The following is a 60,371-nucleotide window of genomic DNA, read 5'->3' on the forward strand; positions in this document are numbered from 1 at the left end:
CACTATACACTACATTATACACTACATTATATACTACACTATACACTACACTATACACTACACTATACACTACATTATACACTACACTATACACTACACTATACACTACATTATATACTACACTATACACTACACTATACACTACACTATACACTACATTATACACTACATTATACACTATACACTACACTATACACTACATTACACACTACACTATACACTACACTATACACTACATTATACACTACATTATACACTATACACTACATTATACACTACACTATACACTACACTATACACTACATTATACACTATACACTACACTATACACTACATTATACACTATACACTACATTATACACTACACTATACACTACACTACATTATACACTACACTACATTATACACTACATTATACACTATACACTACATTATACACTATACACTACACTATACACTACATTATATATTCGTTACTAGTTCAGCACACCGGTGCGTTGGAGAAAAAAACCTCATTAATTAGCTGTCGGGTGGTGGCGGGTTTAATGACACATTCATATTTACGCGATCTAAAAAGAAAAACACTTATGGATAATATCGGTAGCGAAAGTCATAATGCATTAAACCCAAAAAGCAATCGTGTTAGCACTAGACAAGCCGGAAGGCAGCAGTAGCAGCCATCCGATGGTGGCGAGGAGATGTTAACTACCTCGCCTGGGATGCAGGAGGTCGTGGGTTCGATCCCGATCCTGACGATGCCTGCTGCTGTATATTTGGAGTTTGCGGTGTCTCTCTCTCTCGCGTGGTCACGCGGATTTTTCTCCGGGTCCTCCGCCTTTCTCCTCCACATTTAGAATCAACATCACGCGTTTAGGGTTATTTTTAAATCCTTTATATTAAGTTCGCTTGCTTGCTTGCGCGCTTACGACCGTGCAACTCTTTCGGTCGTTTTTTATTTAAATCCTTTATATTAAGTTCGCTTGCTTGCTTGTGCGCTTACAACCGTGCAAATCTTTCGGTCGTTTTTTAACCCACTTCCCGTGATCCAATCGAGCTGGCATTTTCCACACAAACTCGTTGTGCGTGACAATTAATTTTCGTGAAATGTTTTTCCCAAAATGTTACACTTTTTAGGAACAAAAAATTATATGTAATTACCAATTGCTTAATGGTGGCAGGCAATCATCTGACCCATAGGTGGCAGCCATCTCAAGCCAGAGGACGAGAGGACTCTAGCCGCCACGCATATAAAGGATTTATAGTGAAAAACTTTGTTTTTACGGGTTATACTTGTTCTGCTGTGCGTTTCCACGTGGCGATAAGCTCCACTTCGTTGAGCCATCATTTGCAAGGCCAGGTCGCTTCTTAAAAATTAACCCGTAAAAACAAAGTTTTTCACTATAAATCCTTTATATGCGTGGCGGCGAGAGTCCTCTCGTCCTCTGGCTTGAGATGGCTGCCACCTATGGGTCAGATGATTGTCTGCCACCATTAAGCAATTGGTAATTAAATATTTTTAAAAAATCCTAAAAGGTGTAAAATTTTGGAAAAATTTTTTCACGAAAATACATTGTCACGCACAACGAGTCTGTGTGCAAAATGTCAGCTCGATTGGATCACGGGAAGTGGGTTAAAAAACGACCGAAAGATTTGCACGGTCGTAAGCAAGCAAGCGAACTTAATATAAAGGATTTAAAAAGAGCTACGTCGCTCTGTGGCCTTAAAAATTATAATATTCCGACTGATGCTCCTGCTGTTGTGGGGTGACTCATGCAGCCAGCTATGGCTGCAGGGTTTTGGTGGTACATGTTGTTTATGTCGTTTATTGTGAAAATTCCGTCACAGTTCCTATGATCACTGTTTCATTGCTTTCATGGCTTTATTTTGGTGATTTCGAAAAGTGTATTGGTTTGGCCATGTTTGTTTGTTGTAGTACAGAGTTAGACTGATGGCCTTAATCTAAGTTGTCTTGTGGTTGTTGTTGGTTGTTTGACTTGCATCCCGCTGGGATTTTTGCACACAGCGTTGGTGTACGGTGCTTTTTTCTGCAATATTTTTCTGTCTTTTCTTGGATTTTCTGTTTGCACAGAGTCACATATTCACTACAAGATGTTTTCTTGTTCATGTTTTTGTTTTTTGTTTGTTGCGGTTGCACCCGATTCAAGAGCCGAATGGCTCACAGGGCTATACCTAATAAGTGAACATGAACTTGAACTTACCTGGTGAAATAAAAGAGTTTAGATTAGCAGGTGCCAACAATCGCCAAAAGCTCTGCGGTCCTCTATATATATCAATTCGTCGTCGGCCAATTGATGAGTATATGTACATGTGGGAGGAAACCGGAGCACCCGGTCAAAAAACAAAACCACGCGTGCGAGGGAGAAACACGTGGAGGCCACGCATCTTTCCCGTGCTGCCTTCTCCTGGAATGTCTCGGGGTTACGGCCACCTTCTCGGCGCTCATGCGAGTTTCACAGCAACGTCCGTGTGCGGTGACCCTCGCTGCTGCCTCCACATTGCGCTGGATTGCGGGCAGCAACGTGGAGCAATCACAGCCCCGCTCTACCCACCAGCGCCCGGCTAAACTGCTGCTTTAGTATTCTCAGTTTTTTTCGGTAAAGTCACGTCGGTAAAAAATTTAAATTAATAAAAGTAAAATAAAATAAAATTCACGACGTTTCGGAAGCAACACAAGCCTCCGTCTTCAGGTGGAATCGTCACAGCCACGACAGCTGTATCAAGTAAATGAGAGATCACAAGAAATACCACCCCGTATATATAATGGTTAAGGGGGGAAGGGTCAGGTAAGGTGAGGCTTAAGACCAATTTTTTAATTTGTTTTATTTTACTTTTATTAATTCAAATTTTTTACCTACGTGACTTTACCGAAAAAACCTAAGAGTATGAATCCTTGCAGTCACGAAAGTTTCAAATCTAGAATTGCTGCTTCAGTGCCATCAACATCGAAAACGGACGATGGGCAAACACGCCGGCAGGAGGCAGTAGAACACAGCACGGAGGACGCAGACTCGTACCACTGATCAGTTTAACGCGTCGGCTTTTGCGATCAGAACTATTCAATACACTGGTCAACAAAAAGAAAACATTTTTTTCTGGCCTGGACTTTTGCAGCTGTTCTAGACTAATTTCACAGCGTGCCGATTCCAAATCGGATCTCAGATTTGCTCCATCACATCTCATTTTAATGCTATCGGCATACCCCATTTTCATTGATTTTACCAGAAATTAACTCTGTCACTTATGATTGCGAGTTGTTGCGAGTCAGTGACTGCTTTAGTGTTAAAATATGGTGCTGTATTTTTAGGATAGTGTGTTTATAATATCATTTTATGTAGATATCCACATTTATTTAATATTTTTCTTCTGCGGTTTTGATTGAAAATGCAATATTTGATATCTCAAAAACCTGATGTGATAGACAAAAACTGATGCCATATTTGGAATGAGCACCCCAAAATTACCTTATAACCGTTGAAATACCTTATGCCAGAAAAAAAGTGTGTTGACCAGTGTAATAAAGGTGTTTGGGTCAGATCGCGTTATTTATAAATGTGTCGTAACCCTCCACCACCCGACACGGCCAAACAGCAAAAAAGTGTCACGTTTTTCAAAGAACAAAATAATTCACTTATTTAGCCCACCGGTGTGTTGAAGAGAAAAGCTGATGAAGCTGATTGTAATCACCAGCGAAATGTCGTGCTACTCAAACTTTTTTAAAATGCTGTTGATTCTCTCTTCAACACACCGGTGGGTCCTTTGAAAAACGTGACACTTTGTTTTTTTGCTTTGACCTGAGAACCACGTGGTTTTGATTTGATCTGAAAACCACGTGGTCTTGCTTTGACCTGGGAACCACGTGGTCTTGCTTTGACCTGGGAACCACGTGGTCGTGATTTGATCTGAAAACCACGTGGTCTTGCTACGTGTGGCCTGCTCACTACAGAGTGTTCTGTGCTTTCTCTAAGTTGTCCCCACCTGAAGGAGGACGCTTGTGTTGCGCCCGAAACGTCGTGATTTAATTGAGTTTTTTTCATTTATTTTGTTAGATTTTTTACCTATACGCGACTTTACCGAAAAAACCAAAGAGTACGTTTCTTCATCTTCATGACATCTATTTCGCCCGTGGAGGCGATGGCAAGCCACCGTTCGTCTGCGCTCTTGCAACGGATGAGTAACAGCAAAACTACACCAACTCTATCTCTCTCTCTCCTGAAGCCATCTCGTCCTGGCTGGCAGAACTTGACATTGGCCACGATAGAGGGTTTTTTTGGGGGGTTAAATCGCGTAAATAGAAATGTGTCGTTAAACACGCCACCACCCTCGACGCAGCCAATGAGTAAGGTTTGTCACGTAAACAGAAGGTGCCAATTCGTTACTAGTTCAGGACACCGGTTGTGTGTTGGAGAGGAAACCCACAACATTTACAATCCGTTTCGCCGGTAATTAATTAACCAGCCTCATCAGGCGACAGCCAGAGGTGTGGAGAAATCCTCCTGTTTCGGAATTTTGCTCCTAAACCATATCGCCATCTTACGCTAGGCTAGAATGAAAAAAAAAGCGGAAATGAATGACGCACGCACATTCTTACAAATTACTCCAAAAGTGCTTTAATTACAGGCATAATATGTAAAAAATTTGAGTCTTCACAAACACAGTAAAGCATGTGTTTAACGCGTTCACAATGACCACCGGCACAAGATTCATAGACAACCCCGCGGGTTTCAGCATCTTCCCCGAGATTCACTCATACGACTTCAGTGTCTTGCCAACCACTGCACCACCGATCCAACCCACGCACCACTTGCTTACGAAGCCCAATTCTCATGGGCAACAAGGAAGGCCCAAGTGGGATGCTACAGTGGTGAGATGTTACTGGTAGGAACCTCTTGGTTACACACAGCCCACAGGGGATTATTGTGTCCGTCCGTCGTGCAGGGAGGGGCTGGGTGGGGAGGGGAGGGTGGGGAGGGGCTGAGTGGGGAGGGTGGGGCTAGGTGGGGAGGGTGGGGCTGGGTGGGGGATGGAAGGGGTGGGGCTGGGGAGGGTGGGGCTGGGTGGGGCTGAGTGGGGAGGGGAGGGTCACCCCGTGGTGCCCTTATAAAACTCAAGGTTTAACCTACTCACGCCGGCTTGTGCCCGCCCTCACAGTCGGGCATATTTGCGGAATACACCACGCCGCCGTTGACCCTGGCCATTGACCGAGCAACCCAACGTTCCTACCAGCTCCCTCCGCAGTGTTAACTACCTCGCCTGGTGTACAGGAGGTCGTGGGTTCAATCCCGACCCTGACGCCTGCTGCTGTATATTTGGAGTTTGCGGTGTCTCTCTCTCTCCCCGTGGTCACGTGAATTTTTCTCCGGGTCCTCTGGCTTTTCCCTACACGTTTAGAATCAACATCACGCGTTTAGAGAGGATGTGGCTGCTGCTGCTGCTGTAAATGTCCACGTGATAAGCCACTTCCGTTGGGGCTATCATTTGTGGCCAGGTCGCTTTAGAAAAAAGCGCTACGTAGCTTAGCTGATGAAAGAAAAAGTTTAAATAGTTTAAATAGGAGATGGATCGCAGCAGCAGCAGCATTGGAACCGTGAGGAATCTGCAGCACCAGCGCTGGTCTGGCAAAGTCTGCCGATCAGCCGTGATAATCGGATGTTTTTCTTTCGATTTAAAGCTTCTTTCGTGACTGCAGGGATTCATCTTGTTGGTTCTTTCGGTAAAGTCACGTAGAAGGGAAGTAATAAAATAATAAACATAAAACATAATCATAATTTTATTATGTTAAATAAAACATAATAATTATTTTATTATGTTTTATTTTTATTATTTTATTACTTCCCTTCTACGTGACTTTACCGAAAGAACCAAGAAGAAGAGTGGCTATCATCATCATCATCATCATGTGGACATTTATACAACAAACAGTACAAAAACACAACAGTAGTGCCAAGTGACAAGATAAACTAATCAAATTTTGATTTAAAGCTTTCGTGACTGCAGGGATTCATCTTCTTGGTTCTTTCGGTAAAGTCACGTAGAAGGGAAATAATAAAATAATAAACATTTAACATCATAAAATAATTCTCACGACGTTTCGGCCACAACGCAAGCAGCCGTCCTCAGGTGAAACCTCGACAGACCTGGTTTCACCTGAGGACGACGGCTGCTTGCGTTGTGGCCGAAACGTCGTGAGAATTATTTTATTATGTTTTATTTTTTATTATTTTATTACTTCCCTTCTACGTGACTTTACCGAAAGAACCAAGAAGACGGATGTTTTTCGTTGTTGCCGAATATGGCGCGTCATTCATCTTGAACCGATCGATCGATCGATTGCGATTGAGGAATAGAGACAGCGAGGGAAAGCCTTCAACGGGCCCTGGCTGACGACGATCATGAAAAAGATCCAAATGTCATCGTCATAAATTGTAACAAGTAAACCCGTAAAAACAAAGTTTTTCACTATAAATCCTTTATATGCGTGGCGGCTAGAGTCTTCTCGTCCTCTGGCTTGAGATGGCTGCCACCTATGGGTCAGATGATTGTCTGCCACCATTAAGCAATTGGTAATTAAATATTTAATTTGTTTTCCATAAACAGTGTAAAATTTTGGAAAAAAAATTTCACGAACATTAATTGTCACGCACAACGAGTCTGTGTGGAAAATGTCAGCTCGATTGGATCACGGGAAGTGGGTTAAAAAACGACCGAAAGATTTGCACGGTCGCAAGCAAGCAAGCACGCAAGCAAGCGAACTTAATATAAAGGATTTAAAAAGATGCAATAAAGCAGGGGAGAGTTCGTCACGCACCAAGCATCGGAATGACACAATTCACAATAAGAGAAAGCGATTATCCCACGCTACATCGTAGATAAATGTCACTTCTTGCGTGACAGAGTTGCCCGTGGGGGAAATAAAACAATTGCTGAAGTGGGAAAAAAAAATGTTTCTTGCTGCGGTTGTCCCACCCTGATGACGGACGCTTGTGTGTGCGCCCGAAACGTCGTGATTTAATTTATTTAATTTTTTCTACATACGTGACTGTGATATTTGTCTGCTTATATGTCTGTCTATGTTTCTGTTTTATCTCTCTCTCAAATGTAGCATTCTCAGGAAGAACGTAATCAACCAGGTAGGGTGTTGACCGTTATGTTATCCAACTCTCTGTTGTATTACATTACATTTCTAAGTAAACTAGATTTGTGTTTCTATTTCATTTATACCTGATGACGATTGGTTGTGTTGCAATCGAAACGTCGTATGCTAGTATTTAATTTATTATTTTATCTTTATACGTCACTTTACCGAAAGAACCAAAGAGTATGAATCCCTGCAAGTCACGAAACTTCAGATCTAGATGAATACGAAGGGAGCGCTACGAATCAGTGGCACGCACGCACGCACGCCCGCCACCCTATCCGCCACCAAAGAACGAATCGCCCACACCCAGTGCAGTATTTCAAAGTAGCACAGTCTTCATATTCTTAGGTTTTTTTCGGTAAAGTCACGTAGGTAAAACATTAAAATTAATAAAAGTAAAATAAATATTAAATAAAAATCACGACGTTTCGGAGGCAACACAAGCTTCCGTCTTCAGGTGGAACCGTCACAGCCACGGCAGCTGTATCAAGTGAGAGAATGAAAATAATATTCATGGGCTACCTTGGCTCCTCCCACCCTCAACCGGTATATATACGAGGACTGTTTTCTTGGAATTTATCTCACTTGATACAGCTATCGTGCTGTGATGGTTCCACCTGAAGACGGAAGCTTGTGTCGCCTCCGAAACGTCGTGATTTTTATTTTATTTTTATTTTACTTTAATTAATTTTAATTTTTCACCTACGTGACTTTACCGAAAAAAACCTAAGAATATGAACCCTTGCAGTCACGAAAGCTTCAAATCTAGAATCACAGTCTTAATGTCTAAAGCACCGATGAAACAATCCCCCCAACCCCAACGTGAAAAGCACCGTAGTTCACGCTTTGTAAATATATATCCAGTCACGTGCGTTTGTGTTTGTGCGATGGGAAAACTGAAATTTACATGGAATGAGTTTGGAGTGGTTAACGGTACCCTGCGCTACGAACCCGGCGACCCGAGTTCGATTCCCGCTCACGGCCAACACCGCCGGTGACGATTGTCTGAACCGGTCCCGGGCCTCCCCTAGGTCGACTCAGCCTCAACGAGTACCTGGTGCGATGTGTAAACATCGCCGCTAAAGAGACAAAGGCGGCCTGGCGTGGTGCTGGCCACCCACCCCCTAGTGTGCCGTGCCGGCCTTCATAGGCGCTCGCTAACAGCACTTGCGCCAAAAAGGTCTGTTAAGGCTACACGGGGGATCTTTGTAATTTCCATACATGCATGTTCACATGCGTGTGACCTTATAACACATTGCTAGCTCGTTAGCTAAACGTACATCAAGTGCCCGGCGGGTCGGACATGTGCGAAGTTTGTCACTGTGCACATTATTTCCGGCAAATGCGAACGCTGCCACCACCCCCCCCTCCCAACACGATGGGTTTTCTTCACCAAATGCCAACGTGGCATATTTGCTGGGTTGTGGCATTGCCACAACCCAGCAACCCGCTGAGGTTGTGCAAAGTGCGGGGAGTTTTAATTTTCACCGTCGATCAAATTGGGGAGACGCATTTTCGTCTTTCTTCTTCCTCCTCTTTGTCTCCGTCACGTATTGGGCACAAAAACGTAGATTTTTTTTTCAAGTTTGAAAGCGAGATCTATATTTTTTTTACGTAAAAAAAAAAACCACAAAAAATTACGAGTTCAATTTACAACACCACGAGCAAAAAAAGAAAAAAAACAGCAATTTTTTTAAACAAAATTTTTACCCGACATGATGATGATAGCACAAAGAGCTTTTGTGGGAATCTCAAACAGGCGAGGGAGGGAGGGACGGGGGGGGGGAAGCTCATTAAAGCTTCACGCGACCCGTCCGGACCTCTCCACTGCAAAATGAGAATAGAGCCACATTTGGTTACTCTCTTAAAAGTGAAATGAAGGGACATCGTGAACAACCGACGATTACTGTTTGTGTGCTTGGTTCTTTCGGTAAAGTCACGTGGAAGGGAAATGATAAATTGATATAAATATGAAACAATGAAAATTCTCACGTTTCGACTGCAACACAAGCAATCATCATCAGGTGTGAAATCCACGGCAAGAATTTTTTTTAAAAAGTGGCTTTTCAAATTTTTCTAATTTTCTTGCCGTGGATTTAACACCTGATGATGATTGCTTGTGTTGCAGTCAAAACGTCGTGAGAATTGTTATTGTTTTATATTTGTAAATTTGAAAAAACAACATTTTTCAAATTTTCTTGCTGTGGATTTCACACCTGATGATGATTGCTTGTGTTGCAGTCGAAACGTCGTGAGAATTTTATTGTTTTATATTTGTAAATTTGAAAAAACATTTTTAAAATTTTCTTGCTGTGGATTTCACACCTGATGATGATTGCTTGTGTTGCAGTTGAAACGTCGTGAGAATGTTTATTGTTTTATATTTTTAGTATTTTATTACTTCCCTTCTACGTGACTTTACCGAAAGAACCAAGAATATGAATCCCTGCAGTCACGAAAGCTTTAAGTAAAAAGATTACTATTTGTTTTTAATTTGCGGAGTCTCTCTCTCTCGCTCTCTCTCTCCCCACGGCCGCGTCGATTTTTCTCCGGGTTTTCCCCGGCTCCCCACGCGTTTAGAATCGACATCACGCGTTCGTTCGGGGGGCATTTGGCCACCGCTAGCAATTTCCGCGCGGCGATAAAGCAGCTTCATCGTTCGCGATGGCTTCTGACGAAACAGCTACCGAGCTCATTTGGGCCTTATCTGCTAAAATAAAAAAAAATCGTAGAGTTTAATGGTTTCAGTTTATTGTTATTTGGCTTGCAAAAGCATAACGCGGTACGAGCCAAGATGTACATTCATCACGTTGGTGGGCTACCACGCTATGATGATGGGTCATTGCCCGAGATGTCGCCTGTTTTATGGATATCTTCTTAATTTTTCAGGCCACGCAAACGCACACGCGGCGTTTCTGCAGCTGCCAATCGCAGCTGCAGATTGCCAAAATTATTTTTTTTTTAAATCCTAAATAAATTAAACTGAAACTGATCAAAGCTGTGTTGGCACGTGACAGCTTGCAAAAAAAACTCAACGTCGTGGGCCTTAATAGAAATAAATTAAACAAAAAAATATCATCACAGATGTGTCCGAGAAATGCTTACCCCATCTCAAATCTGGCACTTGCCTGGCACACAGGAGGAACGTGGGTTCGATCCCGACCCTGACGATACCTGCTGTGTATTTGGAGTTTGCGCGTTCACTCTCCCCGTGATTTCCCCCCCCCACTCCACATTTAGAATGAACGCGCGGTTAAAGTGCGCGGCCACCGCTATGAATTTCCACGCGATAAGCCGCGTGGAAATCGAGTTACGCAGTTCAAGTGGGGCCCCTTACCTGGTAAAATAGAAACAAGAGTGGAAATATTTCGATTTAAAGCTTTCGTGACTGCAGGGATTCATCTTCTTGGTTCTTTCAGTAAAGTCATCACGTAGAGTGGAAATAATAAAATAATAAAAATTAAACATCATAAAATACAATTCTCACGACGTTTCGGCCACAACGCAAGCAGCCGTCCTCAGGTGGAGAACGGGTCTGTCATTCAGACTGTCTTTTCGACAGATAATAAAAATAAAACAATTTTCACGACGTTTCGGCCACAACGCAAGCAGCCATCCTCAGGTGGAGAACAGGTCTGTGTCATTCAGACTCTGTCTTCTCGACAGACCTGTTCTCCACCTGAGGACGGCTGCTTGCGTTGTGACCGAAACGTCGTGAGAATTATTTAATAGTGTTTTATTTTTATTATTTTATTATTTCCCATTCTACGTGACTTTACCGAAAGAACCAAGAACAAGAGTGGAAATAGTTCGTAGATTCCCAGCAGCACGACCCAAGCGCCGCTAGTGGGGGCTGGATTGTGAGAGAAGTTCAGTGCAAGGGTTCACGAACCCCCATTAGTGCGTTCGCGTTCGCTCGGCACCGTGGCAGGACGCGGCGTCGCACAGCGAGAGAGAGAGAGGGTCGTCAGACCAGACATCTTCATTGACCCGCCGCTGATAGCTAGTTACCGCCGCCGCCACCACCACCCTCTTTAACCTTCCATAAATATTCTCGCAGCCGGGCCGTTTGAGGAGTCTTAGGGACATGTCCCACGGTTCCACGCCAAGAGCCGCCCCCAGTTCGCGATCGACCGATCGCCGCAAAAACTGAACACGACGGGGCGTTTTCCGAGCGACGCCGAAAAAAACAAGGCGATGCGTTCTACTGGCGAGGTCGCGTCCGTCCTCGTCCGTTCACAGTTGCGCGCGACTGTTGGTGGTGTGTGCGCGTCGCAGTGTTTTTCAAAGTACGAAAGAAAAAAAAACGGTACTTTGCTTGAAACAAAAAAAAAAACTCGCGGAAAAAAATACATCGCAAAAATATAAATATATCGATAGAAAACCTCTCTGTCTCGTTTTCACCCGAACGACGCTCACCCACGACGCTCATCCTAACGCAACTCTCCTGTCAGGGTTGACCGTGCGACCGCTCGCGGCGCGCGGGAGGGCACAGCAGGACACGCTCGGACACAATCCCGCGGTCCATCCCTCCAAGCGGAGCAGAACGTCCGACAATGCCGTCATGAACAACGCCTTGTAACCGAGACGTGCTTGTACGCACGTGTGTGTGCGTGTGGGTGTAGATATATGTAGCGTAGGCTAACGTTTCAGGCATCGGCCCCCCTTTTCATAACTCCTAGATTTGCGGAATAGAATTTTTTTAGTTTTTTTACAAAAGAAGGCGGAGAGCCTTGACAACAACAACAACAATAACAACAACAAAGAACACTGTCGTCGTTTTCTTGAGATGGGCGTAGTTCTCCAGACGCAAATGCAAAGACAGCGAGCGGTGGTACGGTGGGTGGGGGGGGCGGCGAAAACGTGAAGCCCCCTTCCCGATCAGCACGGCTTGCTACGTACGGCGCGAAAGAAGCCAAACGCACGTAACGCAAGCCCTGCTCGCGACGCGCTCGTTGACCCCACGGCTCGAGTGGGAGGAGGGTGGAGGTCGTGAAGGGGTCGGGATGATGGAGGTGGGGGGCGAGGGATCTTCCCCGACCCGCGCCAAACTCCGCGTGAATTCTCTCCCGTGGGGGAAAACGACGACCCCCCCCCCCCCCCAGGGCCCGCTCGTCATTTCACGAACCCCCAAATCCCGCGCCCCACCACCACCCCTCTCACTGTGCGAGAGTCCCTGTCCGCGTATAACGGCGGCAGCAGCAGCAGCAGCGGCGGCCGTCGCGCCCAGCCCGCGGGTCAACGCCTCTCCGCTCTCCTCCGCGTGTCTCGACGTCATCTTCTACTGCATCGTCACCGCCACCGCCACCGTCACATCCTGCGACGTGTCCCCGCTCAAGAGGTGATGGACCCTGAACTCGATCCCTCCTGGCCCGGCCCACCAACCCCACCCCCCCCAACCCCACCGGCCATCATCACATGGGCGGCAGCTCCTCGGCCTTGCCGCCGCAGCGGATGCGGTAGCGCACGTTGCGCCAGCCGATGGTGGACGCGCAGAGCGCCGACACGAAGATGAAGACCGTCATGGACTCGCGGATGAACCAGGCGAGGGTGAAGTCCACCTTGGAGAAGGGCAGCGGTCCGCCCTGCAACGCAACGCGCCGACGGGAACGACGGCACACACACCCCCCCGACCGACCGACCGGTTAGCGTGGGGTGGCTACGTGCGGCGCGCGAAGCAAATTCCGCTCGCGTGTCCTCTGGGTCTTTCGGTAAAAGTCGCGTAGATCGGTTCAAAGAAAATTACAAAAATAAAAACGACGACGTTTCGATCGCAAAGCATCAGGCTGATGATGGCCGCTTGCTTTGCGATCGAAACGTCGTAGTTTTTTTTGTCATTTTCTTTGAACCGATCTACGTGACTTTAACCGAAAGACGTCATCAGGCTGATGACCGCTTGCTTTGCGATCGAAACGTCGTCGTTTTTTTTGTCATTTTCTTTGAATCTATCTACGCGACTTTTACCGAAAGACGTCATCAGGCTGATGACGACCGATTGCGTTGCGACCCATCTAACGTGACTTTACCAAAAGACCCAAAGAATATTAATTCCTGCAGTCACGAAAGCTTCAAGTCGAGATTTAAGTTCTACTTACGTGCGTGCAGTCGTGAGCGTGTGGTGCGACGGAAGAAACGCGTGACGGTGTGCCTGGGAACAGCGCGACGTTGCCTGGCAACGCACAACGGTGTGCCTGGGAACGCGCGACGTTGCCTGGCAACGCGCGACGTTGCCTGGCAACGCGCGACGTTGCCTGGCAACGCGCGACGTTGCCTGGCAACGCGCGACGTTGCCTGGCAACGCGCGACGTTGCCTGGCAACGCGCGACGTTGCCTGGCAACGCATGATGGTGTGCCTGGGAACGTGTGACGTTGCGCGGCAATGCGCGACGTTGCCTGGCAACGCGTGATGGTGTGCCTGGGAACGTGCGACGTTGCGCGGCAATGGTGCGCCCGGCAACGTGCCGCTGCTGCCCAAGCTGCCGCCACCCCTGCTGCCCCCGCCGCCTGCGTTACGGGGGGGGGGGGGTTGGGTGTGTCGGGGGGGGGTGTCGGTGGGGAGGGGGGCTGGGTGGGTCGGGGGGGGGGTGTCGGGGGGGAGGGGAGCTGGGTGTGTCGGGGGGGGGGGCGGCACCTGGATGAGCCGCAGGCGCAAGTAGTCGAGCAGCATCCATGCGAGGCCGTGCGCCGCCAGGAAGACGGGCACGGGCGCGCCCAGCGCCAGGTTCGCCGCGGCGCTGGTGATCATGCCGGCCAAGATGCACTCGGACACGGGCTCCAGCAGCACCGTCTGCGGCAGCATGTGGAAGCGCAGGCGGGCCCACCTGAACGCAAGCACGCACGCGAGACCACGCACGCATCACACCGAGTGCGTGGATGTGTGCATGTGTGTAGAACGTCTTTGGCACCACACGTAATTAGAAAAAAAATTAAAATATATTTTTAAATTTTTTTAATTATTATTTTCTATCTACGCGACTTTACCGAAAGAACCAAGAATATGTAGTTATGAAAATACATTTTTTCATGTAATATATTGTATATATAAAGATATAACTACGGAGAGTTATTATAAATATAAGCCTATTAATATAGTAAAAAAAAATTCAACTTACATCAATGTTTTTTTATAAACGTAGTTTACATATTAATATATATCTTTTTGGTTCTTTCGGTAAAGTCACGTAGAAGGCTGTCTCCTCGACAGACCTGGTCTTCACCTGAGGACGGCTGTACCGGGGGGAGGGGGGGGGGGACATCAAACTGAACGCAAAAATGCTGTTCTAAGCGAATGAGTTTGCCAATCCAGATGATGATTTAAACGTTGCACAGCTCCGGTGGGCTTCCAAACATCGGGGGGAAGAGAGCGTTCCAGACGGCTGCGGTAGCGCGGCCTCAAAGCGCCGCGCGATGCGGTGCCCAGGTACTCATTTGAGGCCGAGTCGACCTAGGGGAAGCCCAGGAACCGGTTCAAACGTTCGTCACCGATGTTGGAATCGAACTCGGGTCGCCGGGTTCACAGCGCAGTGCGCTCACCGTCACACGCGCACGCCCCGCGCGAACACGCGTGTGTGTGCTGTGTGCGTTTCGATGACACGCGTGATGGCGTGTGACGTATCGATGACCTGCGAGCGTGCGCGTGAAGTCTGCGCGTCGATGTTATTAATTTTCCCATTGGGCGCGGCGATGTACGTCACGCAGTTAATTAAAAACACAGACGCACACGCAACCGGTTTCCCCGCTGGAATACCGCAGGGACACGCTACCCACCACCCTCATGCGTGCAGGGCGGGGGGCAGGGGTGGGGGGTGGGGGGTCCCCTCTTGTCATCTGCCATCAATAGGGCCTATCCCATATTCACAAGCCTGGCAGGTAGAATTAGAGCGAGGAATTCCATTCTCTCGCCCCGGCCTAATGATGTCACCCTCCCCCAAACCGCAGCCTGCCTCCTCCGCTCCCCCCCAAGTCTCTGGAACACAATGCATTTCTCTAATAATAAATCACACCTCGAAGCTCTGTGGGAGTGATAAAAAAAAACGTATATAAGTGTAAAAAAAACTACTTGGCGCTAAGGTGCCGTGGTGCATGCCGCGAATAGCACCTCCACCAATCAGCGCGGTTTTGCTACGTGCGGTGCGCACTCACGCACCGTCCCATGAACCGCGAGTTTGATTCCTGGGACACGGGCCAACATCAGCGGCGAGAGCAAAATCTCAACCGGTCCCGGTGGTCACCGCACCGCGCGCACTTTCAGATGCGCTCCCGTGGCCTTCTGGAACGCCCTTCCTTCCGATGTCAGGAAGCCGCTGGGTCGACGCACTTTTGAATCCAAATTGAAAACGAATTTCTATAGAACTGCTTTTTTGGCGACCGGCACGGTCGGCTACGTATGACGTGGCGAAATAAGTTACATCCGTAGATACGCGAGGGTTCGTACCTCTATCCCTTGTAAATTTCGATTTGAAGCGTTCGTGACTGCAGGGATTCATCTTCTTGGTTCTTTCGGTAAAGTCGCGTAGAAGGGAAATAATAATAACTAATAATAATGAATAAAACATAATAAAATACAATTCTCACGACGTTTCGGCCACAACGCAAGCAGCCGTCCTCAGGTGAAGAACATTTCTGTCGGAAAAACAGCGTCTGAATGAAATGTTCTTCACCTGAGGACGGCTGCTTGCGTCGTGGCCGAAACGTCGTGAGAATTAATTTATTATGTTATATTGTTATTATTTTATTATTTCCCTTCTATGTGACTTTACCGAAAGAACCAAGAAGAAATCTATATTTATACATGTATATATAAAAACAGAAAAAAAACACAAAATAACTCGGCGCCCCCCGCCCCCCCCCCCAATTATCAACAGCGTCACATGGGAACCTCCCTGGGGGGGGGGGGGGGGGGGGGGGGGGGGTTGTCCCCGCGACCGCTCTCCGCTCTCTCCAAGCATGAGCCATCGTCACGCCGGGTGAGTGTCAGAGAGCTAGGGTGTTGGTGTCGTGCTGGGTGGGTGTTTGCCGGATTGGGGCGAGGCGTACCGGATCATGCGGGACTGGAAGAGCGCGATGGAGTGGGTGCCCGCGTTCTGCAGAGCCACGTCGTGCGCCATGGCGAACTTCCAGCCCCTGACGGTGGGATTGGCGCCAAGTCACAACGGGCACGCGGGCACGCCGCGCAACGAACACATGGCGCTCGCTCGCACGCACGGCGCTCGCTCGCACGCACGCACGCTCACACGCAGACACGCACGCACGCACGCAGACACGCACGCACGCACGCAGACACGCACGCACGCACACACACAGACACGCAGGTATGCGATCGTCGCAATCATCACACACCGCCACCGCCGCCACCGTCCAGTCGACGCTCCGTGCCGACGCAGAGAGGGGCCCGGCTGGGAGGAAAACCTCGGACCCGGCGACGCTTCCCGGGAACCAAACCCGGCACGACCTGCACCCTGATCCCGTAACCCCGACCCCGTAACCCCGGCACCGTAACCCCGACACCGTAACCCCGACCCCGTAACCCCGGCCCCGTAACCCCGACACCGTAACCCCGACCCCATAACCCCGACACCGTAACCCCGACACCGTAACCCCGACACCATAACCCCGACACCGTAACCTTTACCCCGTAACCCTGACCCCGTAACCCTGACCCTGCCATGACCCCATGAAGACCCCGTGAAGAACCCGCGTCAACCGCTCGCAACCCGGCGACGACCCCGCGACCCCGTGACGACCCCACGACCTCCCCCCACCACCCCCCCCCCCCCCCGCGGCTCACGTCCTGGCGACGGCGTCAGCGATGAAGTAGTCCTCGGCGAGGTACGGCGAGAAAGCGGCGAGGCCCCCGGCCTGCTGGAGCACGGCGCGGCGCAGCAGGCACGACATCCCCGTCACGCACTTCACGCCGACGGCGTGCGCCGCCACGTAGGAGCGCGCGTGCGCCGTGCCAAAGTACACCTACGGGGGCGGACAGGAGCGCACGCACACAGGAGCGCACGCGCACAGAGAGAGACTCAAGCGGCGTCCTTCTTCAACGCAAGGCCCCGCACGGCCGCCGACGGTCCCTGGTGGCCTTTTTAGTGCGGCCCACTGACGGGCTGCCCGCCCCCCCCCACCCCCCGTCATCATCATCGTCGTCGTTGTCGTGGTGCAGAGGTCGCAAACGGGTTTTGATTCCTTACCCGTACCCGGCCGCACCAGGGTCGCAATCAGGTACCCGATACCCGTACCTTACCCGATACCCGGCCGGGTATCGGGTAGGGTACGGGTATCGGGTAGCCGATTGCGACCTCTGGGATGAAGCCACGTTGCAGGCGCGGGGGTGGGTTGATTCTAGGAACTTGAATTGTGAGAAGAGACAAGACGTTGGGAAATGAGTGACAAACGGCGACTCACCGGTGACTCACGGCCTACCCGTACCCGGCCGCACCAGGGTCGCAAACGGCTACCCCCCGTACCCGGCCGGGTACGGGTAGCCGGGTATCGGGTAGGGTACGGGTATCGGGTACCCGGTTGCGACCTCTGCCGTGCTGTCAAACCCCCAATGGTTGCGAATGTGTGGCGGCCGTCGCGCACCGGTGATGTCTTATCGGCGGAAGTGGACCAGCTCCCTTTGAAAATGTGTGAAGAACTTTACTGGACTAAGCTCTGTAGACTAATGGGGCGCCGTGGTTGCTAGGAGATGTTCACTACCTCGCCTGGTACACAGGAGGTCGTGCGTTCGATCCCGACCCTGACGATGCCTGCTGCTGCTGTATATTTGGAGTTTGCGGTGTCTCTCTCTCTCTCATCATCACGGTGGCTAGGAGATGTTCGCTACCTCGCCTGGTACGCAGGAGGTCGTGCGTTTGATCCCGACCCTGACGATGCCTGCTGCTGTACATTTTGAGTTTGCGTGTCTCTCTCTCTCATCATCATCACGGTGGCTAGGAGATGTTCACTACCTCGCCTGGTACGCGGGAAGTCGTGCGTTCGATCACGACCCTGACGATGCCCGCTGCTGTATATTTGGAGTTTGCGAGTCTCTCTCTCTCTCTCTCCCCGTGGCCGCGTGGATTTTTCTCCGGGTCCTCCAGTTTATCCCCTCGACATTTAGAATCGACATCCACGTGTTCAGAGCATTTGGCCGCTGCTATGAATGTCCACGTGATAAGCCACTTCCGTGGGGGGTTATCATTTGTGTCGCCTCCTGGCAAAGAGCTACACTGCGCAATGGGGCCTTACCTGGGTTACAATAACAAAAATACTTGAGACTAGTTAGTTCATAGAGATGAACGCATAGAGATGCCCCCGAGACTACATTCAACTATCTTCTTGGTTCTTTCGGTAAAGTCACGTAGAAGGGAAGTAATAAAGTAATAAAAATAAAACATAATAAAATAACAATATATAATTTTATATTCTATTATTATATTATTTTATTATATTATTTTATTATGTTTTATTTTTATTATTTTATTACTTCCCTTCTACGTGACTTTACCGAAAGAACCGAGAAGATGAATCCCTGCAGTCCACGAAAGCTTTCAATCGAAAAATACATTCAACTATTTTATTCCACCAGGTATGGCCCACTGAGATATAGGGGGGTAGAGGGGCGGGTCAGGGGAGGGGGGGGGGGGGAGGGGGGGGGTGGCCGGGGGGGGGGAGGGGCAAGGGGAGGGGCAAGGGGGGGGGTGAGGGTCACCTGCTCCAACGTGGCGGAGAATCCGCGTCGGTCCGCTACATACGGCAGTCCGTGCACGAGCCCCACGCGCTCCGTCATGAGCGCGGCCATGCGCTGCAGCGACTTCTCTTCCACTGCGGAAAACGACAAAGGCAAAGATAAAGGTGCCCCCACAACGTACAGCCTCGGCAGTCTGTTGGGGCGAGTGCCGCGAGCGAGCGGCGGCAGCTAGCAAGGGCCCGGTACTGTGGCACACACGAGGCGTGCGGGTGGGTGGGTGGCCAGCGCCGCGTTTGTCGAGCGCTGGTGTTTACCGCACGCCACACCGGGTACTCATTTGAGGCCGAGTCGACCTAGAGGAGGCGGCCCAGGTCACACACAAAGACAAAGATCCCCCGTGTAGCCTTAACAAGTGCTGTTAGCGAGCAGCACCTATGAAGGCTACCGGCACTGTGGCACACGAGGGGGTGGGCGGCCAGCACCACGCCCTGACGCCTTTGTCTCCCCCAGTGGCGATGTTTACACACCGCACCGGGTACTCATTTGAGGCCGAGTCGACCTAGAGGAGGCGGCCCAGGTCACACACAAAGACAAAGATCCCCCGTGTAGCCTTAACAAGTGCTGTTAGCGAGCAGCACCTATGAAGGCTACCGGCACTGTGGCACACGAGGGGGTGGGCGGCCAGCACCACGCCCTGACGCCTTTGTCTCCCCCAGTGGCGATGTTTACACACCGCACCGGGTACTCATTTGAGGCCGAGTCGACCTAGAGGAGGCAGCCCAGGTCACACACAAAGACAAAGATCCCCCCCGTGTAGCCTGTAACAGACTGTTGGGGCGAGCGCTGTTAGCGAGTAGCAGCACCTAGGAAGGGCCCGGCACTGCGGCACACGAGGGGGTGGGCGGCCAGCACCACCACGCCCACGTACTAATTTGAGGCTGAGTCGACCTAGGGGAGGCCCAGGACCGGATAAGATGATCGTCACTGGGTGTTGCGGGAATCGAACTGCACACACGCGCTTCTGTGCCCGTGCCCATCAACGTCACTCGAGGCCGAGACAAATTGACTCCTGGCGAAAAATAAATTGCGGACGGCACCGTGGAGATATTTCCTTGGGTCTTCCGGTAAAGTCACGTAGATAGGTTGAAAGAAAACGAGAAAATGAGAAAATAACAACAAAAAAACGACGACGTTTCGATCGCAACACAGGCGATCGTCATCAGCAACGTGGCAATTCGTCACGAGCACAGCAGCGCACAGGCTGTGCGTTGGAGAGCCAAGCCACAACATTTACAATCGGAGCACGACGTTTCGCCAGTAAATGACAACCAGCTTCACCGGGCGATGTGTCATCACATCGACCCATCTCTGCGTTGCGATCGAAACGCCGTAGTTTTTTGGTTACTTTGTGATTTTCGTCGTGAGAATTGTATTTTATTATGTTTGATTATTTTGTGATTTTCTTTGAACCCATCCACGTGACTTCACCGAAAGAACCAAGAATATGAATTCCTGCAGCCACGAAAGCTTTAACAGTGGAGATATTTATAGCAGCTCGTGGGGGCGGGGGCGGGGGCGCTTGTGCCAAAGGTGAGCGCCAACACCGAAGGTAATAACGCCGTGACCAAGGTCCCCTCCCGCTCCGTGTTTGTTTGCGGCGAAACCAGCTCGGCAATAAACGCCGCAGTAAAAGGGGACGGGGTAGTCTGGGTCACCTGCGTGCGTTCGAGAGAGCGAGCGCGCGTGTCCGTGCGCGACCTGGGGTCAGGTCGCCGCCGCTTAGTGGCTAACGGCGGCTGTAATTGTCGTTGTTGCAGCGCGCGCGTGCGTGTGCCTGCGCGTTGATTTTGCCGACGGTACCAGCGGTGTCAAGGTCGGCTTCTGCGGAGGAGGGCTCGTGAAAGACGCTGCTGCTACTGGGCTGTTGGAGGCGGTCGCCCTCCAACAACAACGGAGGGCGGAGGAGCGACGCTCACAACAACGAGCGGAGCGCCGGGCGGTTAAAGCGCAGAGAGTTGGCACAGTAGGGGGCACAGCTGGTGCATCGGCCAGTCGTCTCAGTCGTCTCAGTCAGTCGACCCAAGGCACCTGGGTCTGTCCCGTGACCTCCTGTCAGCGGAGCCTTTGACACTTCACTTGGCCTCGGAGTGCACCTGGCCTGGCACAAGCGCCGTTGGTGATGTCACCGCCACTTAGTGGCGATGGCGGCTGATGTTGTTGTGCATGTGCAGGTAGAGATGGGCGATGCGGTTCGTGCGCTGCGCTACGAACCTGGCGACCCGAGTTCGATTCCTGCTCATGGTCAACACTAGTGACGATGATCTGAACTGGTCCTTTAAAATTTACACTATGAGACCTCATTTACCAGTGGCAAAATATAGTGATAAGTTTTTACCCTTTCAACTTACAAAAACTGACACCTTTATACAAGGCATCTTGTTTGCAATAACCACAACACAAGCAGTCAAAATGCAAACAAAAAGAAACAACTCTGATGATGATAATGATATGCACTGTCCTTGAAGTTGATTGGTCCACACCCGAGACAGCTTTTCTTAGAGCCTAGTCTCACATGGTGTTGGACCAGATGACGCCAAAAGGCGTTGGACCAGATGACGCCTTTTGGCCTTTTGGCGTCATTTGGTCCAACACCAATGGAGACTCGGCTCTAAGAAAAGCTGTCTCGGGTGTGGACCAATCAACTTCAAGGACAGTGCATATCATTATCATCATCAGAGTTGTTTCTTTTTGTTTGCATTTTGACTGCTTGTGTTGTGGTTATTGCAAACATGATGCCTTGTATGAAAGTGTCAGTTTTTGTACCAGTTGAAAGGGTAAAAACCTATCACTGGTCCTGTAAAATTTTCAGTAGTGGGGAGGCAAAGGCGGCCGGGCGTGGTGTTGGCCACACACCCCCCTCGTGTGAAGTGCCAGCCTTAATAGGTGCTCGCTAACAGGACTCTGCTCCAAAGCGCTCCTCAAGGCGGAGGAATCTCCGCCTTGCAGCGGGGGCCCCAACTCGTGCGGCACAGGACGACGTGGAGCTGAGCGGACTTGCCGATGACCGGTACCAGCGGTGTCAAGGTCGGCCTCTGTGGGGGCTCGTGAATTCCCGCTAGCGGCCATTCGGAGGCAGCCGCCCCCGAATGCCTCCTCCTCCTCCACGCAAGCGGCGTGGTCGATGGCCGATGATGACGACGATGACGACAATGACGACAATGACGACAATGACGACGACGACGACGACGACGATGACGACAATGACGACAATGACGACGATGACGGCGACGACGACGGCGACGACGATGACGACGGTGGTAGCGACCGACTCAACGCCGGGGGGGGGGGGGGGGTCGGGGGTCACCTCTGATGCCGCTGTCGCAGATCCACACGAGGTCGTACCGCGCTGCCTCGTACGCCGGCATCAGGTTGTTGATCTTGGGGTTGATGCCGACCTTCTTTCCCCCTGAGGGTGCAAAGACAGAGGGCCCCCCGGGCAGCATAGCCTTTAGCAGAACGTTTGGGGGGGGGGGACAAGCGTTGTTTCGCAGCGGACGTAGCAGCCGTGCAGGCCGGCACCGTGACGCACGCCGCTGTTGGTGGGCGGCGGTTACTACGCGCCGCACCGGGCACTCATTCGAGGCCGAGTCGACCTAGGGGACGCCCAGGACCGGTTCAGATGATCGTCACCGGTGTTGTGCCGTGAGCGGGAATTGAACTCGGGTTGCCAGGTTGGTAGCGCAGCGCAATAACTGCTACACCACCGCGCACACACAATATGCACGCACGTGTACACACGCACACGTGTAACAACAACAACCGCCATTCGCCACTAAGTGGCGGTGACGTCACCACGATGCTTGTGCCAGGCCAAGTGCACCTTGAGGCCACGTGAAGTGTCGAACGCCCGCTGGCAGGAGGTCACGGGGCAGACCCAGCAGGTGCCACGGGTCGACTGACCGAGATGACCGAGATGACTGGCTGATGCACCACCTGTGCCCCCTACTGTACCAACTTGCTGTGCTTTAGCCACCCGGCGCTCCGCTCGTTGTTGTGAGCGTTGCTCCTCCGCCCTCCGTTGTTGTTGGAGGGCGACTGCCTCCAACTGCCCAGTAGCGTCCTTCACGAGCCTCCTCCACTGAGGCCGATCTTGACACCGCTGGTACCAGTCATCGGCAAGTCCACTCAGCTCCACGTCCTCCTGTACCACATCACTCCATCTCTTCTCCAGCCCGTGCCGCGCCCGTCTAGCCCCCTCGATCCGGCCGAACAAAAGCTGTTTAGGCATGCGGTGGCTGGGCATGCGGGCTACATGACCCAGCCAACGTAGCCTTGCCTGCCGGAGGAGCTCACTGATGGGACTTTGCCCAGATCTTTCAAGGATTTGTGAGCTCCTCACACAATCCAGCCTGGTTAAACCCAAGATGGATCGTAGGCAGGCCAGCCTAAATGTTTCCAACCGGCGAAGATGCTCCACTAGGGGGGTCCACGTTTCGCAAGCGTAGAGAAGGGAGGGAATGACCGTGGCCGAGAAGACCTGAAGCTTCGTGCGGAGCGACAGATCAGGTAGCTTCCACACAGCGTTACGCAACCGATGAAAAGATATTGCCGCTCGACTGATTCGGAGTGAGACCTCTGCTGATAAACTGGAGCCGGTCATAAGCACACTGCCCAGGTATGGGAAACTCTCCACTCTCTCCACAACTGCCCCATCACCAATTGGGAGTTGTGGGGGTGGAGTGTCCGATGGTACAAAATACCCAGGCAGGTGCTTAGTTTTGGTGGGGCTGATGGTAAGGCCCCACCTCTTAGTGGCACGCTCCAGTCTCAGCAGCAGCGTCTCCAACTCCTCTTCTGAATGAGCAGCTATTACCAAATCATCGGCATACATAACGTGGTTGACCAATAGGGAGCCATCCCTTGATCGCACCCGGGCATCGATCAGCCTCCCATTATATCTGTACCAAATGGAAATTCCCCCGGTACAGCTATTGAAGGCTTCACGAACTACGCGGTCAAAATAGATGTTAAATAATGTGGGAGCCAGAGGACATCCCTGTCGCACCCCAAGGTGTACAGGGAAAGGCTCCGACTCCCGGCCACGTAGTTTTACCCGGGCCCGCTCACCATCATGAAGGTCTTTAATGATCGTGAGCAGAGGGTCAGGGACTCCGAAAGCACGAAGAACAACCCAGAGCCCAGTCCTACTGATGGTATCATAGGCCTTGACCAGGTCAATAAAGCAGAGATGTAGGTCTTTTTGGAATTCCCTACACCTCTGCTGTAGCAGACGGACAGAAAATATGGCATCTGTGCAGGACCGCCCTTTCCTGAAACCGCATTGGGGCTCCCCAAGCCTCTCCTCAGCGTGCCTAGCAAGGCGATGTTGAATAATCCTTGCCAGGACCTTACCCGGCACACTGAGGAGTGAGATGCCCCTGTAGTTGTTACAGTCGGTACGGTCCCCCTTCTTAAAGAGGGGGACCACCAGGGCATCCTTCCAGTCCTGCGGAACCCGTCCAGTGGTCCAGACTGTTGTTATGATGTCATATAGGGCAGTCTGTGCACAAACGCCACCCTCCCTCAGCATTTCACTTGGGAGATCATCTCTGCCCGGTGCCTTCGCTGGTCTCAGACTCCGGATCGCCCTCAGTACTTCCTCAACAGCTGGCACCTCAGCCAGCCACTCACAGGGGGTGACCTCTTCCAATATTTGAGGCACCGCAGCCTCAGCAGGGTTATCACCACTTTGTGCCATGATGTTTTCCTGGCTGAGAGAATTTCCCTCCCCCAGGACCTCACAGAAATGCTCAGCAAATCTGCAAACCTGTTCCTGGGGGTCGGAGATTGGATCACCGATTTTTCCTCTAATGATGGTAATAGGTGTGGCGCTGCAGGTTACACACACACTCACGTGTACAAACGCACATGTACACACACACGCGCACACACACACACACGCACGTGTACACACACACGCGCACACACAATACACACTCACATGTACACACACACACGCACATCTACACACACGCGCACACGCACACACACAATACACACGCACGTGTACACACACACACGCACATCTACACACACGCGCACACGCACACACACAATACACACGCACGTGTACACACACACGCGCACACACACACAACACGCACGCATGTGTACACACACACGCGCACACACACACAACACGCACACACGTGTACACACACGTGTACACACACGCGCACGCACAACACGCACGTACCTATGAAGAGGCGAGCGTCAACGTGGGGATATTTGTTGATGAGCTTTTTGCAGACGTCAATGGCCGGGTCGTCCGAGTCTTGAACGCAGAGCAAAATCTCATACTGTACACAGAGACAAAGGCCGCCCGTTTAGCCTCAACAGACTGTTGGGGCAAGTGCTGTTAGCGAGCAGCGCCTATGAAGGCCGACGTGAGAAGGTTGGGGATGGGTTTGGTTGGGTGGGTGGGATGAGAGTGGTTGGGCGAGTGATTGTGTGGATGAGTAAGTTGAGTAAGTGGGTGAATGAGTGAGTGAGTGAGCGTGCGAGTGAGCGGGTGAGTGAGTGAGTGAGTGGACAGGCAAGTGAGTGAGCGGGTGAGTGAGCGGGTGGGCGAGCGGGTGGCCGAGCGAGCAAGTGGGGGAGTGAGTGAGTGGGGGAGTGAGTGAGTGGATGGGCGAGTGGACAGGCAAGTGAGTGGGCGGGTGAGCGAGCGGGTGAGCGAGCGAGTGGGCGAGTGTGTGAGTGGATGGGCGAGTGGACAGGCAAGTGAGTGAGTGGGTGGGCGAGCGAGCGAGTGGGGGAGTGAGCGAGGAGTAGGTGGCTGAGTGACTGAGGAGTGGGTGAGCGAGTGGGCGAATGACAAGCGGGTGAACTAGTGGGTGAGTGAGGAGCGAGCGAGCGGTTGACCGTGCGTGCGAGGAGCAAGTGAGTAAGCGAGCGAGTGAGTGGGTGGGCGAGCGAGCGAGTGGGGGAGTGAGCGAGGAGTGGGTGGCTGAGTGACTGAGGAGTGGGTGAGCGAGTGGGCGAGTGAGAAGCGGGCGAACTAGTGGGTGAGTGAGGAGCGAGCGAGCGAGTGGTTGAGCGTGCGAGTGAGGAGCAAGTGAGTGAGCGAGCGAGTGAGCGGTCAGAGCCCCGGTCGACAGGTGGGGGTGGAAGAGCCGAGGGGGGCGAGCTTGGCGGGCGGGGGGAGGCAGAACACGGCGTTCGAACCTCCGGGTAGTCGACCTCAAAGAACGTCTCGAGGTTGTCCTCCAGGTTGGGGTCGACGTCGCACAGCGGCTTGAGCAGCGAGACGCCGACAAGCGGCGGCTTCCCGTGCGCGGGCGCAGCCTCGGCGGCGGTGCGGCGCCTCAACCAGAACCAGCTGCACGCGGCGCACGGAGACAGACAGACGGGCGGAGAGACACGTGAGGACGAGGACGGGGGGGGGGCGGTGCGGCGCCTCAACCAGAACCAGCTGCACACGGCGCGCGCAGACAGACGCGCGGAGACAGACAGACGCGCGGAGACAGACAGACGGGCGGAGAGACACGTGAGGACGGGGACGGGGGGGGGCGGTGCGGCGCCTCAACCAGAACCAGCTGCACACGGCGCGCGCGGAGACAGACGGGCGGAGACAGACAGACGGGCGGAGAGACACGTGAGGACGGGGGGGGGGGCGGTGACGCGCGGACGAACACGCGGATGGACGAACGTACGCGCGCGCCTGGGACGACGCGGGCAAAGATGTCGATAGATGTACACGGTCAACCGGCGGTGACCAGAGTGGTGAAGTATGGTCAAACTATCTTCTTGGTTCTTTCGGTGAAGTCACGTAGAATGGAAGTAATAAAATAATAAAAATAAAACATAATAATTCTCACGACGCATCAACGTCACGCGTTTAGAGTATTTGGCAACGGCTATAAATGCCCACGTGATGATGAGACACTTTGTTGAGCCATCACTGTTGGCCAGGTCGCTTTCTGGAATAAAAAGCTCTATAACAGCCCGGTGGGCTTTTGCCGGTGAAATGAAAAGTAAATAGAAGTAGTCTTCTAGATTTGACGCTTTCATATTCTTGGGTTTTTTTCTGTAAAGTCACGTAGGTAAAAAATGTTAAATTAATAAAAGTAAAATAAAAATAAAATAAACATCACGACGTTTCGGAGGCTTGTATTGCCTCCGAAACGTCGTAATTTTTTAAAATGTTACTTTTATTAATTTAAATTTTTTTTTTTTACCTACGTGACTTTACCGAACAAAACCCAAGAATAGAAGTAGTCTGTACCACCGACGTGGGATTAATTCACACAATCTCCGACTCCCACCCACCCACACATGCACCAACAACACCAACAACACCAACAACAACATTCGCCACTAAGTGGCGGTGACGCCAACCACGGCGCTTGTGCCAGGCTGGGTGCACTGGCCAAGAGGAGTTCACGGGACAGACCCCAGGCGCCGCTGGTTGACCGACCGGAAAACACTCGCGCGCCGCACCCTTCACCCACGCTTCTCATCGCCTGCGCTGACCAGGATGGAACTAAAACCAATAAAAACAATAATTTCATTTTACCGTGCAAGGCCCCCCCCCAACTGAGCTATGTAGATGTTTGTTTTTTATCACACGCGACCAAATTATAGCTCGGTAAGGCGGCTTTACCGTCGCCGCGTTCCTCCGTAGAGGCGTGACGTCGTTTCGAAATGTGGAGGGACAAAACGGTGGGAGGGACCGGAGAAAAATCCGCGTGACCACGACGCGGGGAAGAGAAACACCGCAAACTCCAAACATACAGCGGCGGGCGTCGTCAGGGTCGGGATCAAACCCACGACCTCCTGTATACCAGGCGAGGTAGCTAACATCTCCTAGCCACCGTGATGACGATGATGAGAGAAAGACACGCAAACTCCAGATATACAGCAGCAGGTGTCGTCAGGGTCGGGATCAAACCCACGACCTCCTGTATACCAGGCGAGGTAGTTAACATCTCCTAGCCACCGTGATGATGATGATGATGAGAGACACGCAAACTCCACATATACAGCAGGCGTCGTCAGGGTCGGGATCAAACCCACGACCTCCTGTACACCAGGCGAGGTAGTTAACATCGTGTGACCTGAAACCTCACCGACAGGTCCTAAGCTGTGGGGGGGGGGGGGGGGGGGGGGTAGCAGAGGGGGTGGCAGGGGGGGGCGGTGGGGGGGGCGGTGGGAACGATTCACGATTGAGAGCGTTGTCTGTGCCGCACCTTCCACCCCCCCGAGTGAGGACACGGGGCGTGCGGGGACCTGTTGAGATTCGTCGGGCGAGTCTTTGTCCTGATGCTTTTGTTGTCAAGGCAGAATCGGGGGGGGGGGGGGGTGGTGGGGGGGGGGTGTTCTCACTGCCGCCCCATGGGGAGTCGTGGTTTAAATTTACAAACCAATGAAACCGTTTTTTTTTCCCATTTTTTTTTTATTTTAACAGGCAAGGCCCCAAACCGACCTATTAAGAAGCGACCTTCGCGATCACAAACGATCGCTCAACGGAAGCGGCTTTTCCGTCGCGTGGACATTTATGGCAGCAGCAGCAGCAGCCAAATATTCTGGAAATGCGTGGATGTCGATTCTAAATGCGGAGGGAGAGACCCGGAGAAAAATCCACGTGACCACGGGGAGAGAGCGAGAGACACCGCAAACTCCAAATACACAGCAGCAGCAGGCGTCACGAAAAGCCACTTCTCGCTCCACGCGATAAGCCACTTTGTTGAGCTTTCATATGTGGCCAGGTCGCTTCTGAAACACATTACAGCGGAACGGGGAACGGTAACGTACGAACACCTTCTTGGTTCTTTCGGTAAAGTCACGTAGAAGGGAAATAATAAAATAATAAAAATAAAACATAATAAATACAATTCTCACGACGTTTCGGCCACAACGCAAGCAGCCGTCCTCAGGTGAAGAACAGGTCTGTCGGAAAGACAGCGTCTGAATCCCTGCAGTCACGAAAGCTTTAAATCGAAAAAGTACGTACACCCGTACGGCCAATTTCTTTCGCACCGTGCGTAGCCATCCGTGCTAATCCCGGAGGAATCCGATGAGCTGCATGAAGCTCAGCAAGTTACAAGGACAAAAAAAAACACGTGGAAAAAAAACAATCCCCCGATAAGAGTGTGAAATAGAGAAACGAGTGAGCGAAATAAATACTAATTTATAGAAATCGACTTCCCCCCCCCAACCCAACACTTCTATCTGAGCTACGATTCGCCCCCACACACACACACACCACCACCACACGCCAAAGCAGCACGTGATGAAGTGTGTTCATCTTCTTGGTTCTTTCGGTAAAGTCACGTAGAAGGGAAATGATAAAATAATAAAAATAAAAACGTAATAAAATAATTTTTATTTTAATAAAATAATTATTATTTTAAAATAAAACATAATCAAATAATTATTATTTTAATAAAATAATTATTATTTTTTTATGTTTTATTTTTAGAAGATGAATCCCTGCAGTCACGAAAGCTTTCAATCGAAGTGGGTTAAGTTCAAATAACTCATCTCGTCAACGTGAGCTAAGACAAAAATCAACCCCTTGGAGACATTCACCGGCCCGCCGGGGTCAAAGTGATACGAAGAAAACCACGGCCGATGCTCGCACACAGCACTGGGTACTCGTTGTTTAATGCCGAGTCGACCTAGGGGGAGGTGGTCGCGGGGCGGTAACCGGACGCGGGGTCGCCGAGCTAGCCGACCGGCGCGCCACCACTCCCCGCGGAAAAATTAATTGACCCCCCCACCAACCCCTTTGCTGCACAACATTAACAGCACGGTGGCTAGGAGATGTTGACTACCTCCCCTGGTACACGGGAGGTTCCGTGGGTTTGATCCCCGACCCTGACGACGCCTGCTGTTGTATATTGCATCCTCATGGCGGTACCCGGGGGTACCAAATAGTACAAAATGGCCGAGGCAATTAAATGTTTTATTTATGAGACGATATTTTTTTACCCAGGGGTCTTACCTAATCCAGCAACTGGGGCACCAATCAATCCGAAATCGGTGCCACACTCCGTGGCTCCAGATTTGAAGCTTTCGTGACCGCAAGGATTCATATTCTTTGTTTTTTTTCGGTAAAGTCACTTTTATTAGTTTTCATTTTTTTTACCTACGTGACTTTACCGAAAAAAAAACCTAAGAATACACACTCCGTGATGTGGAGACGCCAAACATTAGCTTGATAAAAAAATCCGTTCTCGAATAATTCAACTCTGAAGAGTGCATCGTGCGCAGATCGTGGAGACGAGTCGATTGCCGCATCGCCGGCCATCACCGCAGACTAAAGATGACCGCATCACGCACATCGTGCCAGAGATTCGGGGTCCTGTGGTACACCGCCGGGTACCGCCAAATGACGTCACGCGATTTTGGACGATTTTTGACCCCCCCCCCCCCCCCCCCTCGTCACACTATGTCACAAACGGCTTCCTGCATACCGGGCGAGGTAGTTAACATCTCGCAACTGTGATGATGATGATGAGAGACACGCAGACTCCAAATATACAGCAGCAGGCGTCGTCGGGATCGGACCCACGACCCTCCTGCATACTGGGCCAGGGAGATAACATCTCGCAACTGTGATGATGAGAGAGAGAGATACGCAGACTCCAAATATATAGCAGCAGGCGTCGTCGGGATCGGACCCACGACCCTCCTGCATGCCAGGCCAGGGAGTTAACATCTCGCAACTGTGATGATGAGAGAGAGACACGCAGACTCCAAATATACAGCAGCAGGCGTCGTCGGGATCGGACCCACGACCCTCCTGCATACCGGGCCAGGGAGATAACATCTCACCCGCCGCCGCGCCCCGAACGATTCAACACCGCCAGCGAAGCTAAAACCACTTGCGAGAGTCGTAGGTTTTAACCCTTTCAACTGGTACAAAACTGACACCTTTATACAAGGCATCATGTTTGCAATAACCACAACACAAGCAGTCAAAATGCAAACAAAAAGAAACAACTCTGATAATGATTTACAAATGCTTACCCCGAGCTCTCAATACTCTGATAGTGCGCTGTTTTTGAGTTGTACGCCTTTTGGCGTCATCTGGTCCAACACCAATGAAGACTAGGCTCTAAGAAAAGCTGTCTCGGGTGTGGACCAATCAACTTCAAGGACAGTGCATATCATTATCATCATCATCAGAGTTGTTTCTTTTTGTTTGCATTTTGTTTTGTTTCGGAGGTGAGGGGGGGTGGGGTGGGGTTAGGGGGCATTTATGGTAGTTTCATCCGGGGTAGTTTAAACATCGTAAATATCACGTTGCGAAAGAACAAGCATGAACCACTGTCGTCATTTCGGGCTCAACCCGAACTCGAATCACAGCCCCACGGACCACTCGTATCTACGTTCGTACGCTGAACTTCGTTCGCACCGCGCGCTTCCAGCAAACCGCGCTGATCAGAGGTGCAGCGTCGAGTCTGTGGCCAGTGTGCGCAAATAAGTTGAACTTATTTGTGCAACGTACCTGGATGAGACGGTGCTGAGATGCCGGGGGAAGAACAACAAACCAGACACAAAAAAGCGCTCAAGAAGAAACGAGCTTTCAAATCGGGATGATCGAAAAGTGCACAACGCAGGTGGGTTCCAGACGGCCGCCGAAGAGAATCTGAAAGCGCGCGACGATGAAGACCACCGTCTGGTGATGAAGACCGCCCTGTTTGCTCGATGGCTTAGCCAAAAGCTGCTGCTGCTGCTGCTGCGATGAGCGGAGTTCGCGTGACGATGGTTTGTGCACTTTGTGTGTCGTGAGCTGCAACTGGCTTCCAGAAGCCGATTGCAGCTCGGCAAGCACTGGACGTGCATGGGGGTCGGGATGTTGCAGCAGCCTTCGCGACACGTGCCAACGAGGTTTGTTGTAGATGCCGCCGCTTCGGGTCCTGCACGTTCCCTTCCCAATTGTTCTGCTCGTGGTTGTTGTTGTTTGTTGTTGTCGTTGTCCTCCACGGTTCTCCGGTTTCGTTCCCTCCTCCCATCGCTACAAAACCACCCAGCGGACGCGCGACGTGGCGAAGGAGGAGAGCGCGTTCCAGACGACCCCGCAGGGGCGCGTCCGATCAGCGCGGTGCGGTGGCCAAGTCTTCGTTCGATGGCCGCCCCCCCCCCAAAATAAAATAACTAAATATTACGTGGAGGACCGCTTTTTTGAGAACCACCGCGCTCGAAAGGCCTCCCCCTCCCACGGCCCCCCCTCCTCGTTTCGCCGACAAAGAGGACAAAGTCGTCGTCGTCGTCGCGAAAGGTTTCCACCAGCGGGAAGAGAGAAGAGAGAGAAACCACGAAGCCCCCCATCCCCAACCCCCTCAAGTGATTGGAGGAAACCCCGAGAACAGGGGGGAGAGCGGAGGGGGCGGCCCCCCCCCCCCCAAGGGGTCCCGATCCCAACACCGGTGACGATCAATCCGAAGCGGTCCTTGGGCTTGCCTCTCCCCTAGGTCGACTCGGCCTCAAATGCGTCGTCAACATCGCCACTTGGCGGAGACAAAGGCCCGTGCGTGTGCCACAGTGCCGGGGCCGACCCTTTCCTCGCTGCTGCTGCTTCTGCTGCTGCTTGCGAACGGCACTTGCCCCAACAGCCTGCCAAGATCATGGGATCTGCTTTGCCAGTACCAAAATATACTAATAGGGGTTTTTCCCATTTTTTTTTCTGGCAACAAAACTGACACCTTTTGCAAGGAATCATGCTTACATTAACCACAATACTTGCAGTCAAATGCAAACAAAAAACAATACTCTGATAACTTATGCATTGTCTTTGAAACTGATTGGTCCACACCAGAGACGGCTTTTTTTGTGGACCAATCAGATTCAAAGACAATGCATAAGTTATCAGAGTATTGTTTTTTGTTTGCATTTGACTGCAGGTATTGTGGTTAATGTAAGCATGATTCCTTTCAAAAGGTGTCAGTTTTGTTGCCAGAAAAAAAGGGGAAAACCCCTATTAGCCTGCCAAGACTATAGGGGGGGTATCTTTGTCTTTGAGCACGAGGGGGGCGGGTGGGTGGTTCTGGGGGCAGTGAGCGCGTGGTGGTGGTGGTAGTGGTGGTGGTAGTGGTGGTGGTAGTGGTGGTGGTAGTGGTGGTAGTGGTGGTAGTGGTGGTGGTGGTGGTAGTGGTGGTAGTGGTAGTGGTGGTAGTGGTGGTGGTAGTGGTGGTAGTGGTGGTGGTAGTGGTGGTGGTGGTGGTAGTGGTGGTGGTGGTGGTGGTGATGGTAGTGGTGGTGATGGTAGTAGTGGTGGTGGTGGTAGTGGTGATGTTAGTGGTGATGTTAGTGGTGATGTTAGTGGTGATGGTAGTGGTGGTGTGGGTGGTGGTAGTGGTGGTGGTAGTGGTGGTGGTGGTAGTGGTGGTAGTGGTGGTAGTGGTGGTGGTAGTGGTAGTGGTGGTGGTAGTGGTGGTAGTGGTGGTGGTGGTAGTGGTGGTAGTAGTGGTGGTGGTGGTAGTGGTGGTAGTGGTGGTGTGGGTGGTGGTGGTAGTGGTGGTGGTGGTAGTGGTGGTAGTAGTGGTGGTGGTAGTAGTGGTGGTAGTGGTGGTAGTGGTGGTAGTGGGCGGGGGGAAACGGCTCTTAAAAATGCTGCTCAGCCAGTTGAGTTGCTCACGACCGGTCACGCTCAGGTGGTGACGATGAGAGGAGGTGGGTGTCTCCGTGACGGGCAGCGCTCACCCGGCTCCCCTGCTCGCTCGCTCGCGAGCCAGCGGGTACCGGAAAATAACGTGTCCCCCTGCGCACGGATCGGACTCAAATTCAGCCGTTTGTGCCGTCAAACAAACATCGCCGTGAGCGTGTCGGATACGGTCCACCCGTTTAGTCGCGTGTACTTAGCCGACCGTGCGAATCGGAGGTGCGGTGGGCGGAGGGCGGGTGGGTGGGGGGGGTAATGACGATAAACTAAACGCAAAAAGCCGTTCTCAACAGAAGCATTTTCATCCTCGATGGTTGAGAAGTTCGTAGCCTCCCAGCGGCTTCGGGACGTCGGGAGGAAGAACTCTGCCGGAGTTGCCGCAGAAGCGCATCTGAAAGCGCCGTGCGGCGACGCGATGGCCACCGTCTTTGTCCGAAGGCCGTCGCTGCGAGGATGACCGGAGTTTGCGTGGCGGTGGTTTATGCGAGTTTAACGCGGTCGGCTTTTTCGCGGACCGATATCGTCCAAAATACAGGTTTTTACGCAACGAAACGGGAGCGTTTCTCCACGAATCTGGCGTACGGCTGCGTTAGCGTCGTTGTTCCGTTAACACGTAGCAAGCAGAGGAACAAACTCCGGATGTAATTGAACGAGGCTCATCCGCAGGGCGGAGGCCCGTGTAGCGGGTTCAACACGGAGTGAGTCTTTCGCGCCCCAATATCATCCACAATCCTGGGTCGGGTGTAAAATACCGTCACGCGCGTCACTCGAACTGTCGTCGTTGTTGTGGTGGTGGGCTCACTCTCCCAACACGCAACCGCTCGGTGACGAACCGGTGAACGAATTGGCTGACGTTGCGTTGACGCAACCATTGCCGATTGGCCGTGTGCCGTGTGTCGGGCGTCGGATTTTAACGACGCATAATCACACGATCCAACCCTCAAACGCCGCCCGCCCGCCCGCCCCCCTCTATTATGCCCATTTAATACGCCGACATCGATAGAATGGCAGCAACTGGTTTGGATTGCGCAAAAAGAGGCGAGAAAAGAGACGGCCGGCTTCGGGTTTGACGGAAGGGGAGGGGAGTGGGAGTGGATGATGCACCACGACACCGCACCGTCACGATCTCCACGTGCGCCTTGCACGTCGCTCCCACAATGCCGCGCTGCGCGTGACACTCAGCCGGCAGATTTGTGGAGCAATCCACCCGTTGCATTGCTTAAGTGGAGAGGGGGTAGATGCGATGACGGATCGCCTGATGATGCCGGTTGCAATTAGTGGCGAAACGCCGTACTCGGAGTGTAAATGTTGCGGCTTTGCTCTCCGACACACGCAGGCTACCTCACGCGTCTCTTACACTTACCCTTATTTCTAGATTTGAAGCTTTCGTGACTCTCTGTCCAATACGTTGGCGTGTGCAACAATAGTTGCTTGCGCACAACCACGTCCACGTCGCCGACTCTCGCGTACCACTTCGTGCATTCTTTTGGCCCCGCCCCCCTCCCCCTCCCGATATGTTCCATTCATTGGCTACCACATTCTGATGAGCTCCCCCCCCGCCCTCTCCTCCCCCCTCAACTTGCATTTAAGGGATTACATCTTGAATCCCTGCCTCACTTGATGCAGCTAATCTGGCTGCGACGGTCCCACCTGATGACGGAGACTTGTGTTGCCTCCGAAACGTCGTGATTTTTATTGTTTTATTTTTATTAATTTCATTTTTTACCTACGTGACTTTACCGAAAGAACTAAGAGTACACTTACCCTTATCTTAACTATTAATCAGCTAATCCCCCTATCTCCCTGACTCCTTGGCTCCTCCCCCCTCCACCCTCTTACGCTATATAATCACGTGTCTCTAAACAGCTCCACCTGAAGACGGAGGCTTGTGTTGCTTCAGAACGTCGTGATTTAAATTAGTTGTTTTCATTTTAATTGATTTTATTTTTTGTTACCTACGTGACTTTACCGACAAAAAATTAACCCGTAAAAACAAAGTTTTTCACTATAAATCCTTTATATGCGTGGCGGCTAGAGTCCTCTCGTCCTCTGGCTTGAGATGGCTGCCACCTATGGGTCAGATGATTGCCTGCCACCATTAAGCAATTGGTAATTAAATAGAATTTTTTTTTCCTATAAAGTGTAAAGTTATGTAAAAAAAAATTTCACGAAAATAAATTGTCACGCACAACGAGTCTGTGTGCAAAATGTCAGCTCGATTGGATCACGGGAAGTGGGTTAAAAAACGACCGAAAGATTTGTACGGTCGCAAGCGCGCAAGCGCGCAAGCAAGTGAACTTAATATAAAGGATTTAAAAAAACAAAAAGTACGGTGTTGCTGCTGTACTATGTGGCAGACTTAGCGACACGTTTATATACAGGTCGTCCCCAAGTTACAAAATGTAAATATGGTTTTGGGGGGGGGAGGTGGGGGGGGTCTGACTTTTTGTGACGCCGTGTGACGAGGGGAGGGGAGGGGGGGATGTCAAAAATCGTCCAAAATCGCGTGACGTCATTTATGGACGGCCCCCCAAACACCAACAGACGAAATTAACGCGATTTTATTTCCGCAGGTAAAGCCCACGAGGCTGTCTCTATGGCTCAGCAGTGACCTTGCCATCACAAGTAATAATGGCCGAACGAAGTGGCTTATCGCGTGGCAATGGGTCGCAGCACAGAGATCATCCATGCAGACCCACGGACTAAAGTTCAACTATTTTACTTTGCCGGGTAAAGTGAAGCCGACGTCGAAAAACCAAATCGCCTGTCAACAAAAAACGGAGTTGGGGAGAGGGCCGCATTGAGCGATTGCCCCATCTCACTCCGGGGGTGGGAACGGGAGTTGACGGAACTAGAACAGAAAGCGCGCCAGACCGACGCAAGATGTATGGCTAATCGTTTCGTTAAGGGTTAAACATTCGTGTCAAGTTGAACATTGACTGAATCGTTCCGCCCCGCCCGCCCCCCCCCCGTGTACATATTTGCATGCCACCATCCCACCAAAGGCGAAGATCCCCCCCTCGTGTAGCCTTAACCAGAGGTGTGGACTCGAGTCATGTGACTTGGACTCGAGTCAGACTCGAGTCATGAATTTGATGACTTCAGACTCGACTTGGACTTGCATAACAATGACTTTGTCCCACCTCTGCCTTAACAGACTGTAGGGGCAAGTGCTGTTAGCGAGCGGCACCTGTGAAGGCCGGAACGGCACACGAGGGGGTGGGTGGACAGCACCACGCCCGGCCGCCTTTGTCTCCCCCAGTGGCGACACCGCACCAGGATACTCATTTGAGGCTGAGCCGACCTAGAGGAGGGCCCGGGACCGGTTCAGATAATCGTCACTTGGTGTTGGCCGTGAGCGGGAATCGAGCCCGGGTTGCCGGGTTCGTAGCGCAGCGTAGCGCTACCCGCTACACCACCACTCCCCACTACACCACCACCACACCACCACCACTACACCACCACCACCACCGACGACGACAAACATGGTCCGGCCACGGGATTGACTTCCAGGCGTTGCGAACTCACGCGTTTCTGGGCGCTTGGGAGGTGCTCGTGGAAGAATTGAGGGTGACGGAAAAAATCTGACATGTTTATTGAGGGATGCAGCGTAGATGCAGTGAATATTCAGTGGGAGATGCAGTGAATATTCAGTGGGAGATACAGTGGAGATGCAGTGGGAGATTCAGTGAATGTTCAGTGGAGATGCAGTGAATATTCAGTGGGAGATGCAGTGGGAGATTAAGTGAATATTCATTGGGAATTGCAGTGGGAGATTCAGTGAATGTTCAGTGGGAGATGCAGTAGGAGATACACGTGGGGATGCAATGGCGATGCAGTGGGAGATGAAACGAAACTAAACTATTTTTTATTTGACCCGGTAAGTCCCACCGAGCTCCATAGAGCTCTTCTTCAGAAGCGACCAGACGATCACAAACGATAACTCAACCAAGTGGGCTCATCATCATCATCATCGTCACCACGTGGAAATCTGGACCTTATCATCCAAACGCTCAAAACGCTTACCCGTACCCGTACCCGGCCGCACCAGGGTCGCAAACGGGTACCCGTACCCTACCCGATACCCGGCTACCCGTACCCGGCCGGGTACGGGTACCTGATTGCGACCTATGGGATAAAGCCATGTTGCAGGCGCGGGTGGGTTGATTCTAGGAACTTGAATTGTGAGAAGAGACAAGACGTTGGGAAATGAGTGACAAACGGTGACTCACCAGTGACTCACACGGCCTACACGTACCCGTAACAGTCCGTGCCAGGGTCGCAAACGGCTACCCGTACCCGTACCTGGCTGGGTACGGGTAGCCGGGTATCGGGTAGGGTACCAAGTTCAAGTACATTTATTAGGCGTAGCCCTGTGAGCCATTCGGCTCTTGAATCGGGTGCAACCGCAACAAACAAAAAACATGAACAAAAAAAACATCTTAAAGTGAATATGTGACTGAGTGCAAACAGAAAATCCAAGAAAAGACAGCAAAATATTGCAGAAAAAAACACCGTACCCGATTGCGACCTCTGACCTCAAAAGAGTTTTCCGCGCTATCGCAAGTTCCCGAACCCTCGACCTCCGAGAGGCACACGAGTCGATCAGCTGACGCCCGCGCGCTAACGTGCGTCACCTGACATCCCACGGGGACCCGCGTGCGCTCCGGCACTTAAATGAACCCACGTGGCAGTCACGCAGTCGCCGCTCACCTCCCTCTCGTTTCGGATAACGAAAGACGAACGGGACTTCGACCCTTTCGGCAACATCACGGCTGTGGTGCGCGCGTGAAGATGTTCCCGACGCCAAGTCGAGGATGTCCCCATGAGCTGCTCGTGGGATATAAAAAAAACACGTAAAATTTACGCGCTTTGACGATTGGAAGCGATCGCTTTTTATTTTTATTTTACCGGGGAAGACCACACGGAGCTGTACGGCGATTTTTTCAGGAGCGACCCGGTCATCACGAACGATAGCTCAACGAAGCGGCTTATCGCCGCTTGGAAATTTATCTAAAACGCACGACGTCGATTCTAAAATGGGGAGGGAAAAAACGGGAGGATGCGGAGAAAAATCCACTTGAGCATGGGGAGAGAGAGAGACACGCAAACTCCAAATATACAAAAGGCATCATCAGGGTCGGGATCGAACCCACGACCTCCTGTATACCAGGCGAGGTAGTTAACATCTCCTAGCCACCATGATGGTGATGATGAGAGAGAGACGCTCAAACTGCAAATATACAGCAGGCATCGTCAGGGTCGGGATCGAACCCACGACCTCCTGCAGACCAGGCAATAGAGATAACGCCTCGTGACGGCGGCACTCCACTCGTTGTCAAGGACATCATGCTTGTGGCAAAACATGCAAATAAACACGCGTTGATAACGCACGCATTGTCCCTGGTACCGAATGGCCTACAATCTCTACGATGGCCTTATCTCACCCCCCCCCCCCCCCGCCGCCCCCTCTCCCCGAGAAACGCCAAAAGGCGGAAGGGCGCAAAAGCGATGCAAAGCGGCAAAATTATCTCGGGTTGACCAGTTGCATCTGTGGGACCACTTTGTCTGCCAGCGTCAAGATGATGCAAAACAAATAAGACTTCAGCCTTTACCGGCGCACGCGTCACCTCGGTAACGCGTCGTATTATCATCGCGCGAGCACTTTTACAAATCGAGGTCGCGCGTTCAGAGTGTTTGGCCGCTGCCGGGGAAAACCGTCCACGTGGCGACGATGAGAGCCGCTTTCGTTCAGCCGTCCGTCTGTCTGATCTGTCCGTCTGGTCCGGTCACGTGGAGATTTAGAGCAGTAGCCAAACACTCTGAACACGAGTTTCTAAATGAGGGAAAAATCGGGGGGGGCCCTGGAGAAAAAATCCACGCAACCATGGGGAGAGAGACACGCAAACTCAAAATCTACAGCAGCAGGCGTCGGGATCGAACCCACGACCTCCTGTATACCGGGCGAGGTAGTTAACATCTCCTAGCCACCGTGATGATGATGATAAGAGAGAGACACGCAAACTCCAAATATACAGCAGCAGGCGTCGGGATCGAACCCACGACCTCCTGTATACCGGGCGAGGTAGTTAACATCTCCTAGCCACTGTGGCACCCCTAAAATAAGTAATATAAAAAAAAAATTTTACACGCTTTAATGAAATGTACCGTACGAGTAATGGAAGAACTCCACGACTCCAGGAAGTGGCCCCGAGGCTTGCCACAACGTAAGGGGACCGTTGGTGATTTACAGCCAACGTGAGTTGAGCGTGGACAATTAGACCCAAGACCCGTCTGGAACGTTCTTCCCTTCCGATACGAGGAAGCCACCGGGAGACACGGCACTTTTAAATCATCGAGCTTGACGAACTCATTTCTCGCGAGAGCTGCTTTTCGTCTTCTTGGTTCTTTCGGTAAAGTCACGTAGAAGGGAAGTAATAAAATAATAAAAATAAAACATAATAAAATAATTCTCACGACGTTTCGGCCACAACACAAGCAGCCGTCTTCAGGTGAAGAATGAGACACTGCCAAGCTTGGAGCTTATATATAAGCTGGGTTGGAGGTGGAAGAAGAGCGCCTTAACAAAAGAATGTGCATATATGCACCGAAAGAACCAAGAAGATGAATCCCTGCAGTCACGAAAGCTTTAAATCGAAATTTAGCTGCTTTTCGTGTTAAGTTCGTTGTCCTTTCACCGCCTCCCATGAGCAGTCGGCTACGTACGGCCCTCCACGCAAATCCACGTGTACCCGTGTCAATCTCCGGGTTTCCGTGCGCGTGTCTGCGGACACACACACACGCGCACACACACTCTCTCTCTCTTCACAAGTGCGTGTGCGTGTGCCACTGCAAACATGCCACATCGCCGCGCCAAGACGCATTGCATGCGCCGCGCGTCGTTTGTACGGAACGGAAACGTTCGTTCGAGTAGGAAACGTGGATCTCTCGATACGGGTCCACGGTGGTCACGTTTCCCCAACGGCCCGGTCACGCGGACGTGGGTTTTTTTTATATTTTAAGGGTCTCTTTGTGAGTCTGTGTGGTTTCTATGCGAGTCGGCCGCAGGTATTTATACGATCGAGCGGATCTCTAAGTGTTCAGGCGGCGTCTCTCTCTCTTTCTCTCTTTCACATTAAATAATAAGACGCCGCGTCCAGGAGCAGCGTCCCCGATGCGGCCAAACGTGTCGCCAAGACGACCCTTGATCGCTCGCTTCCGTTTCCCCCACCCCCCCTTCCCCGATCGGTGCGCATCACGTTGGCTTTCTTGTCGATTTAAAGCTTTCGTGACTGCAGGGATTCATCTTCTTGGTTCTTTCGGTAAAGTCATCACGTAAAAGGGAAATAATAAAATAATAAGAATAAAACATTATTAAATATTATGCAGGGATTCATCTTCTTGGTTCTTTCGGTAAAGTCATCACGTAGAAGGGAAGTAATAAGATAATAAAAATAAAACATCATAAAAAAATACAATTCTCACTGTTGTGAGAATTGGATTATTTTATTATGTTTTATTTTTATTATTTTTACCGAAAGAACCAAGAAGATAAACTAATCACTTTTAAAATATATCCAATATAAAAGTAAACTAATCTAAGCTCCGATTTAAAGCTTTCGTGACTGCAGGGATTCATCTTCTTGGTTCTTTCGGTAAAGTCATCACGTAGAAGGGAAGTAATAAAATAATATAAATAAAACATAATAAAATATGCAGGGATTCATCTTCTTGGTTCTTTCTGTAAAGTCACGTAAAAGGGAAATAATAAAATAATAAGAATAAAACATTATAAATATTATGCAGGGATTCATCTTCTTGGTTCTTTCGGTAAAGTCATCACGTAGAAGGGAAATAATAAAATAATAAAAATAAAAACATGTAGTGTATAGTGCAGTGTTATTTTATTATGTTTTTATCTTTATTATTTATTACTTCCCTTCTACGTGGTGACTTTACCGAAAGAACCAAGAAGTTGGCTTTCTTGTCGTTCGTTCGTTGGTTTGCGCCGATCTGGTCTCCACGGCGGAGGCCAGATCCGGCGGGGGGCGAAACGCGCGGCGGGTTTTAACCGGCGGCAAAAAAGAAAAAGATTAAGATGAAACCGAATGAACGCTGAAGATCGCGCGAGTATAAATGTGTCGAAACCCTCCAACCAGCCGGCACAGCCAGTAAGCTTCGTCGCGTAAACAACGCGCCAATTAGTTACTAGTTTAGTGTATAGTGTATAGTGTAGTGTTTAGTAGTGTAGTGTATAGTGTAGTGTATAGTGTAGTGTAGTGTATAGTGTAGTGTATGGTAGTGTAGTGTATAGTGTGTATAGTGTAGTGTTTAGTAGTGTAGTGTATAGTGTAGTGTTTAGTAGTGTAGTGTATAGTGTAGTGTATAGTGTAGTGTATAGTGTAGTGTTTAGTAGTGTAGTGTATAGTGTAGTGTATAGTAGTGTAGTGTAGTGTGTAGTGTAGTGCATCGTGTAGTTAGTGTATAGTGTAGTGTAGTGTTTAGTGTAGTGCATAGTGTAGTTAGTATATAGTGTAGTGTGTAGTGTAGTGTATAGTGTAGTGTGTAGTGTAGTGTTTAGTGTAGTGCATAGTGTAGTGGTGTTAGTGTAGTGCATAGTGTAGTTAGTATATAGTGTAGTGTTTAGTGTAGTGCATAGTGTAGTTAGTGCATAGTGTAGTGTATAGTGTAGTGTATAGTGTAATGTATAGTGTAATGTATAGTGTAGTGTATAGTAGTGCGTAGTGTAGTGTTTAGTGTAGTGCATAGTGTAGTTAGTATATAGTGTAGTGTATAGTAGTGTGTAGTGTATAGTGTAGTGTGTAGTGTATAGTGTAGTGTATAGTGTAGTGCATAGTATAGTGCATAGTATAGTGCATAGTGTAGTGTATAGTGTAGTGTATAGTGTAGTGTATAGTGTAGTGTGTAGTGTAGTGTATAGTGTAGTTAGTATATAGTGTATAGTGTAGTGTATAGTGTAGTGTATAGTGTAGTGTATAGTGTAGTGTGTAGTGTAGTGTATAGTGTAGTTAGTATATAGTGTATAGTGTAGTGTATAGTGTAGTGTATAGTGTAGTGTATAGTGTAGTGTGTAGTGTATAGTGTAGTGTATAGTGTAGTGTATAGTGTAGTTAGTATATAGTGTAGTATATAGTGTAGTTAGTATATAGTGTAGTATATAGTGTAGTGTATAGTGTAGTGTATAGTGTAGTGTACTTCTTCAGCCCACCGGTGTGTTGGAGAGTAAATCCACAACATTTACGATTTGAGTATCATGACTGATAATTACAGCCAGCATCATCGCGGCGATTTGGCAGAATAGTGAAGCAATCCACCTGCTTCTGGTTTTAAATCGAGCCAGATGACTTCATCACCGTCAACCCATCAGGTGCAGAGATCAGAGGAGGAAGAGGGGGGGGGGGGGGGTTATTGTGAATCAGTTAATTAGCAGGGCTACGACGCATTTATACGCGCACGATCTAACCCAAAAAAAACCTTCATTACGAATAATATTGGTCAGCGAGGACGGCTGCTTGCGTTGTGGCCGAAACGTCGTGAGAATTTTATCTTATTATGTTTAATTTTTATTATTTTATTATTTCCCTTCTACGTGATGACTTTACCGAAAGAACCAAGAAAATGAATCCCTGCAGTCACGAAAGCTTTAAATCGAAATTCACTTTGAGATGTTTTCTTGTTTAAGTTTTTCATTTTTGTGTTTGTTGCGGTTGCACCCGATTCAAGAGCCGAATGGCTCACGGGGGCTATACACCAAATAAATGAAAACTGAAATGAAAAAACTGAAACTGCGCCGCGAATCGCGCCGGCGAGGTGTAACGCTGCACCAGGATCTCTGTGCTTGACAACGAGTGGAATAGAAGATGTATAAACTAAGCCATCGTTTTTATTTCACCGGGGAAGGCCCACCGAGTAGCGTAGCTCGTCTTCGGAAGCCACCTGGCCAACACGAATGACAGCTCAACAAAAGTAGCCTTAATCGCGTGGAAATTCACAGCAGCCAAATACTGTGAATGCATCGAGATGCATGACTGCCCGTGGACTAAACAGAACTACATTTCGATTGAAAGCTTCTTTCGTGACTGCAGGGATTCATCTTCTTGGGTTCTTTCGGAAAAGTCACGTAGAAGGGAAATAATAAAATAATAAAAATAAAACGTAATAAAATACAATTCTTACGACGTTTCGGCCACAAACGCAAGCAGCCGTCCTCAGGTGAAGAACAGGGCTGTCGGAAAGACATTCAGACGCTATTCAGACGCTGTCTTTCCGACAGACCTGTTCTTCACCTGAGGACGGCTGCTTGCGTTGTGGCCGAAACGTCGTGAGAATTGTATTTTATTATGTTTTATTATTATTTTATTATTTCCCTTCTACGCGACTTTACCGAAAGAACCAACAAGATAAATCTAACTATTTTACTTCATTTTATTTTATTTACAACCAACGTCACGCCGTTTACAGTATTTGGCCACTGCTATAAATGTCCACACGAGGACTGCGAGCCGCTTCTTTCGTTGAGCCATTATTTGCGTTCGCCAGGATTTTACACGGCAGGATAAAAAGTAGTTTGAAACAAGTATAACCCGTAAAAACAAAGTTTTTCACTATAAATCCTTTATATGCGTGGCGGCTAGAGTCCTCTCGTCCTCTGGCTTGAGATGGCTGCCACCTATGGGTCAGATGATTGCATGGCAGCATTAAGCAATTGGTAATTAAATATAATATTTTTGTCCTAAAAAGTGTAAAATTTTGGAGAAAAAAATTTCACGAACATTAATTGTCACGCACAACGAGTCTGTGTGCAAAACGTCAGCTCGATTGGATCACGAGAAGTGGGTTAAAAAACGACCGAAAGATTTGCACGGTCCTAAGCAAGCAAGCGAGCGAACTTAATATAAAGGATTTAAAAAAGTGTTCATTGCTCCACGTGCCGTCGTTCTCCCCATCGCTCTCGTGGCTGCGAACCAAACGGAGGGGCGGAAATTCCACACTCCAATGCAGAGGTCGCAAACGGGTTTTGATTCCCTACCCGTACCCGTACCCGGTCGCGCCAGGGTCGCAAACGGGTACCCGTACCCGGCCGTACCCGTACCCTACCCGTACCCGGCCGGGTACGGGTAGGGTACGGGTATTGGGTACCTGATTGCGACCTCTGGGATGAAGCCATGTTGCAGGCGCAGGTGGGTTGATTCTAGGAACTTGAATTGTGAGAAGAGACAAGACGTTGGGAAATGAGTGACAAACGGTGACTCATCTTTTTGGTTCTTTCGGTAAAGTCACGTAGAAGGGAAGTAATAAAATAATAAAAATAAAACATAATAAAATAATTCTCACGACGTTTCGGTCACAACGCAAGTAGCCGTCCGTTGTGGCCGAAACGTCGTGAGAATTATTTTATCATGTTTTAGTTTTATTATTTTATTACTTCCCTTCTACGTGACTTTACCGAAAGAACCAAGAAGATGAATCCCTGCAGTCACGAAAGCTTTAAATCGAAACGGTGACTCACCAGTGACTCACGGCCTACCCGTAACCCGTACCCGGCCGCACCAGGGTCGCAAACGGGTACCTCCCGTACCCAGCCGGGTACGGGTAGCCGGTATCGCGTAGGGTACGGGTATAGGGTACCCGGTTGCGACCTCTGCTCCCATGGCAAGAGGCTGCCCGAGCCACGCTCCTTGTGCCTCAATTTCATCCGCCGCCGAAAAGGAGGAGGGGGAGTGAGCGCATTCACGCTTGCGTAATGCCGCGTTATTCTCCACGCTCCGCAGGCCAAGGCATTAAAACCTTGCATTTATTAAGCCCTCGGGCGCTGCTCGAGCCCGCTGAAGCTTGGCAGCGAAGGCGACGGCTAGAAACCGAATAATAAAAATTGTCTGTCTCGTTAACGTGACCTCCTCCGGGCAATGTTTAACCCTCTCTCTCGAGGCCCAGTAGTTGCTTAACCTTTACCGCAGCCTCGCTTTCTCGGCCGTTAAACATTTTTTTTTGTTCGCAAAGTTAACGAGTGCGGGGGGTTTGACGAAACAAAGCGGTCGCCGTCACTCGCGCGCCCCGTTGCTCAATTTGTGTTTTCGGCGATTAACCTTTGAAAGAAGTAAAATCTGGCCGTGTCTCGCACCCCCGCCACCACCCCCCCAGGTGAAGAAAGAACCACTGCCATAGCCCCCCCCCCCTTGTCCACACATCACTACTAGAAGTCACCCTCCATCCGTTGTCGTGGGGAGACGTAAGGCCGGCTTCGACATTTCAGCGTCTCATCAGCAGGCTGCTTCTCCTCTGCTTTCCCTCGCTCTCTGGAAGGCCACTTTCCAATTCCGCCTGGTCGTCCGCGCCCATGGCTCTTTCTCCGGCCCCATCTTTCCTCGTCAACTAACCCTCTCTTCTCCTGCGCGGTGGCCAAATCTTTCTCCCCCTTCTCAAGAGTCGTCCGAGGCTCGAGTCCATCCACATTCCACGGATGGACCGGACGTGGCCAGCCCCGCTCACGAGAGGAGGCGCGGGAAGGGACGACAAACTGAACGTGAAAAAAAAAATCACGTGACAACCGCCGCTCCCACATGGCAGAGCGGGTCGGAAAGCGCTGCCCTACATTGAGCGCACGTACGTACGCCGAACTTATTTCGCACCGTACGAAGCCAAGGACAACAAACTAAACCCAAGAAGCGGTTCGAAATGAGCGAGTTTTTAATTTAGACGACGATTTAAAAGCGCAAAGCTCCGGTGGCTTCTCAACATCGGAGCGGGAGAGCGTTCCAGACGGCCGCAGAAGCGCATCTGAAAGCGCCGCGCGATGCCGGCGACCGCCGGCTTTGCTCGGTGACTTGGCCAGACGCGGCTGCTGGGAGGATGACCGCCGGAGTGTCGCGCGATGGGTTTATGCTCCGGGACCAGATCGGCGAGGTATTGTGTGCGATTCATTTGAGTCGAACGGTCGCCATGCAATGGTGTCTTGAAGCAAAATGCACGCGCCAAATGAGTGGTAATATAATCGGTTGCCCATTCGCCAGAGGTCGCAACCGGGTACCCGATACACGTACCCTACCCGATACCCGGCTACCCGTACCCGGACGGGTACCCGTTTGCGACCCTGGTGCGGCCGGGTACGGGTAGGCCGTGAGTCACTGGTGAGTAACCGTTTGTCACTCATTTCGGGTAGGGTACGGGTACGGCTACCTGTACCCGGCCGGGTACGGGTACGGGTACCCATTTGCGACCCTGATGCGGCCGGGTACGGGTAAGGAATCAAAACCCGTTTGCGACCTCTGCCATTCGCCACTGCGAACCGTGAGCGTGACAGACCGGGGTCACCGGGGTCACCGTGTGTGTCACGTTCGCTGAACTTCTCTTTCACACACCGCACGCAGCAAGTCGGGAGGTGCGTCTTGGCGAAGCCGCATTTCCAGCGGCACGCCCGAGCCGAGAACGCAGGCCGTGCCGACGCCGGCCCATACGCGGGTTCAGGGAGTCTCGTTTTCTAGGGGGTTTGTGTGGTTTGTGTTTTGTGTTTTTTGCCCCCACTGGCACCAGCGGACGAGCCGGGCCACCAACAACGTTCCCCGTCGCGATGGACATCCTGCAACGAAACGATTGGCGGTGCTGGACACGGCAAAGCCACATTGGCAAATGCGATTTGTAACTCCGAGACTCGCCAAATATTAACGTCTTCTTGGTTCTTTCGGTAAAGTCACGTAGAAGGAAAATAATAAAATAATAAAAATAAAACATAGTAAAATTATTCTCACGACGTTTCGGCCACAACGCAAGCAGCCGTCTTCAGGTGGAGAACAGGTCTGTCAGACTCTGCCTTCTCGACAGACCTGTTCTCCACCTGAAGACGGCTGCTTGCGTTGTGGCCGAAACGTCGTGAGAATTATTTTATTATGTTTTATTTTTATTATTTTATTATTTCCCTTCTACGTGACTTTACCGAAAGAACCAAGAAGATGAATCCCTGCAGTCACGAAAGCTTTAAATCGAAATATTAACGTGCCATTTTATTGGAGGGACCTGCTTCGTGGCGTTGTCTTGGTGTGGTCTGGCACGGTTGCTGTTGCTGTTGTTGTTGTTTTTGCTGCATTGCCCAGGCTGGCATTTAGTGTTCTAAAAATCTGCAGGAATGTACGTGCACTTATGCAATTTGTATTTATCTACGCTTTGTTTATTTTTTTTGTTTTAGTTACATTCTCACCTTTCCTGTGCTTTGCACTCCCATCGCTTGTCGCTGTAACTTTTTGAGACGTTAACTACCTCGCCCGGTCTACAGGAGGTTCAACCGCTTAAGTGTGTCCAAGAGATGCGCTTTCGCTCCGTTCTCCCCACCTGCAGAAGGACGCTTGTGTTGCGCCCGAAACGTCACGATTTAATTTAATTGTTTTCATTTATTTTATTTCAATTTTGTACCCACGTGACTTTACCGAAAAAACCAAAGAGTACGAATCCTTGCAGTCACGAAAGCTTTACATCGAAATTCACTTTGAGATGTTTTCTTGTTCACGTTTTCCGCTTTTTTGTGTTTGTTGCGGTTGCACCCGATTCAAGAGCCGAATGGCTCACGGGGCTATACACCAACGTAGGTAAAAATAAATAATAAAATAAAAATTATACAAATAATTTTAGAAATAAAATTATAAATCACGACGTTTCGGAGGCAACACAAGTCACAAGTCTCCGTCATCAGGTGGGACCGTCACAGCTAGATTTACTGTATCAAGTGAGGCAACAATTAAAAAAATTGATAGTCAATTTAGCTGTGACGGTCCCACCTGAAGACGGAGACTTGTGTTGCCTCCGAAACGTCGTATGAATCCTTGCAGTCACGAAAGCTTCAAATCTAGAACACAGGAGGTTGTGGGTTCGATACCGATCCTGACGCCTGCTGCTGCTGCTGAATATTTGGAGTTTCTTTGGAAGGCCCCGACTCTGATGGCGAGACCCAGAAAGTCATCAACTACCTCGCCTGGTACACGTAGTTTGCGTGTCTCTCTCTCTCTCCTCGTGGCCGTGTGGATTTTTCTCCGGGTCCTCCGGTCTTTCCCCTCCACGTTTTCAGGATCGTCGCTTTCAGATGCGACGGGCGACGACGACGACACTAACGACGATGATTGTGGCGGCGGCGGCGGCGGCGGTGGTAACAATCACCGGCTGACGATGATGTACGGCAATGGTCCATGGTGAAACTTCGTCGTTCGCACCGCACACAGCCGGAGGTCGCGGGACGGGGGGGGGAAGGAAAGGGGTCACCGAGCTCGGCGCGAAAAGCCGAGGCCGGGAAGCTCTCCGGGAGGTATCAGGTGAACGGCGGCCATCGTCACCTGCCCCCCCACCACCACCACCACCGACCGCCACAGTCTCCCCTGGCAACCGCCACAGTCCAAACAGAAGGGATCAGCGGTCGCTAGGCGACAATTCAGAGCTTAAGAGGAGGATCACATTTCCACGAGTCCACGGGCCGCCGCCCGAGCCAGCGCCTTGCTGGGTGCTGCTCTTAAGCAGAGGTCGCAAACGGGTTTTATTCCTTACCCGTACCCGGCCGCACCAGGGTCGCAAACGGGTACCCGTACCCGTACCCGGCCGTACCCGTACCCTACACGTACCCGGCCGGGTACGGGTAGGGTACGGGTATCGGGTACCTGATTGCGACCTCTTTGGGATGAAGCCATGTTGCAGGCGCGGGTGGGTTGATTCTAGGAACTTGAATTGTGAGAAGAGACAAGACGTTGGGAAATGAGTGACAAACGGTTACTCACCAGTGACTCACACGGTCTACCCGATACCCGTACCCGGCCGGATACGGGTATCGGGTAGGGTACAGGTATCGGGTACCCGGTTGCGATCTCTGCCTCATGATGAGGTGTCCGTCCGGTCACCACCGGCTTCCCCAAAGAGTTGTACACCAGCGAAACTCCCGCTTGGCACCAAAAGCAAAGACCCCCCGTATAGCCTTCACGAACTGTTGGGGCAAGTGCTGTGAAGGAGCAGCACTCGTGAAGGCCGGCCGCCTTTGTCTCGCTCAAGTTCAAAGTTCATTGATTCGGTGTAGTAGTCCTGTGAGCCATTCGGCTCTTGAATCGGGTGTGACTGAGTGCTAACAGAAAATCCGAGAAAAGACAGCAAAATATTGCAGAAAAAACACCGTTACACACCAACGCTGTGTGCAAAAATCCCAGTGGGATGCAAGTCAAACAACAACAACAACCACAAGACAACTTAGATTAAGGCCATCAGTCTTACTTCGTACTACAACAAACAAACATGGCTAAACCAATAAACTTGTCGAAATCACCAAAATAAAGCCATGAAAGCATTGCCAGGCACTCGGCCCCTAGAAGATGCCCAGAATTAGAAAGATCCCCATTGTGGTCTTCAACGACTTCTGGTTGAAAGCGTCTCTTCGCGACAATGTTTCACACACCGGCACCGGGCAACTCATTTAAGGCTGAGTCGACCTAAGGGACCGGTTGCATCCATGTCAACCCCTTCCCGGTGCCCCTACCTTATTACCGACCATCTTCGTGGTTCTTTCGGTAAAGTCACGTAGAATGGAAATAATAAAATAATAAAAATAAAACATAATAAAATACAATTCTCACGACGTTTTGGCCACAACGCAAGTAGCCGTCCTCAGGTGAAGAACAGGTCTGTCGCTGTCTCCCCGACAGACCTGTTCTCCACCTGAGGACGGTTGCTTGCGTTGTGGCCGAAACGTTGTATTTTATTATGTTTTATTTGTATTATTTTATTATTTCCCTTCTACGTGATGACTTTACCGAAAGAACCAAGAAGATGAATCCCTGCAGTCACGAAAGCTTTAAATCGAAATTATTACAGACCAATTCAAAGTTCCCATCACAAGGGAGAAAGAAACACGCAAATAGACGAAACATTTTTTTTTCCCGCATTCAAAGGGCTGTACGACGTACGGACCTGCAAACTCAATTTCCCTGTACGAGAATAACCAGGAACTGTGTGAAATGGGTGGGGAGTGGGGGGTGAGTTTCATAGTTCATCGGATTTTTCTCGAATACAAATTCTCATTCTCAACGTGTTCACCATCTCTGTGGACGGATGGTCAACGCCGTTCACGGAACAGCAACGGGGAGTGGGGGGGTGGTGGTCCACTTCGCGATGGCAACCGTACGCGTGAACTTATATTATCTCTCAACAAATGCTTATTGTGTCTCTCAGCAAACACCTTGCACAGGGGTCGTGTGCGAGGTGGACCCATTGTGCAGTACTCGTGGCCGTTTTAAGGCCGAGTCGACATAGGGGTGGCCCACGCGCAGAGCGCCAAGCACCGCGCCACCGCTCACCGCCACGCAGACACACAGAAAGACACAGAAAGACACGCAGAGACACAAACACATGCAGAGACACGCAGAGACACAGACACACACAAAGACAGAGACACAGACACACACAAAGACAGAGAGACACAGAGACACACAGAGAGAGACACACAGAGAGAGAGACACACATACAGAGACGCAGAGACACACAGACACACACAGACACATACAGAGACACACATACAGAGACACAGAGAGAGAGACACAGAGAGACATGCAGAGAGACACACAGAGAGACACAGAGACACACACACAAAGACACACATACAGTGACACACAGAGACACACACACAGAGACACACACACACAGACACACATACAGAGACACACAGAGACACACACACAGAGACACACACACACAGACACACACACACAGAGACACACAGAGACACACACACACAGAGACCACACAGACACACACACACAGAGACACACAGAGACACACACACACAGAGACACACACAGACACACACAGAGACACACACACACACAGACACACACACAGAGACAGACACACACACACACAGACACACACACAGACACACACACAGACACACACACACACAGAGAGACACACACAGAGAGACAGACACACACACAGACACACACACACACAGACACACACACAGAGACACACACAGAGAGACAGACACACACACAGACACACACACACACAGACACACACACAGACACACACACAGACACACACACACACACAGACACACACACAGACACACACACAGACACACACACACAGACCACACCACACACAGAGACACACACACACAGACACACACAGACACACACACACAGTCACAGACACACACAGAGACACACACAGACACACACACACAGACACACACACAGAGAGACACACAGAAACACACACACAGAGAGACACACACAGAGAGACACACAGAAACACACACACAGACACACACACAGAGACACACACAGAGACACACACAGACACACACAGACACACACACACAGACACACACAGACACACACAGAGAGAGACACACAGAAACACACACACAGACACACACACAGAGACACACACAGAGACACACACAGACACACACAGACACACACACACAGACACACACAGACACACACACACAGACACACACACAGTCACACACACACAGACACACACACAGACACACACACACAGAGACACACACAGACACACACACACAGAGACACACACAGACACACACACACAGAGACACACACAGACACACACACACAGAGACACACACACAGCTAATGGTCGCCCGCTGTTGCTACCCCCCCCCCCACTCTCGCGGCGTTCCTCCGCGAGCTCGAGGAAGTCGTCTCCACTTCCTCGCCTTGCAGCGAGTTTAAAACACCACAACCACCACCACCACCAACAACACCAACAACACCACCATCACCACAACCACCACCACCACCACCAACAACACCACCATCACCACAACCACCACCACCAACACACCACCACCAACAACAACACCACCACCACCACCAACAACACCACCACCAACAACACCACCACCACCAACAACACCACCAACAACACCACCACCACCAACAACACCACCATCACCAACACCACCACCAACAACACCACCACCACCAACACCACCACCAACAACACCACCACCACCACCAACAACACCAACAACACCACCACCAACAACACCAACAACACCACCATCACCACAACCACCACCACCACCACCAACAACAACACCACCACCATCACCAACACCACCACCAACAACACCACCACCACCAACACCACCACCACCAACAACACCACCACCACCAACAACACCAACAACACCACCAACAACACCAACAACACCACCACCACCACCACCAACAACAACACCACCACCATCACCACCACCAACAACACCACCACCACCAACAACACCACCACCACCAACAACACCACCATCACCAACACCACCACCAACAACACCACCACCACCAACAACACCACAACCATCACCACCACCAACACCACAACCACCACCAACACACCACCACCACCAACACCACCACCAACAACACCACCACCACCACCAACAACACCAACAACACCACCACCACCAACAACACCACCACCACCACCAACAACACCACCATCACCACAACCACCAACAACACCACCACCACCAACAACACCACCAACAACACCACCACCACCAACAACACCACCATCACCACCAACAACACCACCATCACCACCAACAACACCATCACCACCACCAACAACACCACCACCACCAACACCACCAACCACCACCACCACCACCAACAACACCACCATCACCACCACAACCACCACAACCACCAACCACCACCCTCACCATCACCACCACCACCAACAACACCACCATCACCACCAACAACACCATCACCACCACCACAACCACCACAACCACCAACCACCACCCTCACCATCACCAACCACCACCACAAACCACCACCGCCACCACCACCACCACCACCAACCACCACCACCATCACAACCACCACAACAACCACCACCACCAACCACCAACACCACCACCACCACAACCAACCACCGCCACCACCACCATCACCGTCACCACCATCATCACCACCACCACCGCCAACCACCACCACCATCACCAACCACCACCGTCACCATCACCACAACCACCACCGTCACCACCACCACAACCACCACCAACCACCACAACCACCACCACCGTCACCACCACAACCACCAACCACCACCAACACCGAGTCGTCCAGCCCGCCGCCGCGCTACTTACAGGTAGCCTATGGAGACGAGATGCATGAACCACAGCGCCGCGAAGAGGACGCCTCCGAAGGCGATGAAGGCCGCCCTGACGAGGGCTGCCATGTGCACGGTGGTCATCGTCATCGTCGCGGCGTGCATCTGTCCGGGAAGCGCCCAGTAGCAACAACAGCAACAACCACAACCACCACCACCACTACCTCCTACTACTCCTCTATAAAAGGTCGCCCACACTTTGATAAGTCACTGCCGCGTGACGTCACTCGCCCCCCCTCTCCCCCTCGCCCCCCCTCCCCCTCGCCCCCTTCTCCAGCCCCACCCTCTTCCCCCCCCCACCACCCACCCACCCACCAACCCCACACTCTGTACCCCCCACCCTCTCTTCGCTCACTCATTCACCCATCCACCCTCTTCACCTATCCCCCCCACCCTCTTTGCCCCCCCCCCCACCCTCTTCACCAACCAACCCAACCCCCCGTCTACCCACCACCCCCCTCCATCTCCCCCACCACCCCCCTCCATCTCCCCACCACCCCCTCCATCTCCCCCACCACCCCCTCCATCTCCCCCACCACCCCCTCCATCTCCCCCACCACCCCCTCCATCTCCCCCACCACCCCCTCCATCTCCCCCACCACCCCCTTCCATCTCCCCCACCACCCCCCTCCATCTCCCCCACCACCCCCCTCCATCTCCCCCACCACCCCCCTCCATCTCCCCCACCACCCCCCTCCATCTCCCCCACCTCCCCCTCCATCTCCCCCACCTCCCCCTCCATCTCCCCCACCTCCCCCTCCATCTCCCCCACCACCCCCCTCCATCTCCCCCACCACCCCCCTCCATCTCCCCCACCACCCCCCTCCATCTCCCCCACCACCCCCCTCCATCTCCCCCACCACCCCCCCCCATCTCCCCCACCACCCCCCTCCATCTCCCCCACCACCCCCCTCCATCTCCCCCACCACCCCCTCCATCTCCCCACCACCCCCTCCATCTCCCCCACCACCCCCTCCATCTCCCCCACCACCCCTCCATCTCCCCCCCCTTCCACACCACCCCCCTCCATCTCCCCCACCACCCCCCTCCATCTCCCCACCACCCCCCTCCATCTCCCCCACCACCCCCTCCATCTCCCCCACCACCCCCCTCCATCTCCCCACCTCCCCCTCCATCTCCCCCACCTCCCCCTCCATCTCCCCACCTCCCCCTCCATCTCCCCCACCACCCCCCTCCATCTCCCCCACCACCCCCCTCCATCTCCCCCACCACCCCCCTCCATCTCCCCCACCACCCCCCTCCATCTCCCCCACCACCCCCCCCCATCTCCCCCACCACCCCCCTCCATCTCCCCCACCACCCCCTCCATCAGAGGCGTAGCTGGGGGGGGGGCAGGGGAGTACACGTGTCCCCGGGCGCCAAGGTAAAGAAAGGGGTGCCAAAATGAGGCTTACAACGTCACATTAGAACTTATTGCGGCGGGCGCGACAGCCTGAAACTACTGCACACATCTACACCGCAACCTAAACGTTTATATATCCCGCCACACACAGCCTGCATGTCATGTAATTACATTTTGGTATGTGATTAAGCGGGGGGGGGGGGGGGGGGGCAATTTTATAGTACGTCCCCGGGCGCAAAATATCCTTGCTACGCCACTGCCCTCCATCTCCCCTCACCCCCAACACTCTCATCCCCCCACCCTCTCATCCCTATTCTTTGGTTCTTTCGGTGAAGTCACGGAGATAGAAAAAATAAAATAAAAATTCGAAATAAAATATTTGTCCCCCCACCCTCTCATCCCTCCCCCACCCTCTCATCCCTCCCCCACCCTCTGACCCCCCTCACCCTCTGACCCCCCTCACCCTCTGACCCCCCTCACCCTCTGACCCCCCTCACCCTCTCATCCCTCCCCCACCCTCTCACCCCCCTCTCATCACAGCCCCCACCCTCTCACCCCCCTCACCCTCTCACCCCCTCACCCTCTCACCCCCCCTCACCCTCTCATCCCTCCCCCACCCTCTCACACCCCTCTCATCACAGCCCCCACCCTCTCACCCCCCACACTCTCACCCCCCCTCACCCTCTCACCCCCCACACTCTCACCCCTCACCCTCTCACCCCCCTCACCCTCTCACCCCCCACACTCTCACCCCCCCTCACCCTCGCATCCCCCTCACCCTCTCACCCCCCTCACCCTCTCACCCCCCACACTCTCACCCCCCCTCACCCTCTCACACCCCCTCACCCTCTCACCCCTCACCCTCTCACCCTCCTCACCCTCTCACCCCCCTCACCCTCTCACCCCCCCTCACCCTCTCACCCCCACACTCTCACCCCTCACCCTCTCACCCTCCTCACCCTCTCACCCCCCTCACCCTCTCATCCCCCCCCTCTCACCCCCCCCCCTCTCATCACTCCCCCCACACTCTCATCCCCCCCACCCTCTCACCCCCCCCACACTCTCATTACCCTCTCATCACAGCCCCCACCCTCTCATCCCTATTCTTTGGTTCTTTCGGTAAAGTCACGGAGATAAAAAAAAAAATTCGAAATAAAATATTTGTCCCCCCACCCTCTCATCCCTCCCCCACCCTCTCATCCCTCCCCCACCCTCTCATCCCTCCCCCACCCTCTCATCCCTCCCCACCCTCTCATCCCCCCCACCCTCTCATCCCTCCCCCACCCTCTCATCCCCCCCACCCTCTCATCCCCCCCACCCTCTCATCCCCCCACCCTCTCATCCCCCACCCTCTCATCCCCCCACCCTCTCATCCCTCCCCCAACATCTCATCCCTCCCCCACCCTCTGACCCCCCTCACCCTCTGACCCCCCTCACCCTCTGAACCCCCTCACCCTCTGACCCCCCTCACCCTCTGACCCCCCTCACCCTCTGACCCCCCTCACCCTCTCATCACCCCCACCCTCTCATCCCCCCTCACCCTCTCATCACAGCCCCCACCCTCTCATCCCCCCTCACCCTCTCATCACAGCCCCCACCCTCTCACCCCCCACACTCTCACCCCTCACCCTCTCACCCCCCTCACCCTCTCACCCCCCCTCACCCTCTCACCCTCCTCACCCTCTCACCCCCCTCACCCTCTCACCCTCCTCACCCTCTCACCCTCCTCACCCTCTCACCCCCCTCACCCTCTCACCCCCCTCACCCTCTCACCCCCCTCACCCTCTCACCCTCCTCACCCTCTCACCCCCCTCCACCCTCTCACCCTCCTCACCCTCTCACCCTCCTCACCCTCTCACCCCCCTCACCCTCTCACCCCCCCCTCACCCTCTCACCCCCCACACTCTCACCCCCCTCACCCTCTCACCCCCCTCACCCTCTCACCCTCCTCACCCTCTCACCCCCCTCACCCTCTCACCCTCCTCACCCTCTCACCCCCCTCACCCTCTCACCCCCCCCCCTCACCCTCTCACCCCCCACACTCTCACCCCTCACCCTCTCACCCTCCTCACCCTCTCACCCCCCCCTCACCCTCTCACCCCCCTCACCCTCTCATCACCCCACCCTCTCACCCCCTCTCATCACAGCCCCCACCCTCTCACCCTCCTCACCCTCTCATCCCCCACACTCTCACCCCCCTCACCCTCTCACCCCCCCCTCACCCTCTCACCCCCCACACTCTCACCCCTCACCCTCTCACCCTCCTCACCCTCTCACCCCCCCTCACCCTCTCACCCCCCCTCACCCTCTCATCACCCCCACCCTCTCACCCCCTCTCATCACAGCCCCCACCCTCTCACCCCCCACACTCTCACCCCCCACCCTCTCACCCTCCTCACCCTCTCACCCCCCTCACCCTCTCATCCCCCCACCCTCTCACCCCCCCCACCCTCTCATCCCTCCCCCCCACCCTCTCATCCCCCCCCTCTCATCCCCCCCCCCTCTAATCACTCCCCCACACTCTCATCCCCCCCAACCTCTCATCCCCCCCACCCTCTCACCCCCCCCCCCACACTCTCATCACCCTCTCATCACAGCCCCCACCCTCTCACCCCCCCACACTCCCCACCCTCTGACCCCCCTCACCCTCTCATCATCCCCCCCACCCTCTCACCCCCCCCCACCCTCCCCCCACCCTCTCCCCCACCCTCTCACCCCCCCCCCACACTCTCATCACCCTCTCATCACAGCCCCCACCCTCTCACCCTCCCCCCCACACTCTCCCCCCCACCTTCTGACCCCCCTCACCCTCTCATCATCCCCCCCCCACTCTCACCACCCCACCCTCTCCCCACCCTCGCCCCCACCCTCGCACCCCCCACCATCGTGATGCAACGACGGGGAATGATCTGATTGGCTGTCGGAGACGTCATCGCTTCACCGCGTGATTCATGATGTTCAAAATATTCAACTCTTTATTTTTCGATTTAAAGCTTTCGTGACTGCAGGGATTCATCTTCTTGGTTCTTTCGGTAAAGTCGCGTAGATAGAAACATATAAAAAATATCAAAGTAAATAAAATCACAACACAAGCGATCGTGTGTTGTGATCGAAACGTCGTAATTTTACATTTTTATTGACTTTGTTTTTTATTTTACCGGTTAGGGCCCACTGAGCTAAGTATCTCTTTTTCGTGAACTAAACTAAACTATTTATTTATCTTACCAGCTGTAATTCGACTCTATGGGTCTCTGTGAGAACCTATGATTCTGTATGTGAGTCTATGGGTCTCTGTGCGAGTCTATGGGTCTCTGTGTGAGTCTATGGGTCTCTGTGTGAGTCTATGGGTCTGTGTGAGTCTATGGGTCTCTGTGTGAGTCTATGTCTCTGTGTGAGTCTATGGGTCTGTGTGAGTCTATGGGTCTCTGTGTGAGTCTATGGGTCTCTGTGTGAGTCTATGGGTCTCTGTGTGAGTCTATGGGTCTCTGTGTGAGTCTATGGGTCTCTATGTGAGTCTATGGGTCTCTGTGTGAGTCTATGGGTCTCTGTGTGAGTCTGTGGGTCTCTGTGTGAGTGTATGGGTCTCTGTGTGAGTCTATGGGTCTCTGTGTGAGTCTATGTCTCTCCATGCGAGTCTATGGGTCTCTGTGAGAACCTATGATTCTGTATGTGAATCGATATATCTCTGTGTGAGTCTATGTCTCTCTGTGTGAGTCTATGGGTCTCTGCGTGAGTCTGTGCCTCTCTGTGTGAGACTATGGGTCTCTGTGTGAGTCTATGGGTCTCTATGTGAGTCTATGGTTCTGTATGTGACTCTATGGGTCTCTGTGTGAGTCTATGGGTCTCTGTGTGAGTCTATGGGTCCCTGTGTGACTCTATGTGTCTCTGTGTGACTCTATGGGTATCTGCGTGAGTCTATGGGTCTCTATGTGAGTCGATGGGTCTCTATGTGAGTCTATGGGTCTCTATGTGTGAATCGATAGATCTCCATGCGAGTCTATTGGTCTCTGTGTGAGTCTATGGGTCTCTGTGTGATCTATGGGTCTCTATGTGAGTCTATGTGTCTCTATGTGAGTCTATGGTTCTGTGTGTGACTCTATGGGTCTCTGTGTGAGTCTATGGTTCTTTGTGTGACTCTATGGGTCTCTGTGTGAGTCTATGGTTCTGTGTGTGACTCTATGGGTCTCTATGTGAGTCTATGGGTCTCTGTGTGACTCTATGGGTCTCTGTGTGAGACTATGGGTCTCTGCGTGAGTCTATGGTTCTGTGTGTGACTCTATGTGTCTCTATGTGAGTCTATGGTTCTGTGTGTGACTCTATGTGTCTCTATGTGAGTCTATGGTTCTCTGTGTGAGTCTATGGGTCTCTATGTGAGTCTATGGTTCTCTGTGTGACTCTATGGGTCTCCATGCGAGTCTATGGTTCTGTGTGTGAGTCTATGGGTCTCTATGTGAGTCTATGGTTCTCTGTGTGAGTCTATGGGTCTCTATGTGAGTCTATGGTTCTCTGTGTGACTCTATGGGTCTCCATGCGAGTCTATGGTTCTGTGTGTGACTCTATGTGTCTCTATGTGAGTCTATGGTTCTGTGTGTGACTCTATGTGTCTCTATGTGAGTCTATGGTTCTGTGTGTGACTCGATGTGTCTCTGCGTGAGTCTATGGTTCTGTGTGTGACTCTATGTGTCTCTATGTGAGTCTATGGTTCTGTGTGTGACTCTATGTGTCTCTATGTGAGTCTATGGTTCTGTGTGTGACTCGATGTGTCTCTGCGTGAGTCTATGGTTCTGTGTGTGACTCTATGTGTCTCTATGTGAGTCTATGGTTTTGTGTGTGAGTCTATGGTTCTGTGTGTGACTCTACGTGTCTCTGCGTGTGCCTGCTGGTATCAGTGTACGGCTGATGTTGATAGCAACCGATGAGCCGGAGATTATTTGCGTCCGGAGTGGCGTGGCGGTGAGTCGCTCTTGTGACGATGACAACCTCCCCCACCCCCCACTCCGTATTTGAGAATGGGCTCTTCAATTTGTGAATGCGAGCAAACCCTACAGCGATTCAACCTCGGGGAGTTGTTGTGTGTGACACGGCAAAGCCGTAGCCATGGTGTCAACATTGGGGGGTGGGACCACATTTTCCAGAATAAAAATCTAAATTTGAAAACGAATTTCCTGCCTAAAATATTTTAAAAATCACTAACGCATTGGATGGGTTTCGATTTAAAGCGTTCGTGGCTGCAGGGATTCATCTTCTCGGCCGAAACGTCGTGAGAATTTTATTATGTTTTATTTTTATTATTTTATTATTTCCCTTCTACGTGACT

General features: G+C 51.6%; 1 protein-coding gene across 1 annotated transcript; it reads right to left on the minus strand.

Annotated features, from left to right (window-relative positions):
* Positions 1–12,546: 12,546 nt before the first annotated feature.
* Positions 12,547–53,887, minus strand: LOC133359061 (ceramide glucosyltransferase-like). Its single transcript, XM_061577442.1, has 9 exons — positions 53,669–53,887; positions 26,058–26,211; positions 25,087–25,189; positions 22,195–22,296; positions 18,852–18,964; positions 16,944–17,122; positions 16,193–16,279; positions 13,788–13,977; positions 12,547–12,741 (listed from the first exon to the last, which is right to left on the minus strand). The coding sequence occupies exons 1-9, from the start codon at positions 53,794–53,796 to the stop codon at positions 12,571–12,573; spliced, it is 1,227 nt and encodes a 408-aa protein (XP_061433426.1). The 5' UTR covers positions 53,797–53,887; the 3' UTR covers positions 12,547–12,570.
* Between the last annotated feature and the right edge of the window lie 6,484 nt (positions 53,888–60,371).

The sequence above is a fragment of the Lethenteron reissneri genome, chromosome 64 (genome assembly GCF_015708825.2).
Source record: "Lethenteron reissneri isolate LAM-NWPU_2019-01 chromosome 64, ASM1570882v1, whole genome shotgun sequence".
Taxonomy (NCBI): Eukaryota; Metazoa; Chordata; class Hyperoartia; order Petromyzontiformes; family Petromyzontidae; genus Lethenteron; species Lethenteron reissneri.

Excerpts from the sequence above, each read along its gene's own strand:
- LOC133359061 (XM_061577442.1), bottom strand. The coding sequence starts at position 53,796 with ATGCACGCCGCGACGATGACGATGACCACCGTGCACATGGCAGCCCTC. Across the intron at positions 18,965-22,194 it reads CTGCGACAGCGGCATCAGAG|TGGAAGAGAAGTCGCTGCAG; the intron begins GTGACCCCCGAC and ends CGTTTTCCGCAG. Across the intron at positions 16,280-16,943 it reads GCTGACGCCGTCGCCAGGAC|GGGCTGGAAGTTCGCCATGG; the intron begins GTGAGCCGCGGG and ends TCCCACCGTCAG.